General features: G+C 49.9%; 1 protein-coding gene across 3 annotated transcripts; it reads right to left on the bottom strand.

The window, feature by feature from the left end:
* Positions 1-14,729: 14,729 nt before the first annotated feature.
* On the bottom strand, positions 14,730-45,276 carry Prkcd (protein kinase C delta). Of its 3 annotated transcripts, none has more exons than XM_027389581.2 (18): positions 45,043-45,276; positions 28,850-28,972; positions 27,763-27,962; positions 26,888-26,948; positions 26,554-26,716; positions 26,429-26,460; positions 25,280-25,365; positions 24,943-25,072; positions 23,930-24,030; positions 22,504-22,678; positions 22,177-22,277; positions 21,898-22,071; positions 21,597-21,688; positions 20,996-21,058; positions 19,488-19,626; positions 19,206-19,394; positions 18,600-18,728; positions 14,730-15,376 (listed from the first exon to the last, which is right to left on the bottom strand). In XM_027389581.2, exons 2-18 carry the CDS (start codon positions 28,962-28,964, stop codon positions 15,218-15,220), a joined length of 2,109 nt encoding a protein of 702 aa, XP_027245382.1. In that variant the 5' UTR covers positions 28,965-28,972; positions 45,043-45,276; the 3' UTR covers positions 14,730-15,217. The 3 variants fall into 3 exon arrangements, with proteins under 3 accessions (XP_027245382.1, XP_027245381.1, XP_027245383.1); XM_027389580.2 differs by having other exon boundaries at positions 14,813-15,376; positions 28,850-28,983; XM_027389582.2 differs by having other exon boundaries at positions 14,813-15,376; positions 22,582-22,678; positions 28,850-28,983; positions 45,043-45,275.
* Positions 45,277-55,977: the final 10,701 nt, after the last annotated feature.

Raw genomic sequence — 55,977 nt, 5'->3', positions numbered from 1 at the left:
ACCATCCCCTGGAGCGGGAGTTGCAAGCAGTTGTAAGCTGCCTGATGTGAGCGCTGGGAATTGAAAAGTCCTCTGCAAGAACAATACATGTTCTTCACCACTGAGCTATCTCTCCAGCCCCGTTTCTAAGTTTTATTAGACAGGACCACAACAATATCTAGTCTAGAGTTACTTTTTATTCTACTATTGTAGCAAAACCTCTCTGGGTTTAGTACACTATAACCCTTGAATTGTGAGGCTTTCCAGTAGGGATGCTGCATCAGGCTCCACTCCCAGGCCCATGGGAGGTTCAGATAATTCTCTCCCCTCCCTGGTACTGGGTAGTTTTCTCAGCTGAAGGTTAGAAGCATGCCCTCTGCAGGTTATCTAGGCTTTACCTTTCTCTCTCTTTGGCTTTCTTGTCTCCACAGTGAGATCACTGTGGTCATGTTCCTGGGTTTGCATTCAAGTTGGCCTCTTAGATGTCCAAATTTACCCTTATCTTGGAGCAGCTACACTGCTGTCTGTGGTTCTCTTCCTTGTTCACAGCCCTGAGACCACTGACAAACAGTGAGGCTGGGGTGACCATGAGGTTGTCTCTGCTCTCTCAAATAACACTGGCCTTGGTAGCTTAACACTGGGTGTGTTTAGAAGTGTTGTTTCTTACATTTTTCCATGCTTTTTAATGTTTGTTTGTTCCTTCCAGGAAGAAAAGTAAATATGATCTCTTTAATTCCACCTTGGCTGAAAGAATTTCACATTTTTTTTTTTTTACTGAATAAATAAACTGTGGTAAGCTTATATGGTGGAACACCATAGAACCATGGCAAGGAATGTATTTAATTAGTCACACAGAAAAGTGGTGTGTTGTTTGAGATGTTCCAGACAGGCGTATCTGGAGATACAGAAGATAAATCAGTGGTTGCCTAGTTCTAGGAGTATGGGGCTTGGAGGGTAATGGTGAAAGCGTATGGGTTTACATTTTGGCGATAGAAATGTTTTATAACTGTGGTGATGTGCATACAACTCTGACTAGAGTAAAAGTTATTAGATTGGGGACTTTTTAAACCTTCAAGATTTATTTTATGTGAATAAGTGCTTTGTCTACATGTATGTATGTGCGTATGTATGTATGTATGCATGTATGTATGTATGTATGTATGTATGTGTATCACATATGTGCCTGGTGCCCTCAAAGGTCAGAAAAGGGCTTTGGATACACTGGGACTTCAGTGAGTCACTATATAGTTGCTAGGAATGAACCTATATCCTCTACAAGAGTAACAAGTGCTCTTGCCATTGAGCCGACTCTTTAGACGCATTTTTTGGTCAGATTTATTTTATTTTATGTGCATGAGTGTTTTGTCTGTCTGTCTGTCTATGTATGTATGTATGTATGTATGTATGTATGTATGTATGTATATGCCTGCCTGGTGCCCACAGAGGTCAAAAGAGGGCTGACACATCTCTCCAGTCCCAAAATATTTTTTTTTGTCTCTTTGAGACAGGGTCTCTTTATGCAGTCCTGGCTGTCCTAGACTGGCTCTGTAGACCAGGCTAGGCTGGAACTCCCAGAGATACACCTGCTTATGCCTGGAAAGTGCTGAGATCAAAGGTGTGCACCACCACCCAGCTCGAAACTGGGAACCTTAAGTGGGTGGATTATATGGTATTTCTCATTAAAACTATTGAGAAAGAAGCAAGCAAGGGAAGAAAGTGATTTAGTGAGTGGGCTTAGAAAAGACCAATGTACAGAAGACAATGCCTGCTTTAGAGTGTGAAGCATGTCTCTACTCCATAGGCTAGAGGTAGAATGCATACAAGCATCATTTATTTATTTGTTCATGTTTTTCCAAGACAGGGTTTCTCTGTGTAACCTTGACTGTCCTAGAACTCACTCTGTAGACCAGGATGGCCTTGAACTCACATAGATCTGCCTGCCTCTGCCTCTGGAGTGCTATGACTAAAGGAGTGCGCTACCACTGCCTGGCTGCAGCATTATTTATATGATACTTGAAAATATATTAAATAAAAAAATAATGAGTGTGGTGGGATGAAATAGCTCAGGGGGTAAAGGCACTTATCCCCATTCTGAAGACCTGAGTTCAATCCCCACAAACCATATAGTTGAAGAAGAGAACTGACTCCTGCAAGTTGTCCTCTGACCTCCATACTCAAACTGTGACACATGCAGCCACACACATACACACACATAATAAATACATAAATAAATAAATAAGTATAAAATAATGTGAAATGAGCCAGGCAGTGGTGGTGCACACCTTTAATCCCACCACCAGGAGGCAGAGAAAGGTGGATCTCTGAGTTCAAGGCCAGTCTGGTCTACAGGGCAGCCAGGGCTACACAGAGAAACCCTGTCTCGAAGAACAAAAGAAAAAAATAATGTGAAATGATCCTATAGTTCCCAACCTTCCTAATGCTGTGACCTTTTAATACAGTTCCTCATGTCATGGTGACCCCCAACCATAAAATTATTTTCACTGATACTTCATAACTGTTATTTTTCTACTCTTATGAACCATAATGTAAATACCTGTTTTCCAATGGCCTTAGGCGACCCTGTGTGAGGGGCTGTGACCCACAGGTTGAGACATGCTACTCTAGACTGTGATGCTGTGCTGTTTCACCTCTGAGTGAAGTGTCAAAGGCATAGGAACTGAGGAGGCTAGGAAAACTCAGAACATTTAGAAGGCTCTCTGGAAGCCCAGGGACTCATAGGACTCACAAGGCCCCTCCCCAAGTTACACAAGCACAAACTGCAGAGGGAGCGTCTCTTCCGTGGAGTCACCAAGTATTCCATAGGTAACTTCAGGGATACGGCTTGGGTGAGTCATGCTGAGATGGGATGTTGGTGACACAGCTGACTTTGAGTCACCATGCTCCTGCAGTGACCCCAATAAACTCATGAGTTCATCAGGGTAGACTTGGGTGGAATCATTTCTTTGGTCTGTCAGGGTCCTATCTGAAGTGAGTAGGTGTTTGTTCACGTTCCCCCTGGAAAAGTCACGAAGCTCAGGCTAGGGAAAGCCTGGGGCCTATAGACAGAGACACGCCCCACAGACTAAAAGCAGGTGCTGGCCTCTTGGTAAAGGAGGAAATGAGGCGTGTCCTGGGGCTGGAGCTGGGCGGGAATTTTGAATGGGTTAAAGGGGTTGCAATTACATCTCCAGTGTTTTATTTCTTACCTTTTTTTTCTTTATCTGCATGCATGCCTTTATGCCAGAAGAGGGCATCAGATCCCACTATAGATGGTTGTGATCCACCATGTAGTTGCTGGGAATTGAACTCAGGACCTCTGGAAGAGCAACCAGTGCTCTTGACCCCTGAGCCATCTCTCCAGCCCTGTGTTTTATTTCTTGATCTGGAACAATCATTATAAGTTTTTCAGTATCTGAAAGTTTGCTTGACAATTTTATTTGTCAGAAAGAGCCACCATCTCCCTTAATGTCTAGATCCCTTCCCCTCTACCTGTGAAGAAGGCCCGTGCAAGGGGTCACTTTCTCTTCACCTCAAGAAACATCACAGACACATAATACATTCTGCTGTAGCCTCTTCTGTTGAAGTTTGCTGTTTGCTTTCCTGGGAAAATCTTCACTTGTCCATTAACCCCTGGGGTGTTGATCTCCTCCAGTTTTGCATAAGCCTTGGAGCAGACCTTTGAATTGGCACAGGACAGGCAGCTGGGGCATGCTTGCCCTCAGTCCCCAGGTGAGTAATGAGGCCACTGCTGCAGAAGCTGAGCTCTCATGTGAGCATGGTCACCACCTCTAGTCAGAAGTGCCAGGTTCATAATTCCCACTACCTGTAGGTCACAACGCCCATCTCTTACCACCCCAAGTGTTGGTTTAACCACTCTGGTAATTTAAACCTGTCAGATCTCCTTCAGCTAGGGTTGAAATAGGACTGCCAGGCCTGTACCATCAGTGCCAGCACCCCACTCAATAATGGGGAAAGGGTACAGGACCAATACATCTTCAGGAACCACACATTCACATTGTCACACTATACATCCAAGGCCCCCAGGCCTTTCTACTGCTGTAACTTCCCTGCCCCTGGCTGCTTTCCTGGATTCAGCCTCTCTCTTACTCATTCTTTTTAATGTTTCAAAACTTGGAAATGACACATCCACAAAGAAAAATACATGGATCAAAAGTGCTCTGTATGGAACCATCATAAAAGGACCTGGGTAGCCAGCTGGCAGGTCAAGAATTAGAACGCCTGTTCTTTAAAAAGCACTTTTAAAGCTGAGCCCTTTTGAACACAGAGAAGCACAGACACTAAAATAAGCATTTATAGTCCTACCACTGTGCTCTGGGGTGAAATTCTCATATCTTTCCTTGCATGCTCCACTCTTCTAGACTAGACCCCAGGGCCTTGCTTTGCTCAAGTCACCTCCCATGGAACCACACCCTCTGTTTTAATAAATAAAGTGTTACTGATGGAAGTCCATGCCTTGAGGTTCCCTCAGACTCTCAGGTCTCCTCCTTCACCTCTAGAGCCAGAATCCATATAGGGCCCTAATCTAGAGTCTGCATTAGTCCAAGCTTCACAGGTGGTCTCACAAGCCATATGGAATTATTTGAATTGTTCTCAGCATGCAGGAGGTCAAGGCTGCAGGATCACAGGCTTGAAGTCAGCCTGGGCTACTGAATGATACCCTTCTAGAAAAGGGAGGTGGAACAAGTGGAGGAGTGGGGGGAAGGGCTTCATAGTGCACCCCCTTTCCTTCTTATTCCCTTTTTCCCTTTAAAAATGTTTTTGGGGAGGTTAGGCTTGTGTCACACAGTTTCTCTATGTAGTACAGGCTGGACTGAGATTCACAGCTCCCAGATTACAGGTATGAACCATTCCTTTAATAGAGGATGGGGTGTTAGTGGAATTAAAACAAGAGGCTTCCTTGGTCCTTGGATCTCAAAATTGGCCACAAGCATTTTTGCCTGTGAGGTGCTGCAGGCAACCACCAACCTGTCTCTGAATGGAGTCACTGGGGGTAGGGTGGGGCACGCTCCAGTGATGGTGCCAAATTGCTTTCAGTGGGAAATGAGGCCAGTTTCTATTCCCACTGTCCCACCAGTACTTGGTGTTACCAGACTTAAAACATCCCACTGTGGGATTTACTTATTTTGGGGTATCAGCAGTAAGCTATATCATTTTCCAGGGGACCTTCTTTGGTTGCTGGTGCCCACGTAGGAAAAGCTAGCACATCTTCATGCTCACAAATCCGCCATGCTGTAATCCTCTGCTTACATACCTGCCTTCCCAGAGACCTGGAGGCCTGCTCCTTATCTGCCCATTTCCCTCCTTCCTGTGCAGCACAAGCTGTCTGTGCTTACGAAGTGCTCAAGACCAAGATGGCAATCAGTAAGTCTGTGCTTCCCTTCAGGGTCACGACCCCTCCTGCACCAGGGAATCCTCTAGCACAGGCTTTGCCTTCAGACACTGTTCAAGAAACATTGTAGCAACCTGTGCCACCAGGCTGGCCCACCAGGCTGCTCTCGGAACAGGAGCAGAAAGTCCTGAGAGTGAAGAAGGGACAAGAGTTTTGCATGGGTCATGAGACCAAACAAGGGCAGAAATGGAGCCACACCACAGGCATCACTTGCTCTTACTGCTGCTGCCACTTGTGGTAGAGTTTTGTGACGATGGTAATTACCACCCTTCATATCACTTTGTTTTAAATTGTGCCAAGAACTGGGACATTTGACATTCAAATTTTCTTCCTCATAATTTAAAGCCACATGGGATGTTTGCTTTTCCTATCAGCCTCGGGCACTTGTTTTCCTACAGTAGAGCTGGCTGATGGCCCCAAGTCCACAGGGTTGGGGGGTGAGGGTTCGGTGGCAAGATGACAGACCTTGGATCCTCACCCTGTTGCTGTGCCTGGAAAGTATCCCTCCCCACCCCCTGCACAGGATTCCTAGCATTACCAAGCCCAGCCATACCTTACATTTATGCATATTTAGCTGGAAACACATTTGAAAACACTTAAAATGCTCACTGAGTTAAGAATAAAGCCAGCCAGCCAGCCCAGTGGTGGTGGAGGCCTTTAATTGCAGCATTTGGGAGGCAGAGGCAGGTGGATATCTGAGTTTTGAGTTAGAGGCCAGGCTGGTCTACAGAGTGAGTTCCAGGATAGCTGGGGCTACACAGAGACACTTTGTCTCAAAAGAAAAAAAAAAAAAAAGAATAAGACCAGTTTAATATTTCTAGAGCACAGACTAGATCTCTAGCAGCATGAAGAATTTTCTGTAGTAACTGGTAATAACCCCCACACAGTTGGCACTATTGTGTACATGATATGGTTGAGAACACTGAGGATCCAAGAGGCTTGTCCATGGGTCATCTAGCTGTTTTTGCTTTGGTCTGTGGTGTGACTACCTCATGGCAGAAGTGCTTGGTATAAGAGGTCTGTTCACTTCATGGTGGCTGAAAACAGAAATAGGAAGGGGCGAGGTCCTAATAGCTCTTTTAAGAGCACATGTTCAGTGACCTCACTTCCTTTTAATAGGACCACCTCTTAAAGATCCACTAACTTCCCATAACTCCAAAATCTGGAGCCAAACCATGAGCATAGGGAACTAGGCAGGTGCCTGCACCTGTCATCCCAGCATTTTCGAGGATGGGTCAAGAGGATTGTGAGTTTGGGGCCATCCTGGGCTGTATGAGACAGCCTTTGACTGTCTCAGAGGAGGGGGAGGAGGAGGAGGAAGGGAAGGAGGAGGAAGAGTTTCAGAGATACCTCAGAGGTTAAAGGTGCTTGCTACTGTTGTAGAGGGCCTGAGTTCATTTCCTAGCACCCACATCAGACAGCTCACAAGTGCCTGTAACCACAGCTCAAGGGGATCCAATGCCACACCATGGGGACCTGAACATATATGAGCACTTGTGCGCGCGCACACACACACACACACACACACACACACACACACACTCACACACACACGGGGGGCAGGGGGGTAGATTTTAAAAAGAAAGAAAAGGCCTGCAAGATGACTAAGCAGATAAGGGTACTTGCTACCAAGACTAATGACATGAGTTATGTCCTTGGAACCCAAATGGTAGAAAGAAAGAACCGACCCTCTTAAGTTGTACTCTCATGCCCACAGGCATGCCAAGAACACATTAACATGCATACGCAAACAAATCAACATAACTTTTAAAGAAACAGAACTCCACAGGAACTTTTGGAGATTACTTAAGACCCAAACAACAGCACCAAGGAACCTGCCAGGGTCTTACACTCAGAACGGCGCAAGCAGGTGGAGACAGATTCTCCTCTAAGCCTCTGTTCTACAGTTCGACTATCAGCATTGCTAATTCCTGGACATGCCAGGTGGAGGTTGAGTATGGGTCCATTGTCAACAGCTTTACTCCTAAGCTATTGATATACCTGAGCCAGTCTGAAGATACCTTTTAAAAATTTGAAACATGAAACCTTGTTTCCAAACAGGATATTCAAGAACAATTAAGCTAACCAAACCTATTTTGTGAAATGTGTTTTTGACGCACTATTGAGGCTAAGTGTGTCTGATTGGCTCCCTTCTGAACCCAGCATTTAAAAGCCAGGAAGTGGCTTAGAGAAGCCTTGCTGAGCTGTTGCTGGCAGGTGTCTAATATGTTGGGGTCTCCTGCAGCTGCCTTGCCCTGAACTAGTTTCCAAGCCTCTGCTAGGACAGTGAGCCTCTACCACACCCGCTGAAGAACATCACTTACTGAGGGTAGAGGTGGATCACCTGCCACTGTAATGTTCCTCTGCTTCCGCCTGCTGCCTCCTTCTAGCACAATAAGGGGAGAGAGCAGAGTGAGGGCAGAGCATGCCTATATGAAAGAAGTTCTCTGTTGCTAAGTTCTGTGCTCTCACTCACTTACCCAAGCTCATTTGGACACATTTTTCTGACCTCTAGCTGTGATCTAGACTCACTGTGCTGTCTGTGAACCTGCAGAGGGCAGAGAGGAGCCAGGCTTCGGACCTACAGGAAGTGGTATGTTGGGGACATATCTGACTGTTCCCTGTGTCGCTGTGACTGCCTACTCAAGAAATCCTGGTCTAACACCACCCCTTTCCCCTTTGGCTAGTTACCAAATTGTGAATCCACAAAGATTATAGATACTAGGGATCTATAATCTTCAAGTGCTTTCCAGGGCCAAGCCACGATGTAGCCTCTCCTAGCCATCCTCTGCAATTCCTGCTCATTCTCTCTCTTCTCGGGACCTCTGTGGACCAGGAAAGGGCATCTTCCCGTTCTCCTCCTGACTAGAGTTGAGCAAACGTAGCAGGCTGTGAGCAATTATGCTCATTGCCAAAGAAAGCATGACAAGGGAACCAAGTCACAGACTCCAAGGAGCCTTCCAGAGCTATGGGGCAAATCCTTCATTCTCCAGACCCTCTGCTGACTCACTGGTGAAGTGTAGGGCTTAACAGCCATTTCCTCAGGGGCTGTTGTGAAGATTAATTACAGGGCACAACACAGGGAAGAAGAACAGTGCTTGACATAGTGGCATTGTCAGCTGTGGGTCATATACAGTGTATGTCAGGCAAACTCTTCGTACCTGCTGAGCAAAGGCTCTGAGGGATACCTGTGGAGCTCCTGGCACACAGCAGGTACACCATTGCCACCCGCAGCACGTGTGTCCACTATCCCAAGTGAAATCAGGAAAAAGATTGGCTCCAACAGGCCTTCCAGAAGAGAAAAGTTCATTCCCACAGGGCCTTGGCCTTTGTGCAGCACTTAACGTGGGCTGAGCAGCAAATGTCAGGGCTGAGTATGTATTTAACACAGGCAGAGGGAGGAAACCGTGGCTCCTCTAAGGCCCACTTAAAAAGCCTGATTTAGGAACACAAGTTTCAAAGACTGAAATCACCAAGACTATAGCTGTGGAGGGTTGAAGTTGATCAGATGAAGGGACTCAGAGAAAGCCTAGGACCTCAGAAATCTGGTGCCATCGGGTCATGGAGACTCTGGCCAGGCTCCTCATTTTGGGAGCCTTTCTTTGTCCTTGGTCTCCTTTGTTTTTAGATCTTGTATGTGATATTCTCTCTCCTTGGTTGGTGGTCAGGATTCAGAAGACCAAACCCAGGTATCCAGCCTCATGAGCAGTCATCCAAGGTCATCTGCTAGGCACAGTCATGGGGAGGGCGGGGTCCAGAGGTCCCATCCAGAGCTGTAGAAGGGAGTCCTGCTAAAGTGAGGCAGCCATGGGAAGTCCTGGAGCCCTCTGAGCCCTTCTCACCCTGGAAAATACTGAACACACCCTTATTTCCTCTTTTTTTGGTTGTTCGAGACAGGGTTTCCTCTGTATTGCTTTGGAGCCTGTCCTGGAGCTTGCTCTGTAGACCAGGCTGGCTTGGAACACAGAGATCTGCCTGCCTTTGCCTCCTGAGTGCTGGGATTAAAGGCGTGTGTGCAGCACCACTTGCCTTATTTCCTCTTGTTGGAATCTATTAATGATGTGGCCCTCCCCACTGGATCAGTAGTTCATTTATTCATAAGGATGTAAGATGTATTGCCTCTGCATTTCTGGGTCTCCAGCAGAGAGTAACAGTTTACTAGAGACTAACAGTTTACTTATTTTTAAAGATTTATTTATTTATTATGTACACAGTGTTCAGTCTGCATGTACCCAGGCCAGAAGAGGGCACCAGATCTCCTTACAGATGGTTGTGAGCCACCATATGGCTGCTGGGAATCGAACAACCAGTGCTCTTAACCACTGAGCCATCTCTCTAGCCCAGAGACTGACAGTTTAAAATGAGGAAGTGTTCAGCATGGTCCCTGGCAGAAAGACTGAGTGGACGAGTCTGTGTCCCTGCAGCGTCCTCTAGATAGCATCCACCAGGGGGCAATGTAGTCCAGCCAGGCAGTAGGCAATGCAGCCCTGCCAAATGGCCACCTCACAGACCCACCAATTTTTCTGCTTGAGGTCCTAGACACAGCAGTACTCCAGAGGCTAGAGATCTGAGCCTCCTCCACACAAGGGCTTGCCTGGCAATGCTGGCAGGTGACTTCAATTTCCAAGGTGCGGCTTTTCTGAGCAGCTTTGCCTAGTTTCACTGGGAAATATGCAGATTCTCACCTTGCCTAACTGGCTCTCCATCCTGACACACATAAGCATCAGAGAGCTTTCAAAATGTGCTGTCTGGGGCTCCTTCAAGATCACAATGTACACAGACCTGGGGCTCCAGGGTTCAGCCAGGAGTGAGAATCCTGCTTAGAACTTGTTATGGAAGACATACCTTTTATCACTATGCATTGCTGATGTATCCTGGATTCCAGAGCATATGCTTGACAGACACTTAAATTCCAAGTGGCCTAAAAGACACTTAGAGTCTGGCTGGTCCTTCCATCCATCCATTCATCCATCCACACATTCATTCACTCACTTGTGTATCTTTCATTTCCATAGCTCTGTCCTGTACCCCCAGATGCCAGTACCCTCAAAACAGGCACATCTGGGACTAGAGGGGAGGCTCAATGGTTAAGAGAACCAGAGTTTGGTTCCCATCACCTGCAATAGGTGGCTCACAACTCCCTGTAATTCCAGCCCCACAGGATCTGACTTCTCTGGTCTCTGATGGTACCTACACACACACACACACACACACACACACACACACACACACACACACACACATTTGTTGTTGTTTTGAGACAGGGTTTCTCTATGTAACAGCTCTGGCTGCCCTGGAACTGGCTTTGTAGACCAGATTGGCTTCCAACTCACAGAGTTAAAGGCATGGGCTTCCACACCTGGCTAAAAATAAAAATATATTTAAAAGTAAATGTGTGGAAACAATAAGGTGGATCCCATTGAAGCACTAGTTCTCTACTGAGCTCTTTTTGCACCCTCTCGGCCCTGCGCTTGTCAGGAAAACACTTAAGTGAGTCCTTAAATGCCCAGGCTCACTTCCAGCTTCCTCCAGTTAATACACACAGAAGTGACACCCTGGCAAGTCTGGGCATGAGGTTCTTGAGTACCCCTCTCTGAAGGGGGAGCATTGAGTGATCGGGTGGCTATATATTAGCTGCCTACCTGCAGTCCAGTCAGAAGCCCCTGGAGTCCAGGGTGGAGTGGAATATTTCTTCCCACTGAAGGGCGGGGCACACTGGCTGATGTTTACTAAGCTGAGTCTATGCAATACATATAAACACCATTGTGTCATCACAGCCAGCAGCAATATCATGGCCAGCCCCATTTTCCAGTGGAAGAAATGAAAGTGAGTCTCTGGGAGATGAAGTCACTTGCTGGGGTCACTAGGACACACAGCATTGAAACCAGGGCAATTTGTGGCTCCTGTTCCCAGGCTTCAGAGCATCTGTGTCTATCTGTCCTGCAGTAGGGTACTTGTTCTGTCCTTTACACTGACAACTGAGCTTCCTGCTGCTTGCATACCCACTTGGCAAGGGAAAGGGCAACCTGCTTTCTTCGAGGCCCTAGATGCCAGGAAAAGTGGGCTTTGAGTCTAGCATGACACATATTTCCTTATACCACAGGCCAGGCCTGGCACCTACTCAAAAGCTGGGAACAGGTCTAGAGACATGTGTCCTTCCAGGTAATCAGGCAGTGAGTGTCCTTGAGAGCCACTTCCCATAGGGGGATCAGGCTTCCTGAGGCAGGTCCCACAGACCTAGACTGAGCTACGAGGCCATCAGGCATTGGCCCTGTATGAAACCTTCCTGAACCAGCTGCTCCACAAGGTGGCATGGATTAGTGGTTCTATGCTACAGGTGAGGAGACTGAGATTGGCCAGAAACTGATCCAGTGTGTGGACAGCACAGTGAAACTCAAACTTTAGGCTTCCAGCAGCTCCAGACTGTCTGAACCCACAGAGGAGGGGTTGCATCTTTGGATGCAATGCTGTATACAAGGTTCTGACTTAGAGCTGCAGGATGGCAGGTGGCCCTAAACATAAATATCATCACTTTGGTGTCCTCGTGGGGGTTCTGGAGGCCTTTGCATGTTGTAGTAGGAAGAGACTTGGGACCCGAAGCACCAAGTTTTTGCTTCTATTATCTCAGTGTTCTCCAGCACACCCTATGTCACATTGTGTCTGTGAGTCTAAGGGTGATGACTGTCATTGCTCCCAGTGTCCAGGCTGGCCGTGCACATGTACAGTGGGAGACAGGAGTGCTTCCTGAGAATGGAGAGAGGACAAAACCACACTTCCATCCCCATAGCCCTCTCTCTGGGTCAGCTCCAGCCCATCCTGCCTTCCCAGGCTGTGGAAATTTATACCTCAGCCCAGAAGAATGAACTGCTGGCAGTCGGCAGCATGGCTACAGGACCAGCCAATCAGGCACTAGGACTACCTCATCCACCTCCAGGACAAAGAGCCAGCTGGGCCCCAGGGGCTGGACCAGAGGGGCCTAAGGGAGGGTCGTGTCTGAGACCTGTGCTCCAGGCAGCAGGCAGGAGGGAGGTAGGGACAGACAGGAAGCTTCTAGAATGGGAGGAATGGAGGCAGTAAAGGGAGCCCAGTCGAGACCCCTGCATACCCAGGCCGCACTGGCTCACAGGCAGCCACCAGGTGCTGTGTCCTGGAGCCAGGCTCCTGGACTGTGCAGTCAGTGTGGTCAGCTAACTAGACCATGCCTGGCCGCTCCATCCAGACCCCTCCCCTCTCCTCCAGGTTGGCAAGGACTCTTGTGGATATAATTCTAGAACTTAGATGCTGGGTTATCTTCCAAGAATGAAGATAAGCAATAATAAGATATACAGGTCCAACTAGGCATCATGGTGCACACCTTTAATCCCAGAAGGCAGAGGCAGGAGGATCTCTGAGTTTGAGGCCAGCATGGTCTACATAGCAAACTTGAGGGCAGTCAGGACTACATAGACACTCTCAAAAACAAAAACAAAACAAAAAGATATGTAGTTACGGCTGTCACTTCCTTATCCTGTCTCCATTTCACAGATGAGGACACTGAGGTTTAAAACAATCAAGTGGCATGACATTTGTTGGACAGCTACTTTTTGAGATTTGAATGCAAATATACTTAAAAGCTTTGTTTTCTTTCTTTGTCTTTCTGCCTAATCTGGGGCCAGCCTCTAAAATCTTTTTTTTTTTTTCAGATTTTTTTTGAATTAGAAACAAGTTTTACATGACAATCCCAGTTCCCTTCTCCTTCCCATCCTCCCCTACCAACCCCCCCAACTAAAACCCTACCTATCACATACCCTTTCTGCTACCCCTGGATGGTGAGGCCTTCCTTAGGGTGTCATCAGAGTCTATCGTATCCTTTGGGATAGGGCCTAGGCCCACCCCCATGTGTCTCAGGGAGTAATCCTCTATGTGGGATGGGCTCCCAAAGTCCACACCTAGGCTACGGATAAGTACTGAACTACTACAGGAGGTCCTGTAGATTTCCGAGGTTTCCTCAATGAAATCCATGTTCCTGGGGTCTGGATCAGTCCCATGCTGGTACCCCAGCTATCAGTCTGGGGAGCAAGAGTTCCCCAATGTTCAGGTCAGCTGATTCTGTGGGTTTCACCAGCCTTCTCTGGACCCCTTTGCTCTTCACTCGTCCTTCTCTGCATCTGGATTCCAGTTCAGTTCAGTGATAAGTTGTGGGTATTGGCTTCTACTTCCACCAGCTGCTGGATGAGGGCTACCGGGTGGCATATAAGTCAGTCATCAATCTCATTATCAGGGGAGGGCATTTAAGGTAGCCTCTCCTCTGTTGCTTAGATTGTTAGCTGGTGTCATCTTTGTAGATCTCCAGACATTTCCCTAGTGCCTGATTTCTCTGTAAACCTAAAATGTCTCCCTCTATTATGGTCTCTCCATTTTTGTTGTCTTCTATTCTTCCCCTGACTCAACCTTCCTGCTCCCTCATGTCCTCTGCATCCCTCCTCTTCTTCCCTTCTTATTCTCCTAGCTCCCTTCCCCCTCTTCCCGTGCTCTCAATTTGCTCAGGAGATCTTGGCCCTTTCCCCTTCTCCACGGGACCATGTATGTCTCTCTTAGGGTCCTCCTTGTTTACTAGCTTCTCTGGCAGTTTGGATTGTAGGCTGGTAATCCTTTACTCTATGTCGAAAATCCACATAAGAGTACATACCATGTTTGTCTTTTTGTGATTGGGTTACATCTCTAAATCTTTTAAAAATTATTATTAAAACAGGGTTTCTTATAGCCCAGGCTGGCCTCAAAACCCGCTGTGTGGCTGAGAATAAATCTTGAAGTCCTGATCATCCTGCTTTCACTTTCCAAATGTCAGGTTTATACACTGCTGGGGATAGGACTTCACATGAAGGTTAGGCAAGTACTCCACCAATTGAACTACATACCTCATGCCCATTTTTACATTTACTGTCAGTGTGTGTGTTTGTGTATGCACACGCGCCCATGCTCGTGTCTGTGTGTGTATAGTGACTGAGCGGGAGATGGAACCCACACCACAGTTTTATGCATGCTAAGCAAGCACTCCAGCTCTGAGACACACTCCCAGCTCTAAGCCTCTGCTCCAGCTTTCAGGCCTGGCTTTCAGCTTCTCTGAACTTCTGGACTGACCCTCTCTTCACAGCAACAAGATTGAAGCCAGTCTCACCTTCTACCATAAACCCATAGAGACACCCGAGGTTCCTGCAGTCCCAGGGCCCTGGAGTAAAAGGAAACCCCCAAATACAAACACATTTGCATGAAGACCCAGGGGTCTGTGACTGCCATCATCAGTAGTGAGAGCACCTGCCACCAGCTTCCTGGGACATAAATGTCCCCACAGTCAGGTTGGTACCATTCAGTGTTTATTTAGACATACATAAAAGAACCTTGTGGTTCAGCCAGCCAGCTTGTGCGTTTTTTTCTGTTTTGATCATATATATATATATATATATATATATATATATGCATATACATACATATACATATGTTTTTTTAAAAAAAGGTCAACACATTGCCAGTCTCCTACATGCTTTCTATACTGAGCAATATATACAGCCTATTATATATATGTGCATATATATAATATATATTTCAATAACTACATTCAAGTAATGAAACACAGGATTTACAGTATCCCTCTGAAGGCAAAGGGAAAGCAAATTCACAAACAGTTCACAGAGGAAGGTACTTTGAGCCCAGCCAACAAGAGCTGAACCTTCTGAGGGTAAGGGGGCGGCAGCAGCAATCACCCAGTCATCTGCTGCTGGGCATGGGCATGCGGATGAGAATCAGGGTAGACGGGCCTGTTCTGTTGGCACAGAAAGTAGGTCTGGGATCTCACTTGTCCAGGAGCTGCTCAAATTTGGGATTTACAAAGGAGAAGCCATGGAAGGCTGCCTGGTCCATAGACTCGATGAGGTTCTTGTCACTGTATGAAAGGCGGGGTTTCTCACTCAGGAACTCTTGGTCAAAGTTGCTATAGTCTGCAGAGGATTTCTGTAAGCAGAAGCAGCGGTAGGTGAGTGTGACCACCAGGGTGTCTCCAAGGTCTGCCTTCAAAGGCATGACAGGCACCCAGGCCTCTGGGGCCCTGGTTAGGGGCAAGCCAGGGCAGTCTGCTTAATCGGGAAAGAGGATGTCACTGGTCACCTAAGGGCTGTCCCACCATAGGGGAATGAGGAAGGCAGGTGGGGAGCACTGGGGTTAGTAAAGTCAGGGGACATCCTCCAGAACAGGGCCCAGTGAACTATAGCCTATGGGCCACATGTCTCCTGCTCTATTTTTTTTTTTTTTTTTTTTGGTTTTTCGAGACAGGGTTTCTCTGTGTAGCCTTGGAGCCTATCCTGGCACTATCTCTGGAGACCAGGCTGGCCTCAAACTCACAGAGATCCACCTGCCTCTGCTTCCCAAGTGCTGGGATTAAAGGCATGCACCACCAACCCCCAGCTCCTGCTCTATTTTTAATGGGGCCTATAAACTAAGAATAGCTCTTGCTATTTTTGTTTAGTTGGTTTTGGTTTTGGTGTTTTTGAAACAAAGTCTTATTATGTAGCCCAGGCTCCCAACAAATTCATGATTCTCCTGCCTCAGCCTCCCAAGTGTTGGCATCACTACCAAGTATCACCCCCAGCTCTAGCCTCTGTGATTTTAAATGGCTGGAGGGGGAGAATTAAAAGGATATCCAATGTCATATGGAAATGAAGTCAAATGCAAATTTCTGTGCCCACAAATCAACCTTTATGACGGTTCAACCACACTCATTGTTGACACATGGAGCATGGCTGCATTGAGACGGCTTGGCCTGCAAAGCTCAAACATTTACTCTCTGGCTGTTTATGAGAAAAGTTCCTAATTCACTGCCCCTAAGGACTAGGTAAGACAGGAACAAGTCTTGGGCCAAAGTGAACTAGAAGGCACTGGTTTTGTTTGGTAAATGGCTGGGACTCACATCCAGGGCCTTGCGTGAATGAAGCAAGTGCTTCACAATTGAACTACATGCCTGGCCCTCAGTGCTGCATTTTGATAGAATCTGAAGCAATACTTTTCATATAGAAATTCAGATTTCCAACTGCTTTTGAAAACTGGTGGGTTAGAGGGGTCCTTTCATCTTACCCCATATCACAATCCCAGATAAAGAAAGGGTACCATTCTATTTGCAGTAAAAGGGCTCAGAGACATTAGTCCTTGCTCTGTGGCCTGAGGTTTGATGGTGAAAGATTGGAACTGGGTTTTTATTTTGTTTTTGTTCTTCCAAGACCAAGTCTCATGCATCTGAGGCTGACCTTGAACCCATGATTTTCCTGTTAACACTTCCCAAGGGCTGGGGTTACAGTTATGTGCTACCATGCCTAGCTTTTTTTTTTTTTTAATTTTACTTTTATTTGGGGAGCACTCTGCCACTGAGCCCTTGGGCTCACTTCCTGGCAGGCCCATTCTTGGCGTGAGAGCCCACTGCCCTGCTCACCATGCCTGGCCTGCCCCCAGTGGGATATCACACCTGACTAGTGTGTGCAGAAAAAACTTCTCTCAGTAGCAAGAGCCATGTACTGCTTTTACAGCTGGAAAACTTGTCATCCTGCTCAAGGAGCCTCTGAATATGAGATCCACAAGGGAAAGTGTCCTGCTGACTCAAAGCACAAATGTGGGGCATGCAAAAGAGACTACCCAGTGGGAACTGTATGTGCCAGCAGAGGACAGAAAGGTAGCCGGAGAAAGGCTGCCAGAGAAGAGCTGTGATCACAAAAGGGACACTGTACCCTAAACTTCTCTTTTAAAAGAGGATCATGCTGTGTATCCTGGGCTTGAAGCTGAGAACCTCCTATGTCTACCTGAGTGCTAGGATTACACGTGTACATCATCACACCCAGCAAGTTCCAACTTCCCAGTGATGCAATCCACTTCTTTATTTGTTTTTTGTTTTTGTTTTTCGAGACAGGGTTTCTCTGTGAAGCTTTGGAGCCTATCCTGGCGCTCGCTCTGGAGACCAGGCTGGCCTCACAGAGATCCGCCTGTCTTTGCCTCCTGAGTGCTGGGATTAAAGGCGTGAGCCACCAACGCCCGGCTGCAATCCACTTCTTATCTCAACCAGTTCCAGTGGCCTCTGAGGATCTGGGGCCTTGATGCAACCATCGCCCACTACCAGGAATGCCCTCTAGCTGCCCTCTGTCTGGTCTAACATCCCAAGCCTTACTCACACATAGCAGTTCTTCCAAGCAGCCTTTCAGACCACTCTGCTCCCTGCATCCCAGGCTCCTACTGATATACCCTCCCCAGAGCAACCCAGAGATTTGTGCCCTCTGACATCTCCTATACTGTTGTCTTCTATCACAGATTGTCACCAGTGTACAAATGTCTTGTCTGGGCTCCTCTACCTCTAGGGCTTTTTCTTACTTTACCAAAGGCCAGTACAGTGCTTTGCACCCAACAAGGACCTAGCATGTCCAGTATGAATTGGAAAATGGATGTGACTGATGAGAAGATGGATGGAAGGTGGAGATGAAGCCCTAACTCTGGTGGCCAAAACACAGTTTCCAGAGCACAGAGTATTGAAGAAGTTAGTTACAAGATGGCCTATGTGGTGGTGTGCCCTGTAAGAGGTGCTTAAGTCCAGGAGTTCTGAGTCAGACTGAACAACACAGTGAGGTCATGTCTCTCTTGGACAGTATCTCGCCACGCAGCCCCGGTTTACCTGGACTGACAATGATCTCTTACCTCAGCACCAGGTGCCTCACCACTGGCACCACTACTGCCTCCACTACATCACTTCTTTGTTGTTGCTCTGAAACAGGGTCCCACTACACAGCCCTGGCTAGCTAGGAAGATTAGGCTGGCCTTAAACTTGTGGTCACTCTCCTCTTCTGCCTCCCGAGTACAAGGATTACAGCTAAGCTCGATCAGACCTGCCTGTTTCTGCTTCTGCTTCTTATTTGGTGGTGCCAAGGATCAAGCCTACAGCCTTGTACATACAAGGTTAAGTGCTCCACCACTGAATTATATTCCCCAGCTCAAGACCCTGAGTCCACAGTTCCAAACATCCGTTGAGTGACTGCTGGAGTTGGACTGAGATGGTGAGAATACAAGAGCAGAGGCTGGGGACAGCAAGCCAGGGGAGGACAGGAAGCAAGCTTGCTGGAAAAGGAAGGGGGCGAATATGGGAGTGATGCAGGAAGTGGGCAGGCAAGAGAGGGACCAGGCTTGGAGCAGGGGTCAGGTGACATACCACTTTGGGCTTGAAGGGCGGCTCCACCTTCCGCTTCTCTAGCAGGCACCAGTTGATAGTCTTGAAAAAGGGGTGAATCCTGATGTTTCCTGTCACTCCTAGCCTCTTGCCTGGCTCCCTCTCGAACAGCTGCAATCCACAGGGGCCTTGGTCAGGACTCAGGGCCATGGGAAACTGGAGTTTTTGCACACTGCTAATGGCCCAAGGGCCCCAAGGCTGGACAGGCTCAGCCTAGGAACTGGAGCTGAGGGCAAAGCTCTTATGTTTTACTGACACTCACTGTCTGCCTAGGTGCTGAGTGTTATGAGTTTCTGTGTGCTTCTATCAACTCTGAGGCAGTTTGAAGATAAGGACAGAGAAGCTAAGTGACCCACCCAAGGTCATCAGCTAGTCACAGACACAGCCAGGACTTGGCCTCAGGTCTGTCTGTCTCCTGACCCCTTAGTCACCACACCCTGTTGATTCCAGACAAGGGACTCAGAAAGGAGTGCCTGGGAACAGAGACAGACCAAGACTTGGGATAAGTCAGGCATAGAGCCCCAGAGAGGCACTATTCTAGAGACAGGCTCTCCTGAAACCCCAAAGCCAGGTATCAGCCAGGCCTACCTTTTCCATGATGTCCTTCGACTCCTTGGTGATCCAGCGGGGATAGTGTGGTGTGTCCACCCGGATAGACTCAAAGAGTTCATCCTCATCATCACCATGGAAGGGGGACTGGCCAATAAGCATCTCATAGAGGAGGACCCCAAAGGACCACCAGTCCACAGAGAATGTGTACTTCAGGCCCTGCAGGATCTGGGGGCAACAGTGGTCAGAGTAGGGTACCAGCCTTCTTCAGGAAGAGCCTCCATGGCCCAAAGCACAGCTGAGTGAGAGATAACTACTCACCTCAGGGGCGATGTAATCAGGGGTGCCACAGAAGGTGCAGGCCCGGTTCTCCCCAAATATATTCTCTTTGCACATCCCAAAATCAGCTATCTTGATGTGGCCATCCCGGTCCAGCATCACATTGTCCAGCTTGAGGTCCCTGAAGAAAGGAAAGGACCAGAATATCCCTGGGTGCCAGTTCTGATCCTCCCTGGCCTTGTTGGATTTCCCTCAGAGCACAAGAGAACATAAAAGAGAAAGGGGAGCTCAGTCTGCTAAATACAGGTGCCTTCTGGCAGCCACCCACTGTGCTAAAGGTGGGGCATACAATATCCCACTGCCTGAAGCCCTGAGTGAAGCTCAGAGGTACTGATACCACTTGCCTCTTGTCACCTAACTGGATGGCAGATATACCCCATCCCCCCTTCTACCCAGCTCAGGTTTATCTGACTCAACAAGGGCAGGGACCTTATTAGTCATTGGAATGGGGACAAGTAATAGAATGTATAAACAGTACAAGGTTTATGTCTATTTCAACCACCAGACAGCCTCCCATGATTCTAGGCACGGACAAGCAAATTGGAATATGTATCTCACTCCCACTTTTAATTTATTACTATTTTTTTATTTACACATTATGTATGTATATCTGTGGGTGGGTAAGTGCACGTGAGTGTAGGTGGCCACAGAGGCCAGAAGAGGGCGTCAGATCCCTAGAACTAGAGCTATAAGCAGTTGTGAGCCACTGGATATGGATGCTAAGAACCCAACCTCACCAGAGCAGCAGGTGCTCTAAATGCTGTCTCTCCAGCTCCTCACTCCCACCCCAGAAAGCTGGAATACCAGTATTTGATACACACTGTCACATGACCTGGCTTGGTTGATTTTTCTTTTCTTTTATGAGATAGGGTCTCAATATGCAGCCCAGGCTGCTTTTTAATTCATTTTTGTTTGAGACAAAGTCTCCCAATGTGGCTCTGGATGTCCTATGTAGCCCAGGCTGCCCTCAAACTCACAGAGATCTGCCTGCCTCCACCTCCCAGGTGCTGGGATTACAGAGGTGTAAAATCACAGCTTGGCTCCACAGGTTAGTTCCTGCTTGATAAATAGCTTAGTCCCATTCCACATCAGGATAGAGTGCAGCCTCAACCCTTCTGGTGAGTGTATGGCATTCCACATAGGGTGGAGCATAATGTATTAGATGAAGACTTAAGGAAGCAATTCACATTGATGAAATCTTAAGAATGCTCAGTTGGGGGCTTCAGAGTGAGAATGATGAGCATCAAGTAGGGAGACTGCTGTATTTGCCAGTGCTGCCCTCTTCCAACAGCAGTGAGTATGGGCAGTGAGTTCTCAGCTCCTGGAGCTGCACCAGCTTCAGCTGAAGGAACAGGAAGATTCTTGCACCAAGTTAGGGGTTTAGGCAAATACTCAGCCAAACACTCACTCACTTTAAGTAGTGCCAGAACTGTGATCCAGCCAGGCACCACCATTCCCAGAAGTCCCCAGGGCCCCAGTACCACTAATACCTGTAAATGATGCCTTTGCTGTGTAGAAACTGTAGCCCGCAAATGATCTCAGCTGCATAAAACCTGAGCAAGAGACAATGTTCCAGGATTTTGCCCACCAGTCCCATCACCCCACTTCAGAACAGAAAATGCTGTAAATAACTCTACCAATGCTATGGGCCTAACCAAGCACATTTTTTATCAGGTAAGTGGGGGCGGGAAGCCCAGGCAGCAAATTTGAAGGGAAAGCTAAATAACTGGATGTTCTGTTGTAGGAGGACATTTCTGTTGACACACATGTACAAATACATGCCACTTGTTGAGGGGTATACAAACACTTGAAGGTATCAGTGCTGTAGTCCCGGGGCCACCCACCAGGGTCCATGGAGTACAGAGCACTGTCTATTCTGCTGTTCTGGCTAGGCCCAAAGAGAAGACAGGACCTAGGGTACCTGTGCTGGCCCCATAGCCAGAGCTTGCTTCCCAGTGTCCCAAGTCTCCCCAGTGCCAGCTCTGTCCTGACTCAAGCTTTTCCAGCGGGGGGTGGGGGAAGAAGGATATAGGGCAGACTGGCAGTACACTCAAGCCAAAGTCCCTCTCCTCACACAGGGCCCTCACATACGTAGCCCGGTAGAGTTCGAAGCGGCCTTTGTCCTGAATGTGGTACATCAGGTCACCTCCATTGAGGAACTCCATCACAAAGAACAGGTGGTCCTGGGGGTAGGAGAGAAGGGATAAGCAGAGATAAAAGTGACAAGAAGGAGGTACCCTTGCAAAAGATCACAGAGCCCCAACAGGATGTAGAGAGCATAGAATCTGGGCTGAGGTTGACAGCTTAGGAGGTATGACTGTAACAGACACAGCTCCACTGTGGGGGAATGATGGGGTCGGGGCACAGGCAATGGCAGGGAAAGGCCAAAAACCTTGGTCTGGAAGGTACAGAAGAGGTGGGTGAGAAAGGGATTCTCCCAGGCGAGTGCCAGCACCCGCTTCTCCACCATGGTGCACTCCACATCATCGTCGATCAACACCACGTCCTTCTTCAGGCACTTGACCGCAAAGAACTGGTCTTTGCCCTTTAGCTCCGCAAGCAGTACCTAGCGATGGGCAGGATGCTGAGCAAAGGCCCTGGAGGTTACCAGCACCCAGCTTCTGGTGTGTAACAGGAAACACCTGAACACTGGCCCTCAGGCTGCTCTCACCTTGCCAAAGCTGCCCTTGCCTAGCACTTTGTGGAAGACGAAGCGATCAATGCTGCACCGGGTGCTACCCTCCCAGATCTTGCCATAGGTCCCGTTGTTGTCTGTTAGAGAGATAAAGAGACTAAGGTCTCGGGGCTACATGACTCCCTTCCCAGGGGGCAGGAGTGGGCTAGGCAAGGGTCTCAAGAGTAGAGAGAAGGGGCTCACTTCCCATGGGTAGGACCTCTTCCCAGAACTTACTAGACAGAAAGACTTACTGGAGTCCCAAGGGTGGGCTGGGGAAGGGGTCGGAGAGAAAGGGGCTCAGTACCTCATCCCAGGACTCACGCAGCAAGGAAGACCGGCCCCTTTGTTTGCCCTTTTGGGGAATGGGAGCTTTAAAGGGGATATGTGACCCAGCTTCACCTGGGGCGTCATCCCCAGAAATTGTCATCTTCTTCTCGAATCCCTGGTATATTCCAAAACTCTCTGGCAATCCCGAGTCCAGCTTCCGTGAAGATCTCTAGGGAAAGGGCATAAGAAGGAAGCCAAATGGTAAGACCACTTTCAGAACTCCTAGGCCACAATATCCCCCTCAATTCCACTGGTGTCAGAAGGGTGGAGCCCAGGACTCCCAGGCCATATTCCTCCCTTCTTCTGGTCTTGTGATCTGAAAGGCACAGAAATTTAGTGAACTGAATCATAACTTCCTAAGCATTTTTTTTTTTTTTTTTTGGTTTTTCGAGACAGGGTTTCTCTGTGTAGCTTTGGAGCCTGTCCTGGCACTCACTCCGGAGACCAGGCTGGCCTCTAATTCACAGAGATCCGCCTACCTCTGCCTCCCGAGTGCTAGGATTAAAGGTGTGCACCACCAACGCCCGACCTTCCTAAGCATTTAATAAATGTTTAATTTTGTCAAAAATTGTTTACATTTCCTTGTGTATATGTGTATGTAGACATGCATATGCATGTGCACACATGCAGATGTCACAGGACAACCTATGGGATGTTTCTCAATGATTCTGCATGTTTTACGGAAGGAACTCAGGCTATCAGGCTGTGTGGAAAGCACCATTACCCACTGAAACATCTTGCCAGCCACTAACTTCATTTCTGGCCCTAGAGTTTTACTCTAAAGTTTTGTATTATCCCTTAAGTTCCAGTCACATCTAAATACACACACACCATAAGAACCCCATTCTTATCCACCCACCACACATTGCATTCACACACTGTATACACGTACACATATCATATATATTATGCATGTACAGCACAGAGGACATGTATACACAACACACACTCCACATGCCACCCACTCCTACATATAACATACCAAATACACAATGCACACCATGTAAACAAACCATATATACTATGCACATACCACATATTCTATATATACCACCCAACCACAGATAACACATTCTGGACACACACACTACATACCAAATAAATACCACATACGCAACACCCACACTACACATATCAGATACACCACACATACCACACAATACACCATACATTACGCGTATAACATAGACCTCGTCCTTGTTCAAAATGTCCCAACACTCAACTCTGCAGTTGCCATCTCACCTCAGGTAAAGAACTGGCTGGATGATGAACTTCCCAAGATAACAAGGCCACCTCTCTGCCACCTTAATTCATCAATGAATTAAGGCCTTACCCACCTTAGGGCCCCCCAGGCATTCTGTGAGCCCCGAAACCCTCTGCTTGCACTGCCCTATGTCCAGATCCCACTGCCCCTGCCTACCTGGCTCACTTGGTTCAAGGCCTCAGCCAAGAGCTTCTGGTTGATGCCACATAGGTTGGCCACCTTCTCTCGGCACTTGTGGTGCACATTCATGCCACAGTCTGCAAGAGGCAGAAGCAGGGCCACCACTGTTAGGTCTCATAAACGAGCAGGAAGGGAGGGGGACAGGGAAGGAGAGGGAGGCGGGGAGATAGGAGGACCTTTCAGACCTTTCAGACCTTTCAGGGGTGAGGGCATCTGAAGCAATCATAAGCATTTTGTATACTTCATGGTTTAAATAAAGAAGAAAACATCTGGATGCAGTAACGGATACCCATAATACCAGCAACTGGGAAGCTGAGGCAACAGGACTGCTCTGCATTTGAGGCCAGCCTCAGCTACACTGATCCAGGTCAGCCTGGGCTACAGTGTGAGTCTGAGGTCAAAGATAGAAAGAGAGGAGAGACCAGGGAAAGAGGAAGAGGGAGGCAAGGAGGGAAAAAGGAGAAAGAGGGAAAAAAGAGGAAGGGTGGGAGGAAGAGAAAGAGAGAGAAGAAAGGGAGGGGGAAGGGCAGGGAGGAAGGGGGAAAGGAGACAGAGAGGGAAAGGAAGGGGGACAAGGAGGGAGAGGGAGAGAGAATGGTAGCTAGTTATAACCCCTTCAACATCTGGGCCAAGTGACATGGGCAGCTTTCCTCGAGGCCTTGAGACGGTCCTGAAGGGAAGCCTGGGACAGGGAAGCCTGGAGCAGGGCCTACTAGTGTGTGGCAAGCCTTGGCTAAGCACTTCCAGTCACATGCTCCACAGTAGTCCCCAGCAGCACACTTGAGGATACAGCTCGGAGGCATGGAGACTTGTGGTCTCATAACGGTCAGGAAGGCCAGTGAGGAGGGCCCTCCTTTAATGAGGAGTCCCCCCAATGAAGTGCAGACAGATGAGAGTCCTTTGAAATATGAGGGAAAGGGGTGAAGGCATCAGGGTGGGAACTGGAGCTTTGGAGGTTGGGGGACAGCTGGAATCCGGGTAGTACACACCTTCACATTTTAACCCCTGCTTCACCAGTCCCCAGAGCAAGCTGCCACAATGGTCACAGAAGGTGGGGCTCATGTAGTTGTAAACCTTGAACCGGTGTGGCATGTCAATGTTGAAGCGTTCTTTCTGGAACTGGAGGGGAAGGGTATTACAGGTCAGGAGTCATACATCAGTTCTCCCCCAACCCTGTACATCATTAGATCCATAACAGGGTTCCACCAAGATCTGGGAAACCCAAAAGTCCAAGGAGCCCAGGGAAGAGTCAAGGAAAGGAGAAAGGAAGTGAAGAAAGAGGCCCCCCCATCTGACCACTCCCCAGATCCCATGGGCCCGGCTCACGATGGTGTCCCGGCTATTGGTGGCAGTGCCAGTGCAGCGGCCGATGATCTTGTCAATGCATTTCTTGTGGATGGCAGCATTGCATTCTTGAAGGGGCACAGACCCAGGACAGGGAGGGGGAGGCACCAAGAGAGGCAGAGTCTGAGCTGGCATTGCTGGCCAAGTATAGCCCTCTGCACAAAGCCAGCCTTCTCACTGGCCGCCCACACCCTCACCCTACACAGGCCTCAGCCCAGGGCTTTATTTTTCCCTCCTCCAGCCAGCTCCTCCAGAAGGGGCCTAGAAAGCACGGGGCAAGAGATGGGCCAATCTAAAGGGTTGTGGAAAATAGAGAAGGCTCAATGACTCTTGGGCCAGGAAGGAGTAGGGCAGGGAGGGGTGGGGATGGGCAGAAGGGAGGATGTATGAAGGCCAGAGAGCCCCTCCTTTCCATTTCTTTATTCCAGGTCAGCAAATAGCTACTAAGTAAGCTCTCTTTCACATGTACACATGACATGCCCCAGTACAAAGACACCTGTACATACATACAAAGCTTGCATAATCATGACAATAGGTTTCTTATACCAAATGCTCATCACCTGCTAAGCCCTTAAAATATAGCTTACATATTTTACCCCAGGGGGTCTTCACACTTGACTCTATTATCCTTAGTTTATGGACTATCAAGCAGAGGCACTTGGCCAGTGTTAAGGAATTTGACCAAGGCCTTAGAGTGAGCAAATGGTAAAGCAGCTTAGGCTTTCTCACACCTGCAGTCTGCAGAGCTTGCTCCACACTGAAAGGTGTGCTTGCACCTGGGCATCAGAGACACTTGCATCAACAAGCACACCAGTTAGGGGAATGTTAGTGAAGATCTCACACCCACCCCTGGAGGCAGAGACTCTGTGTGTGTGTGTGTGTGTGTGTGTGTGTCCCCGTGTAAATCTCTACAACAACCTATTTTTGGCAACAACCCGAGAACCTGCACAGAGTTGGGAAGGAATGCACAGAACTGGTTCTGGCAAGCTGCAACAAGTCAGCCTGGCACTGACTGACTTGAGCACACACACTCATGTACACAGGGCTCTTGTCCAGACATGCTATCCAGACCCAGGGATACAAACAATGGCATGCACACACATGCACATGTTGAATAGAGGAAAGACTTACGCCGGCATTTGTAGCCTTGCTTGTTGAGGCCCCTGGAAGGCAAAGCCCCAGCAGAGTGAGTGAGGACACTCTAGTTTGGTCCCTTCCTTCATGTGCCACCCCCAACAGGTGTCACCAGTCCTCACCAGACAAACTCTTTGCACACAGAGCAGAAGGTGGGCTGCCCAAAGAAGGTGGCGATGAATTCGTGGTTCTTGATGTAGTGGATTTTGGCTTGTTTAATGGCTCCACGGCGGTTCATGGTTGGGAATTTGGCCTCCTCCTCGCTACGCATAGACTGTTTGCAGTCTATGAGCCATAGGGTGAAGTTAGTCCCAGGGTCTATGAGGGGCCCTCCTCCTGCAAACCTCCCAAGATGGTCCCAACATGTCCCTATGGGAATTGCTTCCTTAGACACCAGTACAAGCTCTGCCCCAGACCTAGCAAATGAGCTTGCCTCTGCTCAGGTGGGAGTCTTACCCCCATCCTCCAGGAAATACTGCACAGACATCAGCACCTTGGCATGAGGCTGCAGGTCCAGCTACAGGGGTGGGGGGTGGGGGGGATGTTAAATCAGTGAGGGCGGGCCTGGGCCAGGTGAGACTCAGAACCCGCCCCCATGGGTCTCCCCCAAGGCCAAGGGGAGGCCCTATAGCCTGGCCAGACACCTGCCAGTCCAGGGTGGGCAGGGCCCCGCCCAAGCCCCGCCCACTCTGCACCCAGGGTATTATTACATTTGGGGAAGTGAAAGGATTCAGCCCACACCCTGCTAGGCCATGTGGCCCAGGAGCAGTGTGGAGGGAAACTCCCCGCCCCACCCCCCTTTGCACAAGCAGACACCACACCACCATGACTGTACACTCTGGGACAGGTTCTTCACTAGCCCAGACCATCTACAGGGAAAGGCCCAAGCCTCTATTCCAGGACCCAGACCCAATGGCATTTCCTCAGAGAGAACACCTACCACTGAGCTACATCCCCAATGCTAATTTTACGCTTATAAATTTTGAGACAGGATCTCATTAAGTTACCCAGCCAGGAGATCTTGAATTTGTGATCATCCTGCCTCAGCCTCCCAAGTACATAGGACTATAAACCTCGGCTCGCAATAAAGCACTGGATACTGTGCTCATTCTGACAAGGGACCTTGAAGTGGGATGATTTTACTCCTTTGCATGGAAGTACAGAGGCTCTGAGAGTCTGAGGACCTGGTACATCAAGGGCCAGGATTCAAGCCCAGGTCACAGTGGCTACAAAGTCATACTAGTAATTGGCCCTGAAGCTGTGCTCACTCACCAAGTCCCAACCAGCAAGCACACATGCACATGAAAGACCACGGCTCACAAGCCTCTCACCCAGAACTCAGCCTTGCCATTGTTCTTCTTGCAGCGCTCAGCCAGTACCGACACACCCACGGTAACCTCAGACAGTGGGTCTTCAGCAGCCCTCATCAGCACAATCTGGATGACACGGCCTTCATAGATGTGGGCATCAAATGTTGACTTCCACTCAGGATACATGGTGGGCTTCTTCTGCACCAGTGTCTTCCCTCTATCTGCAATGGTGACAGGCAGGCGAGGTCAGGCTAGGACTCCCAAGTCCTTCCCTCCTTATCCCTCACTGCCACACAACCTACTCTCTCTCCAGTCCTGAGGCTCTGCAGCTCTCCAGCTAGGCACCCAACAGCCTCCTGAGCCTTTAGGGTACTCTGGTAGGCCTCTAGTACTTTGCTCATGCTGTTCCCTTTCCTGTAACCATTTGTTCCAGCTCCATTTCAACTTCTCTTTCTATTTGCATTCACCCAGTGAACATACGGAGTGTTGGCCACATGCCAACCATGGACTACTGGTGGCAAGGAACATGGCCTGGTCCTGTCTCGAGTCCCAGACAGAGACACAAACTAATTCATGTATTCCTCAGGTAACCACTAAGTCACAGTTGTGATGGCATTGAGGACAAAGACAGTGGTTCTAAACCTTCCTGCCATCAAATGGCCTGACCGTGACATTCAGAGACTTCCTGGAGGAAGGAATAGTTCAGCTAGAACCTAACAGGCGTAGGCAGTAGCCAGCAGGGAGCTGAAGGTGAGACTAGAGCAAAGGGAGTGTCCTCCAGTTAAGCCATCCTGATCCTAGGCTCCCTCAGCACAAGAGTCATCTCCTGTGACCTGTCTAGCTCCCCCTGCAGGGGGAGAGGGCAAGGCCAAGTCAGTTCTGGATCACAATAGCCTCGGTGTCTAGCTCAGCACCTGGCCTAGGCAGATGTGGAAATCATGGGGTGAAACCCAAGATGTGGGGGGCTCAGTTCAACCAGTGTCAAACCCTGGAGGGAATCAGGCAGCCTCTGTCTTCCTGCGTTTTCAGCTGCGTAGCTCAGGAAGACAAGAAGAATCTAGGGGAGAGAAGGTCCCATGCCCTTCTAGGGACTAGCTTCCAACCCTACCTGTGCTCAGTGCCTCCTTCATCTTCACAGCACAGAAAGGCTGGCTTGCCTCATCTTCCGTCTGCAGGGAGCCCAGCTCATAGGAATTGAAGGAGATGCGTAGGAATGGCGCCATGGCGAAGCCTGCAGGGAGACTGTGCACATGAAGGGATGAAGGCAAGGCATTGGAGACCTCTGCCAGGGATACTCAGGCACCCACTCTCCACAGAACTCACACCACTGGACCTAGTATGTGTTGGGCTCCCCATTCAGTGCCAGCAACTGCCCTCTTCTCTCCTGGGCCCCTTTTGATTCTCTGTTGATTTGGCTCATAACCACCCAAGCAAAGAAGCATGGCCAAACTGAGTCCTGTTTCATCAGTCCCATTCTTCCCATGGGCAAACTGAAAACTCGGGCTGAGCCAGACCGGAAAGGCAGAGTTCTATTAACTCAACCCTGACTTGTTCAGCACACCCCACCCTTTGAACACAAGCCCCTCAGGGTCACATGCCTTCTACCTATTTAGATTTCCTGTCCTTTCAAACTGAGAATGGGAGGCAGTAACCGAGATCTTTCCTGGCAGGTAAGGAGGTGTGAAAAGAACACAGGTGGGGATATGAAAAGGGGGTACAGCTTCACATTTTTCTCCAACTATAAAACTGCATTATTTATTTATTTATTTTGATTTTCAAGACAGGGTTTCTTTGTAGCTTTGGAGTCTATCCTGGAACTTGCTCTGTAAACCAGACTGGCCTTGAACTCACAGAGATCTGCCTTCCTCTGCCTCCTGAGTACTTAGCCGGGTGGTGGTGGCTCACGCCTTTAATCCTAGCACTCAGGAGGAAGAGACAGGTGGATCTCTGTGAGTTCGAGGCCAGCCTGGTCTACAGAGCGAGTGCCAGGACAGCCAGGGCTATACAAAGAAACTCTGTTTCAAAATAACAACAACAAAAACCCTGTATTTTAATGTTGAATGCAATATACAAAGCTGGGACTCAGGGCTCCCTTAAACACACACACACACACACACACACAATCCCCAAAACAAAAACACCACCAAAAACCAACATGAAGCAGCTCCCTCTAGCTCCTCACCAGGGCAACCAGTACAGCAGCCAGGTCTGCCCGGAGCTCTCCCTGTTCAGATGAGCTCAACAGGAAACACTGACCTCAGCCTGCAGCCCAGCCCAGGGTGCCCAGCCAGCTCTCAGGGCCCATGTCAGAGCGGACTAGACAGACTAGAGGGGCCGATCCCACCAAATCCTGCCAAGGTCTGGCTTCTACTCAGTAAAAGTGAGAGCAGGTGTGCAATCTCAGGCTGTGCCCACATCCCTGAGTCTCTGGCCTGAAACCAGCAGGTGGGCAAATGCTGAGTGCTAGATCAGTGCCCGTGACAATTTGGAGGGCAGAAAAAGAGAAGCTGGAGTGGGCTCCTGGCCTGGAGCATACATGAGTCTTTGTGGTGACGGGCTTCAAGGGTGACAGGTCTGCAAAAATAAGACTGTCTCCAGAACAGGCTCCAAAGCTACAGAGAAACTCTGTCTCAAAAAAAAAAAAAAAAAAAAAAAAAAGAAGACTGTCCTAGTGTGCTTTCCCTTGCTGTGATAAACACCTTGACCAAAGCAGTTCGGGGAGGACAGGGCTTGTTTCATTTCACAGCCCATCTTAAAGAGCAGGAACCTGGAGGTAGGACTTGATCAGAAACCCAGCTGTTTACGGACTTGTTTTCCAGGATGTTGGCTACCTTTCTTACATCTCCCAGGACCACCTGCCCAGGAGTGGCACTATCCAAGGTGAGCTGAGCCCTCCCACATCCATCAAGAAAATGCCCTACAAACTTGCCTATAGGCCAATCTGATGGAGGCATTTTCTCAATTGAGGTTCCCACTCTCAGATGATGCCAGCTTGTGGTAAGCTCACAAAAAACTAACCAGCACAAGCACTTACACAGTCATGGAAGTGACTATACCTGTGAGGCCATGTGGGACATGATGTGATGGGAGATTAGTAAATGTTGGCATGAAAAGCAAGCTACAGAGGCCTGGCATTGGTTACATGCCAGGAATCTTGGACGGATGTCCCAAATCCCCAAGGAAAAAAGACATCTTGGACCTCCTCTGACCTGGGAGTCCAAGGCATCAAGTGCCCAGTGAGTGCTTTCAGGGCCTAAAGTAATAAGCAGGGCCCCTCCTAGCACACACTTGCCATAGTCCACATACCAAAGACCAGATTACAGCGGGCACAGCTCGGCCTCTGTCTCAATGAGATAACCCAGGATCAAGGCAGGGTAGTGAGCAGCTAGCTTAGTACCTCAGAGGGTAGAGTTGAACAGGCAGAGAAAAAAGTAGGAGAAGGGGCCTAGGCTCCTTAGGGACAAGAGATTAGAGCCATACCAGTGGCAAAATGGTAAGACTGGCTAGACACAGGTCCTTGACAACAAAGCTGTCTTGGCTGTGGCTATGTAGGCCTTTTGGGCTCTGAGTCTCTACAACCTCATATTCCAGATGAGGGCTTGTCCCTGGTCGATAGGCTGTCCTGCTGATGAGAAGCCCACTAGGATAAGGGCCAACATCAGCCTGGCAGGCCTAGGACATGTCCTCTTGTTAATGTCACCCCCATGCCCTACAAGACACCCTCTCAAGTCTGCTCATATCTCCCACTGTGTCTCTTCTACCTGCCCACAAGTCAGTGAGAACTGGGAAACTGTCCCCAGTTCTGAGATAGGAAAATCATGTGGCAACTCATTCTGGACTGTTAGGCAGTTCACACACTTGTTGGCCAGCCTCTCCCCACAGCTCCCCCTGGTGTCTAGCTCTGCTTGCAGGCCCACGGCTTTCTTTGCTCCTAGCTTGCTCTGGGCTCACAGAGCTGTGTGGAAGAAACAAGGAGTCAGAGCAGCCACAGGAGGGTGATGATGCAGGGCTCAGGACCTGACCCGTGGGCTGCCCTTGAGGTCTACACTCTGGCTTCCACTCATAGCAGCTTACTATTACAAGCCACTGGAGGGAAAACCACAACCACAGCAGGTCTGAGCCCCAGCCCTAAACCTGCATCCAGGCCGCAGTGCTACCAGCACTGGGGAGCCGTGGTCTTTGTGGGCAGCCATGGGACTACCCAAGAATCATTCAGGGGTCAAATCACCTTGCCCCAAGTTCCTGAACAAAAGTAAAGGCGAAAATCCTTGCTGGTGCTAATGTCCATTTGGTTGTCATGTGGAATACTCAGACCCTAGAAGGGAAACAAGACACACACTAGCTAGTATCTGCTTCCATTTCAGTGTGGCCCTGAGAGAGGTTCTGGGCAACAGCATCCATCTTCACAATTAAATCAGTCTGCCCCCGAGCCTTGCTGTGTCTGAGCAGCAGTGGGAAGGCTAGAGTGAGACAGAAGCACAAAGGCAAGGTGTGCCCACTATTTATAAACCCCATGCAAATATGCCCAGGTCCACAGGCCCCAAAGGAAGGATAGCACCTCAGCCCCAGGCTTTGCAGGCCCAGGGGACAGCAGGGGCCATCCTCACAGCACTCCACGGGGGAGCAGGCAGGCCTTCTCTATTGTTGGGGGCTCTGAGTCTCTATGCTCCTGCTCCTCCAGTCTGTCTATGAGGAAGACAGCAAGGGAAAGAGTCAAACAGCCAAGTTGTCAATCTCAGCTCACTCTCTTATGAGAAAGACTGTCCTGTCCAAGATGACAACATAATGCATTAGCCTTGTATTTGGTCACTTTATCCATGTGGAGCCCCAGTTAGTATCTTCTGGATAAAGAAATCAAGGCTCAAAGAGTATAAGTGACTTACTCAAGGTCACACAGCTAGTAAGTAGAAGTAAATGGTAGGAAGACTTGAATGTGTCAAGGAGAAATGAAGAGAGGAAAGAAAGCTGAAATGGAGACATAAATATAGCAGGAATAGCACAAACATTTATGAAGACAGGAAAGCGAAAGAAGAATGCAGAACCCTGTGCTTGGCCAGTCTATTCTCCGATACTCAATCCTGAATCCTGGACTGGTCCTAGGCCTGCCTTCAAGGCCACTCTTCTCCTCTTGCACAAGGGTGGTACAAACCCCTGAACTATTGTCTTTCCTCCATTTCTGAAAACATGGGAAACTGGCCTGGGTCCCTATCCTTGTTAGAGTTCTACCGGAAGCCTTGAGGTAAGGAAGGCAGTGGCTAAGCCACAGCAGGCAGGTCACCTTTTCCAGAGCAAATAGAAACCTGTTTCCAAGCCAGGTGGTGGTGGTACACTACTTTAATCCCAGCACTCGGGAGGCAGAGGCAGGTGGATCTCTGTGAGTTTGAGACCAGCCTGGTCTACAAGAGTTAGCTCCAGGACAGCCTCCAAAGCCACAGAGAAACCCTGCCTTGGAGGAAAAAGTAGAAACCTGTTTCCAGCCAGCCCAAGGCATTGAGAGAGGTAACCAGGGAGGCACTGTTGGCATTCCTGCTTGGTGGCTCCAAGTGTGGTGATAAAGGGAGCAGAGACTGACATGTTCACTCCTTATGGTACAGAGGGAAACTAAGGCCAATGTTCTGCATGGAAAGCCTCAGCTCTCACAGTCTCCCTCTACTCTGGTCTGGTTTTCTTACAGGCCATAGGTTCTGTCCATTGGACAGAGGGGAAAGCTGGGGCTGGTGATGAAGAAAACATCAGCTGAAGGTCCTGGTGGGTCATCTGACTTCAACAGAAACCTGGGAGCAAACCCATGAAGAGCACTGATCCTACTTCATGTAGCCCTCTACCATCTACACCTGCCTAAACTCAGACTGGCACTTGCTGCCAAGACTAGATGCAGATGGCAGCAAAGTGATGCTCTCCTGGGGCTGCCACCCTACCTGGTGTATAGGTCTGGGAGGGATGAATGAGGGATAGAAAAACAGACATAGGTATGGTCATGAAAGGATGGATTGAGAGGTGATGTGACTAGCAGGGGAGAGGAAGCTGGCCCTGCAGCTGTAAAGAACAGGACATATATGAAGAACAATCAGTCTGTGAAGAGAAGCATCTGGGAGCTGACCTTTGTGGTGGAATTCCCAGACAGAACCAAGTCAAGGAGGCCATGGGCTTTCACAACCCAGGAAATAGGCCCAGCAACAAGAGCAGGAAGAACAGAGAGAAGGCCTCTACCACAGCCTATAGTCTCAGGTCACAGCCAGGACCTAGATACCTTCCATGGGACAGACCTCATGCCCTTACCAGGGCTCCCCCTTCCACCACTCCCTCACTCCATGGGACCAGTTACTGCCCATGTACTCTCATCCCCAGACTCTTCAATACTCTGCTATTCCTCCCTGCTTTCCCTACTCCAGCAGCTCTCTCTCAGCTGTGACTCCTCCTACAGCATGGAACCTTCTCAGCTAGCACTGTTCTTAGGAGAAGCCAGATACTTCAACCTGCCGTTTATGGTTTCCCACACTCTGGCCCCATCCTGTTCTCCACCTCAAATCCCTCTGGCTGCTTGGTACCTCATCTGCCAGCCCCCATGAACCTGTGCATGAACCCTTAGCCAGGATAGCCTTCTTGTCATGTATCCATCTAGACAGTTCCAAAAGCCAGCCCTGGCAATCTCTCCCCACTCGTGAGGAAGGCTTCCCGATTGGTAACCTGTGCCACTGTCTCAGGTGTTGAGGACTTGGGTTTCTTGTAGGTGGGGTGGTGTCTCTGCCTCCCGTTCAGTCATCTCAGTCCTGGCTACATGATGTCCACTTAACAATCCCACTACCTCTGAGCTGGTGGTGGAGTTCAGAGGTAGAATACTTGCCTAGTATAAGGCCCTGGATTCAATCCTTAGCACCACAAAACAAACAAACCAAAAACCCACAACACAAAACATGAAAATTTGGATTAATTACATACAAGTGTGGTAGGCACTGTCTGTAATTCCAGCAATCAGGCTGGCCTGGGCTACAGAAGGGTCCTTCCTCAAAACAAAAAAGAATTCCAAATACAGTCCATGGAAATAGGAAGTGGGTACATAGGTTGGGCTACCCTAAGAATCAAGTGAAAGCTGGGTACCCTCTCAGAAAAATATGCATGCAGTGACATGATTCTGCACGAAACAAGGTGGGGCTGAGACCACAAAACTCTGCCTCAGCTCCAGGTCAGTCTCACCAGTGATTGCCTCAGACAAAGCTGATGGGACACACAGCTTGGTGGAGGACTAAGGAGGACTGAATAGGAGGAGACCAGGCTATGCTCAGGCAGTGAGGATTGGGAGTGAGAGGGGCTAAAGTAGAAATGGGGCTACAAGCATCTATTGGCTGGGGTGGCTGGAGGTCTTTAGCCTGAGTGATATCACAGATGCCCAGCCAGAGGGTCTAGACAAGTTCCTGACTGTCAACTGCCTCACAGGCCTTCTGCCAACACTTGGGGTAGGAACACTTTAAGGGCACAGCCTGTACCAGGCACAGAACTGCAGTCATCTAGCAGGCCCCTGGATCAGGGATCTCTGAGATCAATGAATAGGAGTTTCAGGTACCCATGAGGGAGAAACAAAGGCCCTTCATGGCCCAAGCCAGAAGCCAGCCCTTTGAGGAAGAGAGATTCTCTGTGAGGAGCCAGGTGGAGGAGAAAATATCCAGGACTCCCCAGAAACAACCACACACATGTACACACATGGACATACAAACCTATATACAGTCAGGCATGAGGAATTTCCTTTGAAGGTCGACACACAAACAGAGGTACACACACAGCCCTTGGATGACATAGTGGCACACAAAGAGGAAAACCCCCCACTCACCCACAGCTGTCATGTCAACAGAGAACCAGGCATGCGGGCATTGCGTGCATGTGCACACACACACACACAATGTGATAAGCCATAATATACAGATGGGCAACAGACACACTCTAGGCAAAGAGATAAACTCAGATACCGGAAAGGACCTTGCATACCTGATTAGGTTCTGGCACCAAATATAGCTTTTCCTGTCACATATCCTTGGGCACAATGGCTGGGGAGAAGGAATGAAGATAGCAGGGAACCAGGCCAGGATGTGCTTGCCTCTTCAGGAGGTCCAAAGAGGATTCCAAAATATGGAAGACAAGGGACGGGCTGGTCAGGCACATCTCAAAGCAGGCCTTAGCCTGCCTACTTGCCTGCAGGGCCCCAAGTGGAAGTGAGCCAATGCTAAAGCTGGAGCTCATAGGTGGCAGTCACAGGCCTGGTGAGTGAGGGGAGGACTTTAAGTGCCATGGTAGGGGCAGCCCATACATGCCCTCCATGAGCCCCAGGCACACACTGCAGAAGATGACCAAGAGGTTGAGCAATTAAACCAAAGCCACAAAGCCAGTGGGGGCCAGGAGGGGGAAGGGGAACCAGTTTCTAACTCAAACTCTTAGACCTGCCACCAGACTTACAAGTTTTCGGGTGGGGACTGCTCTGTGGCCCCCAGTTGGTGGTCCCAAGCCCATGTCTTATGCCTTCTCTCCCTCCCCTTCTCTCTCGAAGGTTTAGAATGTGGCCAAGCCTCTCTACTATCTCTATCTGCGATATGGGAATGATCATACCCATAGACCATGCTGAACACAGTGCCTGGAATGAGGTAGAGATATACACAGAAACTGTCAACATGCTATCCTACTGCTTGGCCCTCTCTCTCCCACCTACCCCACTACCCATCTCTAGTTGTCCTTGGTCCTCTTAGGGTTACTTCAGCTGTGGGATGTCCTAGGCTTCCTGCTACTCCAGGATCCCATTAGGCTAGCATACTTGAGTCCATGGTCAGCAGGGTCCAGCAGTCTCCATGTCTTGATAACCTAGACCCCTAAGCTTTCTCTGGCTCTGCCACTGGTGGACCCCACAGATCCTCTTACCATGTCCCCAACAGCCCCGCAGTCTATACCACATAGACATCTGATCCAACCTTGGCCTAATGACTGGCCTGTTTACTCAACATGGCTATAGATGTGATCCAAAGCTTCTGCTGTTGAGAAAACAGCAGCTCAGCGACCACAGGCCTGCCCTCCTGGCCCCCAGGCAGGGACTTCTGAGGGACAGCTGTTCTATCTTGTATCTGAGGTCTTTTAAGCTTTCTCACCAAAGGGAGGCCTTTTCCTCTCCAACCCGGCTTTAGATTCTCAGGTCTCATTTTGGACCTAGAACTCTGTATGGTAGGCGTATGTGCCCACCTGCCTCTCCAACCTCACCACATGAATGAGTCAAAAAAAAAAAAAAAAAAAAGAAAAAAGAAGGCAGCCCACAGCAGCCTACTGCTGTCCCGCTTCCATGTGTCTTCATCTGCCAGGAGTGCAGTGCCCACGTTCACAGCCATCAGGCCAGAAACCTAGGTCCTGTTTTCTGCTTGCCTGCCTCCCCCCACACAGCCCACTCCCAAGCCTGCCTTTGTAGCGAGGCTGCAGGCCTCTCCTGCCTCCACCTCCTACCCCAACCTGGTTCCTAGTGCCGAGCCCAGACCAAACACCTGCCTGCCTACTGCTCACCTTCCTCTACTCTGGCCCCCACAATCCCTATGCCCCAGCTCCAAACAGGGCTCTCAAGACTTTTAAGACAGTAAAACAAACCCTGTCATCCCTGACTCAGCTCCCAGTGTTTTCTACCAAGTCCATCAACCTGTAGCCTTGACCTCCCTGATCTAACCAGTTGCCTTCTCCTCATCCATGTGCCCTGGCTACCCAAGTTCCTTCTATGAGGAGCCTCTGTATTCAGTGTTCTGTCTTCCTGTACCCTACTCCTCACAGTGGAGCCTTTCTATCATTTATGTCTCACAAGGACACCCCTGCCCTACCCATTTCACAGATGAGGCAACAGAGGCTGAGGGCAGTCTAGTCTCTAGCTTGGGTACACAGGCAGGAACAACTACATCTGAGAATGTCTGACATTGAAGAGGTCTTGCCTCTTCCCTTCAGGGTATCTTCCCTTACATTCAGCCCAGGCTTCCATTGATCTCCAGCCCTCCAACCTCCTGGGCCTGTATGAGACATCACCATCCTTACCATTCTTCATCACCAGAGACTACCAGCTTCTTGGTCCCAAACAGCAATGGGCAAAGATGAGCTGACCTCTGCATTCCTGGGATATGAAGGTTCCTCCCACCAAGGGCCACATGTCAGTGATGCAACATGGACGGATATACATGCCCCACTTTCCAACCTAACCAGTCCCAGATGCCTGACCTTTCTCTGACCTAAAGGCTGACTCCGGGGGTCCCAAGGAGAGGCAGGCTGCTAAGAGGACAGACCACCCACCTCCTCATTCAAACCTGAAGTCCTGTAGAGGCCAACGAAGAGAGGAATCAAGAGGAGTCCTAAGCAGCTAGCTATGGGCTACCTTTCCCTTCTCCTCATACACTGTTGTAAGATCTACTTTCCTCATTTTGAAAGCAAGCGATGGGGACACAAATAGGAACAGGCTGTGCTGCTGACTGTGCATAGCTACCCTACCCCGGGGCCCCTTCTGAAGAGGACATGGGACCCATTGAATCAGTAGAGCCCTCCCCAATGCCTAGTGTCGCGGGTGACGGCAGAACTCACAGAGAGGAGGGAGTCAGAGACCTGACTTCTCACCTAGGTTCCACAGCCTGTGGCTGTGACACCAGGCCAGTCCCAGGCCATCAAACATTATTAGTATCACTTGCTAGATTTGAATAGTTAACTCTGCACCGGCACTAAGTGCTTTACATGCCTTCAGTTCTTGCTGTTTGCTTGTTTGTTTGTTTTGCAGTTGTTTTTTTTCCAGACAAGGTTTCTCTGTGTAGCCCTGGCTATCCTGGAACTCACTTTGTAGACCAGGCTGTCCTGGAACTCACAGCGATCCATCTGCCTCTGCCTCCCAAGTGCTAGGATCAAAGGCGTGCACTACCACTATTCAGCCAGTTCCTGCTATTTTGCATACATTGTCTGCTGTTTCCCAAATAGCTCATAAAAGTGAATATAAACATGATTTTATCAGAGAGAGAGAAAAAGAAAACAAACAAAGGTACTAAGTGTGAAAACCACTTGCACAGATTTATCCACACAGCTGCTTGGTACTACTACCTAATTTTGGAACACAGAGGGGGCATTGCCATGCCTACTGGTGCTGAAGCCCCTGTGCTTCGGCTTACAGACTTGGAACAGGGGAGGACCTGGGGTTGTGGGGTTGCCGGCAACTTATTGGTCTCAGGCCCCTGTCTTCCACCAAAGTTCCAGACATGCCTGGTCAATTGGCCTAAGCCACAGGTCAGACACTACTCCCCTCACAGGCAGAGTTGAGGTGAGGCAAGCCTCAGGCGGAGTTGGTCAGTCCTACTCTGAAACCACTTCCTGGGTAGTCCAGAGGAAGTGAGTCTCCAGAAACATCTTGGACCAGCTGGGTCTCTTCCCTGAGCCCAAGCCTTGGAGAATGGACCCCCGGAGAAAAATGCCCTGCTGGACAGACTCCACTCTCTCCAGGCATAGTGTGAGGCCAGGGAAGCTGCAGGTCCCCCACTGGCCTATGATCATCTTGGCCCCATGACCAAACAGCCCACTCACTTCCTCTTCTGAGGCACTAGCCACAGCTTGCAGCAGCTGACTTAACCCTCCTCCACACTTGTGCCCCTATCTCTAACGCCAGCTAGGTCATGTGGGTAGACCCCTCTCAGTGTGGCCTAACTTCCTCCAGCCCTGGTGACCCCCCCATATTTTTTTTTTTTTTGAGACAAGGTTTCTCTGTGTAGATTTGGCTATTTGGCTGTACTGGAACTCACTATGTAGACCAGGCTGACCTCAAACTGACAGAGATTCTGAGTGCTGGGATTAAAGGGGTGTGTGTGTGTGTGTGTGTGTGTGTGTGTGTGTGTGCGCGCGCGCGCGCGCGTGCCCACTCTAGCACACATAGGCACACACAGAGCTAGCCCTGGAGATCCTAGCTACACCTGGAACTTCACTGTCAGGTGACAGACCCTGGCTGCCGGAGTGGGTAATGATCCTGATCCTGACCAGGGCTCCCCACCTGACCTAGCATGAGCATTGTGTGACGGGTGTGGATAATCATAGAAGGAAGTAATCCTCTGCATGAGGGTCTGAGTGTGTCCCCTGAGGAGATGCATGTCAACAACTGTGCTTATGTGTAGGCAGCATGTGCCTGGGGCGAGTATGCCCAGTGCAGCTTGGCCTTGTCTACCTGTGTGAGCATGTGTGTGTCTCTGCCAGCCAGCCAGGTGATGTTTGAGAGTTTGCCATAGGCAGGCTCCACAGCTAAGTGAGGCTAAGTGGCGTCCCAGACTTCAACAGCTGAGAGCCCCAAGCAGATCAATTCCTCACCAGGTCTGGAGGAGGATGAATAGATAGAAGACCCAGTGAAGGTCCTGCCCTTGTCCTACCACCACTGGAGTGAGAACCTCAACCTGATCCTTCTCCATACTGAGGAAGCCTCAAACACCCTGGAACCCCTGCACCCACAGTGGCTAACAGTCAGAGGATGGGAATGGGGGCTGACCATGGGAGACCCTTGAAGGGAGACCACTTTTACTAGCCTGTCCTGTCACTACTCAGGTTCTAGCACACACACACTCATACTTCCCCACACACATACACATCCATGTGTGCGTGTGCACATGCAGACCTCTGTTCACTGGGGCTCCTCTAGTCACACTACTTCCTTCCTTCCTCCCTACTTCTTTCTGTCTCTTCCTTCTTTCTTTTTCTGTTTGTTTCGGGTGCTGGGGTTTCCACTAGAGCTTCACATATATTAATCACACTATCACAGAGCTGGAGCATCAGATTCACAGGACTTTATTGCAACCGGGGCTCAAGGAGGCAAGGCTGGCCCCACAGGGGCACTGCTAACTTCAGAGACTTGCAGCCTTCCCTGGCATCCCTAGAAGACAATGACCAGCAGACCCCAGGCCTGAATCAGGAGGCTAAGGAGAGACCACTCAGTCCTTCTGGGAGACTCATTCTATTCCCAGGCCAGCACTGAACCCACCATGGGGCACAGGTGAGCCTGTTTCCTTGTGACAGGAGGGCAGTTTGAGGAACTATGGAAAAGCTGACACATCCACCCCAAACTTTGACTTACAGGCTATTTTCCCTCAAATTGGCCAAAAACAGTGTCACTGCTCCTTCCCCCACATTATGGGGGTGTATGGGGGTTCCAGTTCTCTGAGCTTCAAGGCCAAAGCAACAGCAGGTATCAGTCAAGAAGCCCCTTATGAACAAAGGAACAGACACCTCCACTGGACACTCTGCTTCACACCCACATCACAGTGCCTTGGGACCCAGCCAGTCCCATAGAAGAAGATATGTCTTAAAGAGGAAGGGTACCCTAGCACATTGCCCATCTGCCTCCCAGACCTTGCTGGTCCTGTCTCCTGCTGTGCGGCAGCCACTCACTAACCACCAGAAGTAAGTAGGCCCAACGCCCTTGCCTGGGCCAATTCCCAGTGGACCTGTAGGAACAGGAGAAAACAGCTGAGCTGGGAGGCACAGCCAAACAAGCTCCAGCATCAGCCAGCCTCGGCACAGCCAGCACAGGCCAGCTCAGCTTTGCTGGGCCAAGGAGTTCAGGCTTCCCTGGGCTTGACTTTCTCTTCTGTCAATGGCTGTTAGGCTCACATTCTCTTGGGAACCAGCTATGTTCCATGTTAGGGTCTAGAACACTGTCCTTGCCCCTAGAACATTTCTAGCATGGTAAAGAGGCCATGTAACATGGTTGGGGGTGAGGAGGAACACCTGCTCTGACCTTCCTGTCAAGGAGGTGAATCTAAAGGTTTTGGGGTTGCTGGGTGCAATCAAGAACCAACCTCAGACAATTCCTTTGAGCCTTTTTTTTTTTTCTTTTCTTTTTAAAAAAAGACAGATTATCATGTAGTCCAGGCTGGCTTCAAATTCACTGTGTAAACTGAGTGAGCCTTTCCAACCCCACCCCCACCTTTTATTTTGAGACTGAGTCTCTTAGTGTATCCCTGATTGCAAGATCTGCCTGCCTGGCGTTCTGGGTGCTTGGTTTAAGGCATGTCACTATGCCCAGCTGTAATCCTATTTTTTTAAGTGGGGGGGGGGGAATACTACTGCTCCAATGCCCAGGCAGCTCTGAGTTTAAAACATGTCTTGCCGGCTCCTGTGCTAGATTCACAGTGAAAGCAAGAGATGATCAGAGTACAGTGAGATACAACCAGTAAGCCTAGTTACTCGGGCCAGAGGCATGAAAAGCAAAAGTTCAAGGTTAGTGTGGGTTACAGGGAAAGTTCAAGACCAGCCTGGGGAAACAAAATAAGACTCTGTTTCAAAAATTAAAAAAAAAAAAAAAGAGTTTAGGATGTAGTTCATTAATAACTCCAAGTAAGGCCCTGGCTTCAATCATCAGGACCACTAAAAAAGCACAAGAGGAGAACATAATAGATAGATAAGGATCCATCTTAGTCCTTGTTTTGTAGTTTCAGGTGATTCTCACATTACTATTGCACCATTATACAGTTGAAAAAACCGAGGCATAGAGACATTCTGAACAGGAGGAACAGCAAAAGCAGCAAGGGGCCCTGGCCTAGGTATTCTGGCATTTCCACTGCAAGCTAGGTTTTCTCAAAAGGTCCCACACCCTCACTGGAGGGTGGTAGTGCACACCTTTAATCCCAGCACTTAGGAAGCAGAGGTAGGTGGACTCTGAGTTCAAGGCCAGCCTGGTCTACAAAGTGAGTTCCAGGACAGCCAGGGCTGTTACACAGAGAAACCCAGTCTCCAAACAGCAACAAAGTCCTACTGCCCCAGACCCCATCACTACTTCCTAGAGGCAGCAGCAGCCTTAGGCTTTATCTTTCCATCAGTACTTATTTCCAGTTTAAATTTAAACTCCAATTAGCTGTGCCAGATAAATGGTGTCAGAACCCTGCAATAATCACAGTTCTGAGTCACCCCCCACTCACTCCATCATAGCTACAGAGACTGGGGTCCCATTGGGGTGGAGCTGAGCAGGACTGTGTCCTGGCACTCTGTGAAGAATCCTCCTTCCTGCAAGCAGCCTAGTCAGGGAGACAGGAAGAAGCAAACAACACATCATGTGGGAAATATTGTTGGGAACTATCTGGGTTTTCATTCATCCCAGATTCCAGAAGAATGGGACATACAGCCAGGAACAGCTTCACTCTCAGTGTGAGCCAAGACTGCTGAAGAGCCATTGATCCCTAAGTTCTTGCTTGCTCTGTTCCACAAAGGAAACTCAGCACACAGAGACCTGGCGTAGGACTCCTGCTCTTAAAGGGTATGATAAGTATTTGAACCCATGGCTTTTATGGTTCAGAATTTGAAGTCTTGATCAGACCACTGCAGCCCCAGGACTTGCCTCCAGCTTTCTCCATGTCTCCAGAGCACACGCCCAGCACCTCCTGTTCTCCCATAAGCTCTCACAGCTAGGCACTTACCTTCCCTCCTAGTCCTATCACCAAAGACTCTATAACACCCCTCCTGTTGCTGTCACCCAAACTCAGCCACTGTTACCCACAACCACTGTCACTCAACACACACCTGCAGTTTCATACAGTCAGACTGTGAGTCTCTTACCAGTCATACTCTCCCCCTACAGCTCCATATTGCCAGTGTCACCTTCAGCACAGTCTTGTCATATACCAGAGCCTTTACAACATCATACAGAGATACTGTCACTGAGGACACACCACACACACACACACACACACACACACACACACACACACACACAGCCGCCCTCTGCTGGGCTATCCACCACACCCCAGGCTAATCCATAGCAGGAACGAGGAAACCCAAGGACTAGTCCCCTCCCTCTGCCTGGTCACAGAAGATCAGCAGCAGAGGAAGAAGAATCAAACATGATTGTATGCACTCTTACACAAAAACACACTCACACACAAGCCTTGTAGGTTGGCACGCCAATAGTGTGGGCTCCCACAATTCAAGGATCTAATATACCCACGGCCAGATAGTCACCATTACATGGTGCACACAGGAGTTTCGGGGCACACAGAGATATATATACATGAGCAAGCAAAGACACATATCACAAAATATAGAGGGGAGACAAATGACAATTCACCAAGACATGATGCATGAAGTTGCAAGGGCCACACATGGAGCCTCAGGACACTCAGACAGTCATATACACACAAGCAAGTCACACGTGGAAAAGGACACATTCACAGGGAAAGTCCCACAGTGACAAACAAAATACAAGGAGACAAGATACACAACATACCCACAGGCCTAGACATAGATGCTCCAGCAACAGAAGCCAAGATCCTCCAAGGGCCCGGGGTAGGGACCAGAGGAAAAAGATCTCCTCCACTCATTCTAAAGGTTTAAGCAGAGTGCGTAGTGGGGCTCTCTTCCCTCCCCTCCACTATATACCGAGGGAGTTGGGGAAGTGGGAACAGTTGTGGTGGTGCTTTTGGCCTCCCTCTCCACTGCCAGCCAGCAGGGCAGGGAACTCCCATCACTGCTGCCCTCATCACCTTACTGGGCCCCCAGAGGGAGTGGCGTCTCTCCAGTGGGACCGAGACTGACAGCACCAGGCAGAGGCTACCGGGAGAGGGGGCTCAGAGGGGCGGAGAGGACAGGGAAATGGTAGAGACTGAAGCCACGCCCAGCCCAGAGACAGATGGAAAACCAAGAAAGACACCGAGACAGAAAGAGATAGGGCGAGGAGGCGGCGCCGCGCCGGTCTGCCCGCCTGGGATCCAGGCGCAGGAGGATAGGACGACGGGCGCCTCGGCCTCCGCCCCGTGGTGGAAAGGACCAGAGGCTGGACTGGCAGGGGCCTTCGAGCGTGGGCCGGGGGTGCGGCTCCGAGAGGAATGGGTCGAGGGGGCGGCGGGCCTGGTGGGGGTGGGGAGACGGAGTACTGGACGGCGAGGGGCAAGCGGACTTGGCCTGGAAACGGAGGACCAGGCAAGAGGAGATGAGGACCGACGAACGTGCAGAGGCCCCCAGGGAGATTCGGGAGGATCGCAGAGACCCTCGGTGGGACTGAAGACACCCAGGATGGTAAAGATGACGGGAACAGTAGGGTCTGGGCTCCCGCCGTCGAAGAGAGAGTCAGACCAATCAGGGGACCGAAGCACCGGCGGGTCCCCGTGCTCGGTGGGACTTAGGCTGCTCATGGCTCAGTTTCTCAGTTTAAGAACCGGGAACCGGGGAAGGAAGAGGGGGACGGAAGACGAGGAGGGAAGAGGGGAAGGAAAAGAGGCCACGGGAGAGAGAAGAGAAAAAGGCCGCTGCGCCCTCGAGTTAGCTGGGACCCCGCGCCCGGGCCCAGTTCTCACTCACCTCCGGACGCAGGGCCAGGCGCCAGGGGTCCCGGCGGGCCGGGGTCTGTCTCGTGGCGCGGCTCTCCCCGAAGCGCGTGGACGGGGAGGTCAGCACGGGCCTGATCAGGATGGGTCCGGCGGCTAGTGGGGACCGCTCGGGTCCCGGCACGGAGGGTAGATGTCCAGGGGCCGCTCGCAGGATCCTGCGACCGCCGCCTCCTGCTCTGGCGCCGCGGCACACGGAAGTGCAAGGGGGCGGGGCTGCGCGACCTCACCCAGGTGCCGGCCCCAGCCCCGCCCTCACTCAGGACCCGCCCCAGGGCGCCCGCCCCTTCGAAGCTCCGCCCTCGAGAGCTGAGGGTCCGGCGCGTCTCAGCCTCTTTTAGGGCAAGTCTCGGTTCCCTGGTCTCTTAGCTCTCCCTAGCTCTCGTCGTGCCTCGCCTGCCAGTGGCACGCAAGCCATCTCATCTCAGGGATTGTTTTATGGAGGAGGACTCTGAGGCCAAGGTGGGGGGCACAGCACACACAATGGAGCCTGGGAGGCACCGCCGGGGGTTCCCCATCTACTCGCGCCTACGCCCGGGACTCCCCACTGGCCAGCTGGCCCGCCTCGCTGCCTGGCCTCACTCCTCTTCCTGCTGGCTTGAGCCAGGCTGTGAACGAACGGGCTCAGTGCCCGCCGCCAGGCCTGCCGATCCCAGCACTGCCCGAGAGAAGGAGCTGGGAGGTCTCCAAGGGCGAAAGGATCTAGCCAGTCTGTCTCGGCGCTGTTCCTCAGACAGTTCTGGGAATTGCCTCTATCCCCATCTTCTCAGTCTCTCCTGTGCCCACGGTCCAGAGCTCCCCTCGATTCAATCAGGCGCATAAGCTTTCTTTCCAGAAGAGGAACTTGATCATCAGCCGTATGTAACAACTCATTCATTCGTTCGTTCATTAAGGGTCCCCTGGGCCCAAAGTCTGAGCACCGAATGGGAGCCAGGAATCCATTTTTGCTGTCCCCAAAGCCCAGAGCACTAAGATGTTACATTATACTTACCCAAAGAAATGACTTCCCGGGCTGGGCCTGTAAGTCAGATGATAGAGTGTTTGCCTAACTTGCAGAAAGCCTGTGTTTGATCCCCACCACAGAGAAAACCACAGATGGAGGATCAGAATGATGCTTCAGTACTCAGGAGGCAAAGGCAGGAAACGAGTTCAAGTTCAGCCGTAGCTACATAGCAAGTGGAGCCAGACTGGGCATGTAAGACCCTGTCTCAAAAAACAAAAACAAAACAAAATGAGATGACCCTTCCAGGAAAAATATAAGATCTCCTGAGTAAATTGGAAGTGTGTGGGGAGGATGGAAGGGGAGAGGGGAGTAAGAAAGGGGAGTGAGGAAGAAATGTATAGCTCAAAAAAAAAAAAAAAAAAAAAGGTAACCCTTACCAGGAGGCTAAAAAAGGCTTCTAGGATCCTAAGGTCCTTGACCTCCTTCTGAGGGACCACCAAGAAGGAATAAAAGTCTAGACAGCTCTTTGAAGCTTAAGAGAAGTGGACCCCCCAGTGGAAGACTGAGACTTCCAGGGATAGGGGAACCTGACAGAGATGTAGGTCTCCAAACCTTATTTTAAATGCACATTGGGTATTGGGCTAGGGAGAGAAAAATCACAATGACTTGTCCTGCTCTAGACAGAGGAAGTTCCCTGATCCCTCTACCCTGAAAGAAAGCGCCCAGTTTGAAGATTAGTATTTAAGTCCCCAGCCCTGAAAACTGTCACCATCCCATGACATTGGATTCTTCCCAGAAAGCTGACTCTGGCCAAGTTGGATTTCTTCTGGAAAGACAGCCACTTTCTCCTCACATTATGCTTTTATTACGCTGTCTCCTGGGTCACTTGCTACTAACATTCTCTACCTGTCTTGGCTGTGTCTCCTCACATGCTACTCCTCTTTGATGCCCAGTAGTTATCCATGGCCTTTCCTTGAGCTGAGGGGCCTATTTAGCTTACCTGGGTTGGGCTGAAGGAAAGGGTGTGCAAGGTAAGCTTCAGGTGAACTTTGCCCACCTGGAATCAAGTTTCACCCTACCTGGCTCCTCCTCCAGATCTAAAGCAGCCAACCCAGCCTCTCCGCTCAACATCAACAATGGACCTACCCTGTGCCAGGGACCACAGTGGGAGAGCCAGTCACTGGGGAGCTCTAAAGCCAGGCCCCAAACCTTTCTTCCCACATGCTGCTTTCTGCCTTGGAAAACAGAGATGAAGAATAATGATGATTGACGATGGGGGGCTACCCAGTGTTGGGATCTGTCCTAAGTGCTAGATGTGTACCTTGTGTATGATCTTCAAGCACCCAAGAAGGGAGGACCACTATTGGTGGCAACTTTGGTGACTAGCAAGGGGAACTGTGACATGGAGAGCAGCTAAGACTGGTCTGGTCATGTTCTGGCAAGGGCAGAAGAGAGATGCTGGCGAGTTTCTCTCCGGAGACCGGCCCAAGGGCCTTAGAGAAGACAGGCTTGTGTAGAAGTCGGGGACTTCAGACCCAGGTTAGCTAGGATCACTGTATTGCGAAGCTGGGTACAACACTGGGTAGTCCTGGGCAGGGTTCAGATGAACTGTCCCTAACCAACTAATAAGAGCCCACTGAGGCCTCAAACAAAACTTTGGCTGTATCACCTGCTGACTCTATGACCCTGACTGTATCATTATGACCACATATCTCCCAAATGAAGTTCTCACCTATGAAAGAGGCTACATGGGGATAGGGGAGAGAGAGAGAGAGAGAGAGAGAGAGAGAGAGAGAGAGAGAGAGAGAGACTCAGCCAGGGTGGATATCTGCTAAGCACTTGTCTCTATGTGTATGTTCAGGGTTATAAGAATGGCCACTGTGCTAAGTCACAGGCTCTCGGCCCTGAAAGGGTTCTGGATTATCTCTCATGACATGGGTGTAAGTCCTACAGCAAGGGTGGGCTCAAAGAAGCCCCCAGAAGTAGTTCTTTCCTCCATGCTTCTCCCTCTACAACCCTCTCCAGGTTAAGGAGAAGCCAAAGGACCAGGAGTGAGTGGCACTGAGCAGCAACCACCCAGGACTGTTCCTCTGTGGTTCTCTGGAGGGTTTGTCCAGAGGAGTGGACAAAGATTCCCACCACCCTGTCACTGTCCAAAGCCATGAGCAAAATAGGGTCCTAAGGCCTATGAAGAAGTATAGGATCCAAAGAAGCAACCTGAAAAGACCACCCATTGTCCCTGAGGCCTACTAGCTGAAGACAGGACAGGGTCTCCCACTTTATCTCACTCAGAAGTTAGTTCTTGCCCTATATTAGTGCCATTCACTGTGTTTCTGCCTGTGTCACTATTCTAGCCCTGAAGCTTTGGCTGCCAGGGAAGCCATCTCCACCACACCCAGAGCACTGACCTGCTCAAGAGAGAGTGGACTCATTTTTCTGGGAGAGAAAACACAGGCAGCAGGAACGACATATCTGAGTAGCTGCTGGGGATAGCAGAGCTGGGCAGGGGTTTTGTTGGGGGCAGTGAGATGGGAAGGGTACTTGGGGCATGCCTCTGCTTCAGGTCACCAAGGCTGCCACAGAGTTTTTGGCCTTTGGCACTAAGTAAAGGACAAGCAAAGTCAGGCTAGGAAGGTCTTAGGGGTAGTGTCACATGGCAGGGAAGTGCTGAAAAGTTACTGCCCCATTCTGGCCTGGACCTGTGATTTTACTATCCATAGGCTTCCTCATCTGTGGAATGGAGATGCTACTAATGACATCTGGTGGTTGAGATGGAGCTTCTGAGACCAGAGGAGCAAGCTCAATCTGCCAACACAAAGTCAGCAAGGCTTGGCTAATCCTTAATCCTCTCCGAGATTCTTCTTCCATAAATTTGTATAGTGAAACTTGAGGAATTCCTAGTAAGGAATGGGGAAGGTGCTTGGAGAGGGCAGAGCAGAGGGCTTTCATGTGGTTCTCATGGGCACAGCCCAGAGCTGACCTAAGCACAGTTCTGACCAGGCTGTCTCCTGAACAGGCTCCTCTGTCCCAATTCCTCACAGGGACCTGGAAGTGGAAAGGATAGGCAATGGAGCTGGGGCTGGTCACCAGTGACAGCTACAGACTACAAGGAATATTCTGATCTGCACTGATTTCCCAGAACTAACTCAATTTACCTCTGCTGGGGCTTACACTAGTGTGGCTGGCCACAAAGGGCGAGGGCACGGAGAGTGACGCAGGGAAGGCATCACCAGCCCCTCTCTTGCTCTTGTGTGGTTACCTTGTTCCTCTGCAGATGATGGCTCATTGAACATTCCCTGGACTACAGGAAACTGAGGACAGGGGATGAGGTAACCCCGGGATGAAAGAAAGTCCTTGGAGGGGTCAAGGGCTATAGACAGTCCCTCCAGAGATTCAGGCCACGCAAGCTCTCACCTACAACCTCACCCCTACCACCACACCACACCCCTACCCTTCAGCCTTCCACCCCCAACCTCTACCACACCACCACCATCACTACCCTTGCAGACACAGTCCCCTTACTGCACTAGTACTGTGCACTGGTTTGGACAGGCCTGCAGCCTTGCCCCTCCCTGCCCTAGGGGAGTATTTCCCAGCAAGGAGGGTGCGGTGTTAGCCCTCCACGTGATTCTGGCCAGACTATAAAAGACCCAGCTCTATTCCTGGATCATATAGCCAGCTGGAGGCTGCCAAGACACTGACACCTGCCCTGGCACTGCCTTGCTGCTGAGGACCTAGCTTGGTGAGGATCTGAAGCTGGACATGACAGATAGGCACGGAGAACCACAGAAACCTAAAAAAAAAAAAAAAAAAAAAAAAAAAAAAAAAAAACCCAAAAACCCAAAGACCCATTGGCTGTTTTGATGGAAAGGGGGATGTGTCTTTGAAAGGAAATGAGGCAGTCCCATTTACAGAAAAAAAGTAGGATTGCATAGATCTCCCCACTCTACCCACATCCCTTTTCAGAAGGAAGTGACTCTGCCACCTACTCTTCCAGACTGAGCAGAGCAACCTGGACTTCAGTACTTCTTTATCCTTGCCTTGAGACTGGGAAGTGGAGCTGAGTGCCCTGGCAGACTTCACTTGGCATCTCCTGGCAGGGCTCTGTGCAGAGGCAGTGGGTAGTGCCCAAGAGAAGTGGTTGGGCCAGTTAGACCAGCAGAGCCCGACCTGGCAGCCTACAGTCAAGTCCTCCTGAGGTATGAGAGGTCCTGGGACACTTCTGCCAAGCCCCCATTCTCTCTCTACTGCACAGTCTCTGCCCAGTTTGTGTTTTGCCCATGGAATGTCTTTCCATCCCACTCTTAGCATCCAACAAGGCCCCACACAAATGGCCCTTCTGCAGAGAGCCTTTGCTTCTCATGAGCCCACCTCCACTACATCCTGCCCAGGGCCTCTCCTGAAGCATAGCCCCTGAGCAGAGGCCCCAGGCTGGGAAGAACCAGTATGCAGTCACCATGTTGGCTAGCTGTGTAACCTGGAGCAAGTGCCAACCCTCTCTCAGCCTCATTTTCCTCAGCTGTAAGATCCACAGTCCCTGCGGCTGCCTTGAGACTAAATTAACATTAGCCACAGAGAGCCCAGCCCTGGGTCCAGCACTAGAAACAGGCAGCTGGGCTTGTGCATCCCTCTGCCCCAGACTTACCCTGGCAAAGACTTGCCCCATTTGCCAATCCTGGCAGCTTGTGGTAGGCAGTAAGGTGCCTCCTCAGTATAGGATGAGTTCTGTCCTCCAGCTGCTGCCCACCCAACCCCAACCCACCACCTTCACGGGTCTGAGCCAAGCTTCTGCCCACAGCCTTTTGTGGGCATAAGCTGTGGCCATCTTGGCCGCAGTGGCTAGGCAGGCAGCCAGATTGTCGAACAGGTTTGGACAGAAGGAATTGTCAGTCCTTGAGGTTAAAAAACGCAGTCAATACTCAGGACCTACAGGGCAAATGGGGTGCCAGGAGAAGGCTATAATTTCTCGATATGGGGTAGAATTTGGGTCAAGGGCTGGAGTACAGAATTTAAGCTCTCAAGTAGGCCACATGTAGAGTAGGGACTCAGATGGCTTCTGACATCCAGGCTTCCTCAAAGTGGGCTTTGGAAATGAGGCCTCAGCCACAGGTACCCACCAGGCCCAGGATCACAGGAGTTTCCAGATGCAAAGGAGATCTGGGAACCCAGTTGAAAGCTCTGAGAAGAAGCCAAATTGGATTTTTAATTTGTCCTCAGGTTTTATAATCTAGATGTTTGGGAAGTCCATGCTGAGGTCTGCCTTAGCTCAATCATGCTCCCAGACCAACCCTGCTGGCTTGGTAGAATGGGAGGATAGTGTGGGTTGCTTCTGGCTAGGATGGGGGAGGGGTGCTATTTGGAGGCCAGAAATTTTCGGAGGGAACCACAGAGGGATTAGAGGATCTGAGTGCTGGCCTCTAGGGGCTGCAGTGAGAGTGAGTTCATGCATGTGTATTGAGGTGCAGGATTAGAGATTGTGGAAGCACTCTCCACCTTCCCTCTTGTGTCTCCAAACCTCCCCTTCCACACCATCAATATCAGACACTGGAGTCCTCCAGAAGCCCCAAGACTGTTTCAAGAAGGCCAGTGTCAGCTCAGTCTCAGTGCCACACATTCATGGTAGAGCTATAACCCTGAGGAATACAGGATGACCTTTCTCCCCTAGGTTGAGCCTTCTCCAAGTCAGAAGACACCAGGGGAGTGGGTTCCCAGGCCCTAGCCAGATAGCAGCAGGCCTTCACTGTTCTGTCTTTTGCCTCAGTCCCTATTCTTAACCTTAGCCCCCACAATGGGCCACACCCTAGCCAACCTGCACTCACTGTGGGCACTTGTACAAATCTTTATCACTCTCATTCTTATAGTATTCGCAACCTAACTTCTCTATTCATTTGCCTTCGCTTCTACCACACTGCCCTCTCTCTCTCTCTCTCTCTCTCTCTCTCTCTCTCTCTCTGTTCGAGACAGGGTTTCTCTGATTCCTTTGGAGCCTGTCCTGGCATTCACTCTGTAGACCCGGCTGGCCTCGAACTCCCGAGTGCTGGTGTTATAGACGTGCAACACCCGGGGCTGGAGAGATGGCTCAGAGGTTAAGAGCACCGACTGCTCTTCCAGAGATCCTGAGTTCAATTCCCAGCAACCACATAGTGGCTCACAGCCATCTGTTATGAGATCTGGTGTCCCCTTTCTGGTGTGCAGATATATACAGAAGCAGCATGTTGTATACATAATAAATAAATAAAATCTTAAAAAAAAAACAACAACAACAAAAAGACATGTGCCACCAACGCCGGGCTTGTCTTGTGTCTCTTGTCTGACCATTTTGCAGTCCCCTCTAGTCAAGAGACTGCTTCCCTCAATCCTGATCATCTTTTCTCTTCATAGCAGCCATATGATCCTCTTATAAAGTATTCAGGACTCACTCCTGAGTGAGGCTGTGGGGCTGATCCTGGACCTCCTAGAATGAGGTCCAAAGTTCTGACCTGCCATTAGCCCATGTAACCTAGCCTCTCCTTCCTCCCCTGTCAGCCTCCAAACTCCAGGAAAATGGATACACAGACCCTACAATGTCTTTCCTCCAGGCCTTTGCACATGGCATTGCTTTGCCTGAGATATAATGCCTAGCTAAGCCCTTTCTGGGTCTAAGTGAGTGATGGCTTAGTGATACCTCCTCTGGGTAAAATGTCTGTTTGTCCTGCCTGCCCCTTTCACTATTCCTGGCCAGGTGCCAAGCCCCAGCCTGATGCTCCACCTCAACCCCAAGTTACTGAGAAAGTGTCAACATAACCAGGAAGACGTGAGGGCAGAGGATGCCCAGAGGACATCCTGGGTAGTCTAGAGGATGATAGTGAGTAGATATTAGATGAGCAGTAGATAGTGGATATTAGACCAGGTTGTTCCCTTGTTCAATCTCAGGACAACCAGCAAAGTTAGAGCAGCCATGAAGACTCTGAGGCTCAGAAAGGTGTGCTCAAGGCCATTCCATAGGTCAGATGGCCCAGCCATATCCCCTCAGTCTGAGAAGACCACATTTTCCAGATATCAGGACAAAGACCTGCTGTTGGCTTCAGTGACAGGCTGTCTGTAGCTCTTCCTCCCAGCTCAGTGCCCCCTTACTATGTGTCCTCAGATAGGTATCTCAGCTTCTCTAAAGGATGATGAGAGGATGAGAGTCCCAACTGTCAGTGGTCCTGATGTGTAATGATGGAGTGAGGGTGTGGAGGAGCAGGGTTACAACCCCCCCTTTTCTTCCTCTCTCCCCTTCCTCTGCAAGCATTGGGATCTGATGGGAGCCTGAACAGCTGCCTGCAGCTCCTCTTGCTTCTGTGCTCCTGGCAAGGAACCTCTCCCAGGCCCCATGGGTGTGACCCAGGCAGTGTCCTGAGTAGAGGGGACTGCAAATGTCTTAATGACCTACCCCTGGGGTACATCAGATATTCCCACTCATGCCACAGGTGAAGAAAGCAAGGCTTGTGTAAATCCTTGCCTGAGTCCACACAGGATGTTACAGGGGACTAAGGCTAAAGTCAGGTACTGTGTTTGTCTATAGGGTCCTTGGCCTGTTCTTCTGTCTGTATGCATCTTAGCCAGAGCCAGAGTCTACACTTCCTGAAGGAGTTAGAAGATAGTATGCAGAGGGCCTGCCCCAACCTTACAGGTTTTTCTGAAGGGAAGTGGCCAAAGTGGAGTCCCCTAGAATTGTGTGGTGCTACTCTTCTATGGGGGAGCTCGACCACTCAGTTATGTGACCTTGGACAAGTCACCCTCCCTTTCTGGCTTCAGCTTTCTTATCCGTAGATAAGGCTACTAGTAGCTCCCCCTTATCCCCCAGAACTTAGATAAGAGAAGGGTTTAGCCCAGTGCCTACATCAGGGTAAGTGTTCCACAGGTTACTGCTGACTGTTATTGTGGTTTTGTATAGTTTTGAATTTTTGCTTGTTTTGTTTTCAAGGCAGGGTTTCTCTGTGTAATAGCTCTGGCTGTCCTGGAACTCTCTCTACAGACCAGACTGGCCTTCAACTGATAGAGATCCATCTGCCTCTGCCCCTCCAATGCAGAGATTAAAGGCATGTGCCACTACTGCCTGGCTGCTTTTGTATAGTTTTGTTACTACAAGGTGAGTTTTAAAGTGAGTCAGAGAAATGTACATGTCCTGAAGCCCTGTGTCTAATTTCTAAGGCTTGTAGAAGCTTACCGAAAATCCTCAGTGTAGTCCCCATCAAAACCTAGAGGACAGGGAGGTTAAGGTCCCAAGAAGCAAAGTGACTTTCTAATAACAGATGTCATTCACTGCCCACAGTATGCCAGCCTCCACAGTAGGGCTAACCAAGCTGGGCAGGCTCTGTGGAAGGGTAACTGGTATCAGCCAGGATGATCCAGAAGGAATTCCTTAGTGGCAGAAGTGGGTAGGCTGGGAAGACACTCCAGGTGGAAAAACTAGCCCAGACAGAGGCATGAGAGCAGTACAGCTGCTGTAGAATACAGCATAGATAGAAGGAGGAATCTACCATTTCAGATAGAAAGGAAACAGTGTAGACTGAGGGCTGGAGCATGGGCTTCACCTCAGTGGCCTAGAATGCCATGTAGAGGCCTGGGCATGTATTAAAGAGAATGAGAAATGAAACTCCAGAAAAGGGGTTTTCCAGACAGAAGCTGTAAACACTTGTGAGTGCACTGGGCCCTTGACTGAAGGGATGGTGAAGGTACAGTCTTTATAATTTATGGGCTTAGGGCCACAAGAGTTGGGACCAGAATGCAGATGAGGCTGGTAACAGCCCGTTCCAGGAGCACATTTGCCCACATGAAAGGGCACACATGAGTGAGTCCAAGGAGCCCTTTTCAGTCTTCGCCTTTCTGACCTTTGCTCAGACAGTTTAGCTGGCTCACTCCTTAATGATGGGCTGCTGGGATCTGGCAAGGAGATCCACTAGTGACTCACGGATAAGGGTGTCAGCGTGTACGTGGAGTTTTGGGGGTCATGTGAAGACCCTTCCTTTCCTTCACTAGCAATTCTTTCCTTTTTCTCTATTTTCTGTTCTTTCCTTCCTTCCTTTTGTTCCTCTCTCTTGCTCTTTACCTCTCCCCCTCCCCCTTCCTTCCCTTGCAGGGAATGGAGTTGCACCCACTTTACCACTGAGCTATAGATCTTCGGGCTGCTGTCAAATTTCCAAACTGAGAAAGTGTCTCTGGGTTCCCAGGTGGCAGTGTCCTGCCAGTTGCCTTTGTTCACTCCTTAGTTATAGCCCCGCCCCCATACCTGTGTGTCATGCCCTCTCCTCCTGATCACTCCTCATTGCTACCACACTCTTGTCTCCCACCCTATATGGGCTGAGTATGCAAGCAGGTGCTTCACACTGACCAGCTTCCCATGGTGGCTTCCCAGCAACATATGTCAACATGCTTGCTGTCTTCTCCAGCATGCTGGGTGTCTGTATAGAACTGGCCAGGGAGGGTCTTATCTGTGGAAGTCAAAATGGACGGGGTCAATCTGCATCTCTGTGGTTCTCTGCACCCAGGTGTGCAGGAAGGCTCTGTTCTGGAAGACCCAGAGACATCAGAGTTCTGCCAAGGGTTCAGGTGGTGCAAGCAGGTAAGTACTCCAGGGATTGGGAGAGCAACAGTACAGGAAGCCTATTTATGCTAATGTTTGTGGGTGTCCAAAACCACATAGGCACAAAATAGGGGACTTGGCCCCTGGAATCTGCCTCCTGGGCTCCCTGCCTTTCCCACTGCTTTTGGATGGAACATTTAAGTCTCCATCTTTTTCTTCCTTTGCATAGTGGATGAGTAAGAGAGTACATATGTTTTGTGCTTTTGTTTATTTGTTTGTTTTTTCCAGATAGGGTTTCTTTGCATAGCCCTGGCTATCCTGGAACTCTGTATGTAGACCAAGCTAGCCTCAAACTCAGAGATCTGCCTATCTCTGCCTCCCAAATTCAGGGATTAAAGGCATGGGGTGTGGGGCATGGG

This window comes from Cricetulus griseus, assembly GCF_003668045.3.
Source record: "Cricetulus griseus strain 17A/GY chromosome 1 unlocalized genomic scaffold, alternate assembly CriGri-PICRH-1.0 chr1_1, whole genome shotgun sequence".
NCBI classification, from domain to species: domain Eukaryota; kingdom Metazoa; phylum Chordata; class Mammalia; order Rodentia; family Cricetidae; genus Cricetulus; species Cricetulus griseus.
Note: the sequence above shows the minus strand (reverse complement) of the source record. Positions and strands in the feature narration are given on the sequence as shown.

Excerpts from the sequence above, each read along its gene's own strand:
- Prkcd (XM_027389581.2), bottom strand. The coding sequence starts at position 28,964 with ATGGCGCCATTCCTACGCATCTCCTTCAATTCCTATGAGCTGGGCTCC. Across the intron at positions 25,073-25,279 it reads CCAATAGCCGGGACACCATC|TTCCAGAAAGAACGCTTCAA; the intron begins GTGAGCCGGGCC and ends CTTCCCCTCCAG. Across the intron at positions 15,377-18,599 it reads CGCCCTTCAAGCCCAAAGTG|AAATCCTCTGCAGACTATAG; the intron begins GTATGTCACCTG and ends TTCTGCTTACAG.